Genomic DNA, 70,226 nt, shown 5'->3' with positions numbered 1-70,226 from the left:
TCTTTGAGAGCAACTTTATCACTATTTTCTATTAGAATTGTCGAGGATTAATTACTGACAATGATTTCGAGTCATATCGATCGATGACCGTGTGAACAACGCTTGCGATGTATGTTTATTTGCGTGTGTGATCAACTTAAGAACACAGGAGTTATCCAAATTCAGGTCTCTCGAAGGATAACAGTCATATGTCCTATGTATTTTATTATCAAAGTTTATGAACTGATTACATATGAGTTTTCACAACTCCTCGTTCTATGTCTCCCTACAAATCGGATCCTCCTCTCTTTATATAATAAGATAATGAGAACTTATAAATGAGAACCGTTTAGTAGACTCATGTCTGGCTAGATATTCTACTCTTAAATCATCATCATAGAAAATTAGGTGATCCCAACTTGCTCTGAGAGCTCCATGTGCCCGTCCCATCCGTGGAATGTCTCCCTTTGTGGATCCCAGATGCCCGGCCTGTCCCATCACCGTGTGTCGCAAGATCATCTATCAAACCATCCCGTCCCTACGCTCCGCAAGTCAATACCCAACTGCGTCGCCATGACTTTGTTCATCGTATGGGATGCCATGGGAAGGAAAACATTTGAGTAGATAACAATAAATTTGATTAGACGGGTTAGGTAAGGGCTGGCCCTGCGACCAACAAGGACTGGTTGTAGGATCAATATCGTAAGGAAGCTGGTCGCGCAAACCTTGCCCTAGTCATGCGTCGCGTATTGGGCCATGGGTCAGGAAATATCTCCATCTGGCTGCTATATACCTTGTGGGTCCCATCAGTCAGGATGCTCCATCACCCGATACTCCGACACTAACCCCCAAGCTTCTCTGTGGTCATGGTCGTACCATTTGGGCCCTGAGAAAACATAGTCCCCCCATAGAGTGATCGTTGACGCCATTAGCTTTCAGAGTTTGACTCTGAACTTCACGTCATGTGGAAAGATTAAGCGTCATGAGAAAAAGCGAGAGAGACATTAATTGCCATCGGACCCGGGAGGGACTTTCGGTTCCCTATGTGCACCCTCTTGGATTTTGAGCAGTTCTGATGTCGCACCGGTCGAGGTTCCTCGGTACTTCCAAGAGTGAGGTGTCATGACAGAATGTGTATAAAGAACTAAGGTGTTGGTGCCAAGACGTTTTCACACATGCACGAGTTTGACCGAGGCGTGACCATGAGCTCCCCGGGGTAGTAAATGAAAGGATCGGGGACATTTTCCGTGGTGATTCCGCTTTCCACCCCATGCACGAATCAATGACTGGCCGTGCTATAAAAAATAGGAGTTTACTCAATCGGCCACCCATCAAGGCTTTTTGCAAGGCAAGAAGGCAACTCTTATTGTGGATCATGACGTCCTCCTCCCATTCTTCGTTAGGAAGGTCGATGATTTTGGAAGAATTGGTAAGGGTCGAGTCACCTTTGACATCGACTCCTCTTGTTGTGGTGCCCCCAGGGACAGACAATCTCAAGGTCATGCTTGTAGAGTTAGAGCTGGCCGTCATCGTGCCTCCCTCACTACATAGAGGGTCTCGCCCTGCCGCTCTCGCTCGATCTCTGGCTCGAGCGGTTGCTCTGATCAAGGTTATCGACATCTCCGACAACAAGGAGGAAATCTATTGGGACCTTCTGAATAAGGAAACCGATGAAGAGGAGAAGGCAAAGGAGGAGCAAAAGGAGGGTCAGCTGGGTTCATCGACGCCGATCAGCATCTCCAGCAGGGTCTTCGCACCGACTACCCTCCCTGGCCCCTACATAGGTCGCTGTTGGATTCTTGGGGCGAGTAGCTGCCACCCTAAGGAAGAGTATAAGAGGTTTCTCAATTCGTTCATGGGGCAAGTAGGAGTCTGCATACTTCTGAACTCTTGGAGGTGGTGGATCTTTACTGCTTGTAAGAGTTAAGCGGATCCTTTTTGTCCACCTCGCACTAGCCACATGAGTCAAGAGGGAAAGAAAAAAAAATGTAATAGGATAGTTAGTCTGATCAAAAGTAATCGACCCGCATGTAACATATCTTGTTTTCGAATGAAAATGTTGGGGTCTTATAATGTCTGCCCTTATTTCGACCCTTTTTGAAAGCCTCATTGGTTGTCTAAAGGCCACGTAGGAGTCCCGTGGTTTTTGGACTGTCTGGTCTGAACCACTGTTCGGAGTGTTCAATGAGTTTTCTTTGTGTTGTCACGGTGAGTAGGCTCTTGTCGGTGTATTTAGAACCAGGGGTCCCTAAGTCCCGAGGCCAAACCGGCCGCCCACCACATATCACCACCCTGCAAGGTAAAAGCAGAGACTCGGGAGAGGGTGCTCGGGGCTGCACGTGGCAGCCCGCGAGGACTCGGTGCCCCGAAGGTCTCACTCAAGTACTCGGGAGAGGGTGCTCGGGGCTGCGCGTGGCAGCCCCCGAGGACTCGGTGCCCCGAAGGTCCCTCTAAAGTGCTCGGGAGAGGGTGCTCGGGGCTGCACGTGGCAGCCCGCGAGGACTCGGTGCCCCGAAGGTCTCACTCAAGTACTCGGGAGAGGGTGCTCGGGGCTGCACGTGGCAGCCCGCGAGGACTCGGTGCCCCGAAGGTCTCACTCAAGTACTCGGGAGAGGGTGCTCGGGGCTGCGCGTGGCAGCCCCCGAGGACTCGGTGCCCCGAAGGTCCCTCTAAAGTGCTCGGGAGAGGGTGCTCGGGGCTGCACGTGGCAGCCCGCGAGGACTCGGTGCCCCGAAGGTCTCACTCAAGTACTCGGGAGAGGGTGCTCGGGGCTGCACGTAGCAGCCCGCGAGGACTCGGTCCCCAGAAGGTTCGCGCAAGATCGTTCAAAGACTCAAAGGGCCCCGTCGCCAGAGTGTCATCCAGTCAAGGGCCCGATGCCGCATTTAATAGGCGCGCGTGGCCTGGCATTCTGACATCCTGACATTCTCGGCTGCCCACGCCCCAGTGTCAGACCCGGCCATGCCCTGGCTGGGGGGCGTGGGTTCATTAAATGCACGGGTCCCGTCCCGTTTCCACTTGCGCACCTCGGGATAACGTTACCAGAATCGAAGCACTCGGCCTGCCACCCTGCCCTGGCAGGAGAACAAGACAGAGTGGGCGCACCGGGCACCTCTGAGGCTGTCCGGTGGGCCTTTTTTTTATGGCACCCCGAAGCTTCCGCAGCGGCTAGTGGTCGAATGCGCGCCGCCTTCCTCCACCGCCCCTGTCACTTCGCCAAAGTGAAATGATTAGACCTTTCTCCGTGGCACCTGGGCACTCGCGTCCCCTCTTTCCCATTCAGGATATGTCGAGGTCGGCGCATCTATAAAAGGAAAAGAAGGGGGGCACCAAGAAAAGGACGGAGAGACGAACAACGAAAAAGAGGAGGACAAGAGAAAAACAAGAGGTCAGTCGAAGAACAAGAAATCACCACCCCCGATCACAAGACAATCAAGAAACCAGCTAGCTAGAACATAAGAGCCTCCTGCTCTTTGTAAACAGCTCTCCCTCGAGAACCAGATATACCCTTGAAGGATCCCCTTCAAGGATAGATATAACACTCATACAGGAGTAGGGTGTTACGCCTCCGCGCGGCCCGAACCTGTCCAAAAACCCGGTGTCCCCGCAAGCCATCGCATTTTATTTCCTTTTCCGCTCATTTCCCGTGCAAGCTTTTCTAGGATCATCCCCCCGGCCGAATCTCTAAAAAGGGGTCTCTCGGGATCCCTGCGACAGGAGTTCACTCTCCGACAGCTGGCGCGCCAGGTAGGGGGGAATATCCCTAGATTGTTTGTTTCCCTTTTTTCTCCACAGGAAAAGATGGCCGGGGGCTTCTCCTCGCCCGAGCAATCTGGAGGCTTCGCCCCGTATGGTAAATCGCTGTCGCCCAACCTTGTAAATATCGTACATTCAGTATTTTAATAAAGCAATCACTATCGCAAATTATTTCTCTGGATTCCCTATGTTTAACCTGTCTGGTGAGGTGCTCGGTTGTGCGAGAAAAAGTTCGCTCTCTCGTTTTTTCCCATTGATAAAAGAATCCCAATCGGTATACATGCGGGCAGTCGCCACTGACTTACGTCCGACATGGTAGGCAGTGGTATTCGGTGTCGTAACGGGCTCCCGGGTACTAACCGAGTTTCGGGGCGCTCTGGGTAATCCCATCACTCGAGCTGCTCGAGTAGGCCGGAGCTCAGGCCCCCGGAGCGAGCTGTCGGTGCTCGGTCTGGCCTGTCATACCCGGGCGCCACCGAACCATAGGACCTCTAGGTTATGCCTCTGTCCGCCCTTGTCTTCCGGTTCGGGTATTCGAGAGGTCTCGGGTCGAAAAAACAAGAGCAGTCTAAGGCAAGTACCGCACTAACAGAGCGCACCAGACAAAGAAATTCTACATTTTCTCTATCAAGTCACAGGACAGCAATCACAAGCAGCTCGGCCGCGAGGGCTTCAATGCCCCGGTCTCTGGTCGGCCCCCAGGGTTCTTCGGGTGGTCCTACCGCCTAGGCTTGGGTGGTCGAGATCACCCGACCCTAGGAGCCTCGTATGCCCATGGGCGGTCGGGCGCTCCGTTGAAAGGATCAAGTTCCCGGGCCCCCGGGCTCGGAATCAACCCCTTCTGGGTCGGCTGGCCGGAAGGCCGACGGCTGCCCGGTGAGTGGTTATATTCAAACAAATCTGCTTTCAGTAACTTTATGTTCCCGAGTCATTCTCGGGGGCTCTCGCACTTTAATCTGCTCGGTGAGGTGGTCTCCTGGCCCGTGAACAAACCCTGCCGCGTGTCGGCCTTTTTCTAGAACGACAGAGCGGTTCGTAGAAAGGAGTACCGTGCGTGCGATAACGTTCGACCGAAGCCCTTCGTGGTGGTCGTGGTGGTCGGTCCGCTCTTAAGGACCCCGAGCACTACCGAGACCTCAGGTGCCCTGGGTAATCCTATCACTCGAGCTGCTCGAGTAGTCCGGAGCTCAGGCCTTGGGGGCAGGCTGTCAGTACTCGGTCCGGCCCTTTCTCGAGCCCGGGCACCACCGGACCGCGAGGACTCTTGGTCACATTCTCGCTCGCACGCGTCTCCCATCTACCGGCTGAGTGGTCGCAAGGCGAAAAGGTGTTCACTGGGCACGGCGTGTTCCGGACAGGGCTGTTCTATCTCCCGAGCAAGGAGTCTATGTCTTTGTTTCTTAAGCTAGGCAGTGCGGACTCACGAGAGCTTAAAAGCTGGCTGCGCCAACACACACCAGCGACTACAACTACTTCGTTTTTCGGGGATGGAAAGGTCGGGAGCGGCCCGACTGAGTACTCCTCGGGACTTCCAGACAGAGCGCCGGAAAGAAACCTCAAGCATACAAAAGAAATTGGAGTTTCGAGCCCAAGGAAAAGCTGCCATTATATTCGCAAGACCTGGACAAAAGCTTTTTCTAAAGGTTCACTCCTACATCTGCAACAAAAAAGATAAGGGCGCCGACGGCCTAGTCTGCGGCAGAGGCGTCGGCTGAGTCTTCTGAGTCGTCCCCGGGGGCTGGCGGTGGTGGCACCTCCCGCCTGAAGCCGGCCGCCACCGCAGAGGCGGTACTGCTAACCGCTGCCCGGGCGGCCTCCTCCTCAGCCTCGACCACTCCCTCCCGCGCCGGCGCGGAAATGCAACTGTACGACGTACCGGAGCTCTTCACCCGTTGGGGTCTGCTTGATGTCTAGAAACCGCAGGGGCCACCTCCGGAAAGCTTGCCGCGTGGCATTCGGCCCGCCTTGACCTCGGTCGCGACGAAGGGCCCATTCGCAGTCTCTGTCCCATCGGCTGCCAAACGGGCCCGGGGGCTACTGTCGGTGTATTTAGAACCAGGGGTCCCTAAGTCCCGAGGCCAAACCGGCCGCCCACCACATATCACCACCCTGCAAGGTAAAAGCAGAGACTCGGGAGAGGGTGCTCGGGGCTGCACGTGGCAGCCCGCGAGGACTCGGTGCCCCGAAGGTCTCACTCAAGTACTCGGGAGAGGGTGCTCGGGGCTGCGCGTGGCAGCCCCCGAGGACTCGGTGCCCCGAAGGTCCCTCTAAAGTGCTCGGGAGAGGGTGCTCGGGGCTGCACGTGGCAGCCCGCGAGGACTCGGTGCCCCGAAGGTCTCACTCAAGTACTCGGGAGAGGGTGCTCGGGGCTGCACGTGGCAGCCCGCGAGGACTCGGTGCCCCGAAGGTCTCACTCAAGTACTCGGGAGAGGGTGCTCGGGGCTGCGCGTGGCAGCCCCCGAGGACTCGGTGCCCCGAAGGTCCCTCTAAAGTGCTCGGGAGAGGGTGCTCGGGGCTGCACGTGGCAGCCCGCGAGGACTCGGTGCCCCGAAGGTCTCACTCAAGTACTCGGGAGAGGGTGCTCGGGGCTGCACGTAGCAGCCCGCGAGGACTCGGTCCCCAGAAGGTTCGCGCAAGATCGTTCAAAGACTCAAAGGGCCCCGTCGCCAGAGTGTCATCCAGTCAAGGGCCCGATGCCGCATTTAATAGGCGCGCGTGGCCTGGCATTCTGACATCCTGACATTCTCGGCTGCCCACGCCCCAGTGTCAGACCCGGCCATGCCCTGGCTGGGGGGCGTGGGTTCATTAAATGCACGGGTCCCGTCCCGTTTCCACTTGCGCACCTCGGGATAACGTTACCAGAATCGAAGCACTCGGCCTGCCACCCTGCCCTGGCAGGAGAACAAGACAGAGTGGGCGCACCGGGCACCTCTGAGGCTGTCCGGTGGGCCTTTTTTTTATGGCACCCCGAAGCTTCCGCAGCGGCTAGTGGTCGAATGCGCGCCGCCTTCCTCCACCGCCCCTGTCACTTCGCCAAAGTGAAATGATTAGACCTTTCTCCGTGGCACCTGGGCACTCGCGTCCCCTCTTTCCCATTCAGGATATGTCGAGGTCGGCGCATCTATAAAAGGAAAAGAAGGGGGGCACCAAGAAAAGGACGGAGAGACGAACAACGAAAAAGAGGAGGACAAGAGAAAAACAAGAGGTCAGTCGAAGAACAAGAAATCACCACCCCCGATCACAAGACAATCAAGAAACCAGCTAGCTAGAACATAAGAGCCTCCTGCTCTTTGTAAACAGCTCTCCCTCGAGAACCAGATATACCCTTGAAGGATCCCCTTCAAGGATAGATATAACACTCATACAGGAGTAGGGTGTTACGCCTCCGCGCGGCCCGAACCTGTCCAAAAACCCGGTGTCCCCGCAAGCCATCGCATTTTATTTCCTTTTCCGCTCATTTCTCGTGCAAGCTTTTCTAGGATCATCCCCCCGGCCGAATCTCTAAAAAGGGGTCTCTCGGGATCCCTGCGACAGGAGTTCACTCTCCGACAGCTCTGATTGTTCCGCCCTGCTCGTTAGTTAGGTTTTCAAAGCACAGGACAGCCCTTAGCACGATAAGTCCCTTGGCGGCGACCATCTGGGGCTATGTCCTATGTATTTTATTATCAAAGTTTATGAACCGGTTATAGATAAGTTTCCATGACTCCTCGTTCTCCGTCCTCCTACAAATCAGGTCCTTATCTCTTTATATACTAGAGAGAAAGAGAACTTATAAGTAGACTCCGTTTAGCAGATCCCTGACTGGCTAGATATTACACTCTTGAATCATCATCATGAAGAACTAGGTAATCCTAACATGCTCTGAGAGCTTTGCGTGCCTATCCCATTCATGGAACACCTCCCTTTGTGGACCCTGAGCGTCCGACCTGTCCCATCACCGTGTGGCTCAAGATTAACTGCCAACTGTCTTGTCCCTACGCTCCTCAAGTCTACCTACAAAATCGCCTACTTGTCTGGTCGTCTTGCAAACCCTATCATGTTCGTCATGCGATGCCACATCGGCCTGCAAAGTCTCATCCCGTATCATTTAATGCTACATGACGGGGCAACGCACAATTGCACTGGTCATGACTTTGTTCATCGGATAGGATGCCTGGGGAAGGTAAACACTTGAGTAGACGGGTTATGTAAGGATTGATCCTGCGGCCAGCAAGGACTGGTTGCGGGATCACATAATATCACAAGGAGGCTGGTCACATAAGTCTTACACTGATCGTGTGAGTCTCCACTTGGTAGCGCAATGGGACATGGGTAAGAAAATATCTCCTTCCGGCTGCTATATGCCTCGCAGTCAAGATCCTCCTCACCAAATACTCCGACAAGAATATAGTTATAATATCTAATAAAAAATAATTTATTAAAGTATTTTTCAAAACAAATATACCCATATGATTTTTATGTTTTCAAACTAAACATTTTGAAAACTATCGATGTTCAAAGTTTTGAAATTTAATCAGATCTTAACCAAAACATTAAGTATTTATGCTGAAAAAAATAACATATATACAGAGTTGATCTTCACTAACACTTACAAAGTTTGGATCTACCTGAGCATACCAGGAATCCCTGGCTCTGCACACAATTGTAGAGATGCATCTATAGTTGCCTACGCTAACAAGCTAAGGACCGAACAAAATCAAGGTCAGGAACGTGACGCCCGTCCCGCGTGAGCACACTGTTTTTCTTTCATCTTGCCTCCATTCTTTTTTAAAAAAAATTTACTCTTTGATATAGTTGTAACATCTATTTATATACATACACATGTCACATCCCATACATACTTAGATCCTACTTACACACTCAAACATACAAATACACACAGCTTTAAAAGATTGTGTCCCTAACGAGATCCGCAGAACAACCAAGAATCCATAGTTGATGAACACCTCATATTCCCCTTATGACCTCATGTGCGAGAGGCAACAAATTTTATCATTTCATCACAGTATGATGAATTGATGAGTTTGCCAGACAGTTTTTCGTAGCCGAGCTGAAAAACTCATCCATCGAACTGACATGATTTCATCATGCGATTCCTAACCACCGTACAAAATAGTCGAGACCGCGCAATGATCCAAGGCACATATACGTTAATCCTCCCTAGTGATTTGAATTTCACATACATGATCACACGGGGCATGCGCGTGTTGTACGGGGCATGCGCAGTGTGAATAAGAACGCCCAGCAAGTCAGCTTGATGGGCACGGAGGGTTGACGGACGCGACCGGCGACACGGCGACAGAACTCGTGCCGTGGCCGAGTTTGTTTTGTGGCAATCCATCCCGTGTCTGGGAGTGGTAGTAGGAATGGCAATGAGTTCCGTTTCTTGCTAACATATCGGTAATTCCTTTATTAAGAGATAGGTGTGCAAAATTTTGATCATCATATATAGAAATAATAAATTATTATTATTATTTTCTTACTTATGATATTTAACTTATATACATATTTTTCTTAGTATCTAAATGTATAGACATTATATTATATGAAAGAAATAATAAATTATTCTTATCTAACTTACGATATTTAACTCATCTTTATTGATTATCTTAGTATGTATTAATAAAATACTTATTTATAATACGAACACACGGTTAATATATGAAAATAATCAACTATGATTCAATTCTGTATTCTTAATAGAGATCTAATTTCTGTAAAAAAATTATAGTGGTAAAGATGAGAGAAAACTTGTCCGATAATTAAAGGAGGGACAAGGATGGAAGACATTTCTCGCAAGGATTGAGTCTGTTGCCATCACTAGTGGTAGGTACAGGCGTACAGCTGAGGATTGGAATGACGCTCGTTTGTCACGCGTTCGGACATGGGCAGATCAAGTGGTCCACGTCGGCCTGGCCCAGTTTAGGCGTTGCCGCGTTGGCAGCGCCCACCGACGATGTCCATCCGTCCCATCCATTGGAGTTTGCAAGGCCCAGCAAACCTCTCTCCCCTCTCTGTGTCTCTGCACTGAGCTGCAACACGGTGACTCCACACACCTTAGCTTGTCTTCGAGTCTTCCGCTCCGCTTCTTCCTCTTTTCACATGTCCAGGTTTTCATTTGAAAGAAAAAAATATTATTTTTAATGTCAACAAGAAATACGGGTACAGGTTAGTTGTCCAAATCGCACAATCAACAGATAAAAACAAAAATAGTAAAACTCGGAATTCCGAAACTTATTTTTGAACTTTTTCGACAAGAGAAGCTAAAACCAATTTTTCGTAAAAATGAAAATGACAACGATAAAACTATATGAAAATGATTTATGTCACCTCCGATCGTATTCAAATTTTTTCATTTTACGCTAGTAATTTCTGACAATAATTCTTAAATTTTCTTAACCGACGATCCAACAGTCTAGGTAACACATCAACGACTACTCAATAACCCTACCGACTCCTATGTGATGTGTCTATGTCATGATCTATTCGACTCTTGTATGTTATGGCATGTGTGACTGTGAGGATCCGTTCAAACAGTATTCGAACTAATCATCAGGCGGATCATTAACATAATCACAACCTCAATGATTAATCAAAATACCGCTCTGGCAGTCTCGGCACGTGTTTTGTGCCTAAGGATCGGAACACATGCCTTCTAACATGTACATCACAACATAGCTTAATAAAGAGCAAGTAATAAACATTATATACAAAAGTTAAGCATGCAACTGATTTCAACAGTTTTACAACAAAAATGAGCTAGGAGGAGACAAAACCCCTCAACTCCTAACCAACAAAAGATTTACGCAGCGGAAGAAAATAAACTATACAACAAAAAGATATGGAGCCACATGACCTTAGGCTCCATACCAAGAACACCGAGTTCGGAGTAGAATGTGCTACTCCTCCAACCTGATCGGCAGGCACAAAGTAGCCAAACACCGCCTCTTCCTCGGCAACCTGTGAACCTGCATCAATTTAAGGGCAGCACCATGAGTACGAAGGTACTCGCAAGTCTTACACAGTATGGGTATATATATTTCCGACTCCAAGGATCATGCATTAAGCTGGTAGCAAGAATTAACATGGTTAAGTTAATTAAGCGGTAAGCAACCTGGACATATGTGTGAGCAACTAGCTTAACCAACATATATGAATCTACCCTGCCATAACCAACAACTGAGCATATATAAAAGTAACAACAAGTATATCAATGTGAACAAGTGCCAACTCGAACCACCAATGACCATACCCAGACCAAAATCACATGCCCACCCATCAACCTCATTCCATCATCCACAAACCACAACGAGAACTCTACGACCAGTGCAGATGAAACAATAGCATGCTCATGACCGAGAGCGCGGCATTTCAAAATGTTTATACACCCTGCAGGGGGATACTCCTGGACCCACACGACACGAGGACCATTCGGCTTGTGCCACCGGCCAAAGTGCACACAAGGGGTATTCGTGACAACCTTTCCCAACCAGCCCCAACCGTTTGAGGCATGCAACGCTCGGCGCGGCGGTACTAGGACTACTCCCTGAGCAAACTAGTACCGCTTACAAGCCCGCCCGCTCACACCGTCGTTGTTCACGCCCACAAAGCCACAGCTGCGAAGGTATTCGACTCGCCTTACTATTAGATCGGCATGTGGTGAGTAAGGTAAGTGCTAAAGCCAACAACCCCGATGATCGGTGCTTAACCGGTGCAAACGGTCTACGGTGTCCGGTTTTCCTCTACCGTCCTACCCAGGGGAACTCCACATCCGGGCAGGCTAAACAACCTCCTAGCACCGCTCACACCTCGCCTCATACTCACCACTCACCAACCATACCATCACCATCAACATGTAATTGTAAACAGTAGTAGATCCTATCCTCGCGAATAACGGAGAACACCGTCGTTCGACTTCTACCGAAATACCTAAGCATTGCTAAGCATAGCGAAGACCTTTAGACATCGACATCATCTCTAGGCTTCAAGGAACATACATGAACTCGTGACCAAGGTAGAAGAATGCAACGGCATAGGTTCTACACAAAGGTGCCCGACACATGCATACATACATAAGCATAGATAACACTTTAGACTTTCAAGTTAACACGGTGCAATATGATAGATGCTTGCCTTGATGCACTGGTTCATAAAGGTGCAGCACGTCGGGATCGACCTCGGCCTCCGGGATCGACGGATCGACGTTCTCTAAAAAGGATCAACGCGTGCAATGCAATGAGTATGAATGAAGTGTAAATACATGCCACAATATTCATATAATGGATGAAAACATTTTTCCTAGATAGAACAAGTCATAAGGAAACTAGCAAAATTGGATTAATCAATTTTGGACTTATGATGAATTAACGGTGAATTAATGAAGCTTTAACCTAATTAATTAATCTCAGAAATTTAATTCATTATTTCATGGCTGGAGATATTTTTAATAGGTAGAGTAGGTTATTATGAAACCAACAAAATTTGTTTAATAATTTTTAGAGCTACAGAGAATTTATTATGAATTTTACAAGTTTCAGCAAGCAGTAAATGTGTTGTCTGGGTGTACAGCGGTCAGACCGAGGGTCACTGGCGGTCAGATCGTCAAGACTCACGGTTAGACCACCGGAAATGCGGTCAGACCGCCCTAGTACAGAGAGTTTTAGCCCCTGACGGTCTGACCAGCCTGGGGTGGCGGTCAGACCGCTGGGAGACGCCGGGGGCACTTGGGGAGCTCACCGGCGATGATTCCAGTGATATTTGGAGTGGGGACTTGGACCTAGAGCATCACATTGACTTCCTCTACCACATAGGACAACATGCATACATCGAAATCGACCAAAACTCGGCTATTGCTTCTAATTCATCAAGAACTCATAAACTTCAAACCCGTAGCTCAAAATTCGAAATCCAACCATCCAAAAGATGGATTCTTGCCATGGGAGTTTAGGGGACTCACCCAAAGTCCTTTACCAAGGTTGTGGACCGTCGATTGAATGAGGAAACGGAGGGAAAAGCTCGGGAGACGAAGAAATCCGGTGTTCTTTACATTTCAACCCTAACACCAAAAGACACCAAATCCGACTCAAATCCTTCGGGAATGAGCAAACAAATTGGAGGAATGAAATGCTTGTGAGCTTGTGATCGCAATGATACCACATGCATACCTTGATTCGGCTTCTAGAGCGCGGATTTGAGGGAGAAAGGAGAGAGGAAGTGAGAGGGAGAGTGAGCTCTTGCTCCCTTGCTTTGGCTGTTTGGGAGAGGAGAGAGGCACGTGAATGGGAGTGAGGGAGCAGGTGGGGCTGCTGCCCAAGTGGAGGGAGGGATGGTGGGGCCGGGTGGGTCCCACATGTTAGAGAGAAAAAGGTATATTTTAACTACGAATTTAATTCTTTTCTCTCTTGAATTTCTTTCTCAAATCTAAATGATCTCAAACGAATTGCATTAGTAATCCGAATTAGAATTACGCAAATCTAAATATAATACTTAAAAGCATGATTATACTTAACTACGTGATTAAAAATTTGAGACGTGACAGTGACTATGTCCCAATTGTGTTAATCGGCTAAATTCTAGCCGCTAGCACCAAAGTGACAACTCGTGTTAATCCATGGAGTGAATAGAGAGAAAACTACGTATTTTTTCAGTTTCTAATTGGCGAAAGCTTAGGAAATCCCACCGTGGTAGGCTAGGATGTACTTTTTGCTATTTTGTCCCAGATATTCTGCATAGAATTTTCTATTAGTGAGAACATGACAATATGGCATGGGTTTAGTTTAATTTTTCACCTCTTTCTTCAGCCCGGTCCTTATTTATCTCTGTAATTTTTCTGTGTTGTGTGTCTGCCTCCTGGTGCTCATGGTACATTCCTACTCCAGGCGACCTAGCAGAGAAAGCTTGCGTGCGTGCGTGTTTGATATTTCCTCCTGCTTAGAATGAACTATATATGCAAGAAACTCTATTGTTCTTTCGGATATGAATTATCAATTCTCGATCGATACCAGTATGTTTTTATTTCGATAATATTGTTTCCGGTTTTCTCGTATTATCGATATAGTATTCGTTTCAGGTCGTTATCAATTTTGTTTCCGAGCGAATATATAAAAGTGAAAGTGGTTTAGACAGTTTTTGATCGTTTTCGAACCATTTTCATACCTATGGCTAATTCCACATATACGGGACCATGTAATGATGTTATCTAGATAAATGCTCATCTTGATCCCTATTATTTTACCTCGATGCCTATCTGTAGACTTTCACCAGGTCCTCATCGCAATGAATTTTCTGTTTTTGATTTTGGAAATTTTAATGTGTGTGAAATTTCTTTGTGGGCCGCGAATCTAGCAGGATGGCCGTGCCTCCTTTCCTTGCTTCGCCCAGGCCCGCGGTCTCCTTGTCTTGTGAGCACCGGCTGCTAGGGTTCACAGGTGAGGCTCCATATGAGGATGAGGGCGCTTGGTTCGTGCACAAGGTGGAGGCGGCGAAACAGCCAGGGTGAGTCCTTCTCACGCTCGTGGGAGGCTCTGGGCGCGTTATGCGTGGCTGGTGCGCTTGCTAGCCGCCAGATTTGCCCAAGGGACCGCATGATTGGAGGAGGGCGCGCTTGATTTGGAGGTGAGAACCGAGTCCTCGTGCATGCGGGTGACCGGGGCTTCCCTTTGTCTTCTCCTCTCCTCCCTTTGGGTGATAATAGGTTGATGCATACCTTATTTTCCATCATGTTTTCTTCTCGAATTGCATTGGTGAGTTTGAGCCCAAGGCCTCCCCGTGCTTGGCCGGTGTGCTTGTGCTGGGAAGAGGAATTTGGTGGCGTCCAAAGCTACATAGTTGAGACTCGCCCACACGTGTCGTCACAGTGTGGTAAGGCATTGTATCTCCATCTTTCTTCTCGTTGACAGCAACGACGAGCGATAGGATTTCTGGGACGATGACCTTCGAGTCGTGTCTTTCCTCTATTGTCATCTTCTTTCGTCAAGTCTCTCTGTGAGTTTTTACCTTCTTTTGTCCCGAACAACATGGTTACTTGCGTATGTATGCTCGATGATGAAAATGTTCACTAAAATTGGGCATCTGGTCTAAGTACAATAGATTGAACCTATAAACTTCTCTGTTGAATATTAACTCAGGTAGATTGTGAAAGTTATGTGTTGGGGATCTTTATGTAGTCTGTGTATATTGAGCTCTGTTAGCTCAGTTGCTTCTTTATGCTCTGTCTGGAATCTTGTAGTTCTGGATATGTTGCTACTGTGATCAGAGGAACTATAGAATTGATGGTCTTTCCTTTACATATGTTGGTATACTGCTCAGTTAATCTCAGTCTTTGAAGACTCTATTTCATTTTGTTTTTCTGAGCCTAATCAGTAGCTATGTCCAGGAAGCCTTGTTTATTTTCAGAGAAAGTATGGCAACTTCTATTTCTAGATATGATCTTAGCTAAATGCCTAATTTTTCATGTGTATCATGTTTGGCTAGCGAGTAGATCTTTATTAGTCTAGGGCTAGTTGTTTAGAATTCTCTGAGAGGAAAGTTTAATACCTTATCATGTTGTTTAGTACTGTTTTATATACATGATGAATGCTCTCTTTGTTTATACACTTGTGGCTCATTCTTGCAAGTTCATGTATATATTTTGCAATCTGTTGAGCTCTTGTTATGTTTTTTTTTATGGAATATGGATATATATGCTCTTTTTTTATCGCACTTTTTACAACAATTTCTATACTAGTAGTACCACCTGCACGCTCTATATATGTACAATCGAAAAGAAAATTGAAGTAGTACTTGTTGTCCTAAAAATATTTTGCTTGCTCGCTTGTAGGGATGACAATGGGTCGGGTCAAGGTTGGGTGGAGCAAAACCACGTCCGACCTGAAACCCAACATTCCCAACCCGACCCGAGCCCAAAACAGCAAATGAGCGAAATTTGAGACCTGCACCTGTTGAACACCCATCGGGTCAGAGAGCCTTGTCCCGCTACGGCTGCGGGGAGGCCAGGGGGGCGGTGTAGGGCGGCACAGAGGCTAGAGATGGGTGACGGGGAGGCGGTGGGCCGGCGACCCATGGAGGCGTGGCGTTGTGGTCAGGCGGGAAGGCTAGGGAGGAGGGTGATGACATGGAGTCAGGGCGGTCGGGCAGGGAGGCCGAGGAGGGGCAGCGGGGAGGTGTTGTGGGCGCGGAGAGGCGGTGGACTGTGGAGGCGTGGTCCGGTGGGGAGGCCGTGGAGGAGGGCGACAACGTGGAGGCGGGGCGGCCTGGCAGGGAGGTCGAGGAGGGGCGGCGGGGAGGTGTTGTGGGCGGCGGAGAGGCGGTGGCCTGTGGAAGCGTGTTCGGGCGGGGAGGCTAGGGTGGTTGGGCTGTGGGCCGGTGGCAGGGAGGTGGGGCATGGAGGGCGGGGAGGGGCGGTGGCGCCGCGGCAGGAGGGCAGGAGGCTGTGGAGGGGCGTCGTTGCGTGGATATGGAGAGAGCGTCGCTGCTAACAGGAGATAGAGAGCTCAGAGAGAGGTGAGAGAGTGAGGAAGGTGAGGGTACGAGAGATGTCAGGCTGCATGACAGGGTGCGAGAAAAAAGATTAGAGGGAGATGGGCCAGGTGCCTACATGTCACACACGGGGCCAAGTAGAAATCCGAACCTGACCCGCTACAGTTCTATATACCCGACCTGTCAGACTCGTAGGCGAGATTTTGCACTGAATCTGTACCCGTCGGTGCAGAATCCGTGAAGATCCAAACCACAAGTCCAACTGCCATCCCCTTGAGTTTTGTCTAATCATGTTTATTTATTTTTGTTCTGCGTACTCTTTTGCAGAAATCCTCCAGGGATGGATTAAAATCGAAATAAATGACTTGGTTCTAGACTTGGAAAATATTGCACTTGCCTTGTCCTAGCTGGTAATGTTTGTCCACACGCAAGCTGGGGGCTGGGAGCAGCAGCAGCAGCCGCCATGACTCTGATTGGAAGATGAATTTGTGGATGTGAACGACTGAATAGGCAACTTTGTGGTAGAGACAAACACATACGCTAATTCAAGGGTCAGAAATCAATTTGGGTACAAGCCGTGACGTGGATTGATGTTACACTTTGTCTTAGTTCTATCGGGCAAGGATCACATGTCGGAACCGGAAATCAATTTGGGTACAAGCCGTGACGTGGATTTGTCTTAGTACTATCGGAGCATGGCAACTTATGGGTGATCTTTCGGTACCTGCCTAAGTTTTTTTTTGGTGGTGGTACCTGCCTAAGTTGAAGGTGCTTTAAAAATCTATCAAGTTTAAAAGATTAGTAGACATTCATGATGAATATGTGGATGTTACTGGATTCAGATATTGTCCAAATTATGCATGGGTGGTTAAAAACAATAAACAATGGATATTGGGACATAAACAATGGATTGTCTTGCTTTTCTAATCATGGTAAGAAAAGAAATAATAAATTCTTTACGAGTACAAAAGATGGCTTCCAACTTGTGAATATCCGCCCAATTTAAGAGCATGTTTGGTAGAGTTCTCTCTGATTTAAATTCTCTGCGGGGAGTGATTCTCTGGAGGAAGTGATTATGTGGCTGAAAGTGATTCTCTAATGATTCTCTAAAATAAAATATATAGATGAAGTGATTCTTTGCGGGAAGTGAATCAGGGGAAGCTGTTTTTTTCAGCTCCCCAACTTCTAGTTCATTTCAGAGAATCATTCACAAGGATTTTACTCAGGGAGCTAAAAGCTGAAAGTTGCTGTTTAGCAGAGCTCCCCTGATTCCAGCTGAAAAGCTGCTCTGAGAGCTCTACCAAACAGGCCATAAATGATGACCTAGCTTGAAAAAACTCTTACATTTGGGAACAATTTTCGGGGTAAACATGCAAACAAAGAATGTTATCCGTTTGATTCTTATCCAAAGGCTATAGTTAATTTTACCATTTCATCAATGAAGGATTGATTTACAGAAACTCTCCCGCACGGCCATAGAATATCACGAAATAACCTATTCATTGGTAGGATGGTGGAATCAACTGCAACATTCAGATATTGATCACACAGATGCCATTAACTACTTGCACGTATTTTCTAGTTTGCGCCAAAGATTTCCTCCTTACATTTGTACTCACTTGATCTGATCATTTTGTTCTGCTCCTAGCAACCGCTCATTAAATATTACTAATTTTTAGAGATATCAAAGAACTCTATTTCAGAAAATAAATACCAGAATAAGAAGGGCATTTATTTTCTCATCGCCAAGCTCCTAACCGCATAGGAAAAAAAAGGGAATCTTCTCATCAATTCAGTGTAACTACGCGAGTTAATGACAAGAAGGGAAGAAAGTGGTAACCGAACCAGTGGCAACCCTTCCGAAACAGAGACGCACTCACGCACCATCGTCGGGGCGGGCGGGCAAGGCCACCAGCGCTTGTCCCCCCCAACCAGGTCAGGTCAGGTCAGCTCTACCAAACGGCTGGGCAGGCAAACGCAAGAGAAAGACTAGAGAGAGAGAGAGAGAGAGACGGCTAGGGAGGCTGGGAGGGAAGGGGGGGGGGGGGCCGCAAAAGGTTGATTTGCTCACCGTAAAAACATTAAAAAATTTCTCGCGTGTGACGAAACCTCGAGACGCCGAGGCGAAGGAGGGGAAGAGAGAGAAGGGAAGGGAGCCCTGCCCGAATCTCGCGATCCCCAATCCGGAGCGCTCGATTCGCCGATCCGGGCGCGGCCGGGGGAGAGATCCCACCGATCGGGGAGCTCTGGGGCTCGGATTCGAGCTGCGATTCGGGGCCTTCCTGAGTTCGGCGGCGCGGGCCGGGGGGGTGCTGGTGGGTGAGGTGGGCCCGCCGGGCCGGGTGGATGCTTTCAGTGAGGAGGCGGCAGGAGGATGCGGGCGGCGGCGGCGGCGTAGCGCAGCTCCGGAGGGGCGCCACAGCCATGGACGACGACGCCGAGCTCGAGGAGGGGGAGGCCTGCGGCGACGACACTGCTTTCGTGGACCCCGACGTCGCGCTCTCTTACATTGTGAGTCGCCTCGCCTCGCAGCACTGTCGCGGCGTTGTCTGCTTCGGTGCTGCTCGCTACACGCTAGTAGTATCTAGTAGATGTGCATGTGCTTCCAATTCAGTGCTGTGACTTGCTTGATCGGTCGGATTGGTATGGAAAACGAAAGAGCACACCTTTTTGGTTGCTCATGCTTAACAGGAGTGATGCTACTTGAGCACTGGAAGCAATTGCCTTGGTGGATCATTTATAATTTACTCAATTTGTTGCTTCGGTTGATGGGATGCTGGAAGGAATTGCATTTGGTGGGTCATTTAAAGTTTTGCTCAGTTTGTTGCTTGGTCAATGCCCGTGATGCTAAATTAGTCAAGTAAATGATGGTGCTGGTTATTATGGAAGGACAAACGATTCTTTTAGTTGGTTCTTGTGATTGTTTAGCACCACTGGTAATTTGTATTAGTGTTACCTTTGACACGGACACTGGTGTCGGAATCTGACTTGGACTTGGGTGTCCGACTTGGCAAAACTTTTTGGATGTGGCAAATAGCACTTGGAATCCGGCACGAGTGTCATGTGTCCGACTCGGCACAAAAAAATTGGACTTGTCCGGGTAACACTGATTTGGCTGGCCTCTTTGTGAGGTTACACTAAACCTTTTACAGTTGGATTGTGTCCTTCCTTGATGTTCATGGACCTGGTTATGCTTTTCAGTCTACAACGCCCTTTGCGTTGCTGATACCTGTCCTCGTTTTGAGCTCAAGTCAACAGTTTCTTCACTGTTCAGACACTGAAAACTTCGAACGTTCAATATATGCCGTATATATGCTCAGAAAAAGGGGAAGACAAATAAAAGGCATAGAAGTGTAGCCATTGGTTGACCAAATTTCTGTTCAAGGTTGTGCGCCTTTTAGTTTACTTGAAAAATGGCTTATTTGGGATTGTAAAAGGGACTATAATTCTGCTCTTGCCTCATGTAGTTCACAGTCCTTTGAGCTACTTGCAACATGATATGTTACCAGTAACTTAGTTTGAAGATGATATACTGTATACCACACCAACAGTAACGTAACAGTTCTTTTTGTGTATTGGTTTGCTTTTGTTTCAGGACAAAAAACTTCAAGATGTACTTGGGCATTTTCAGAAGGACTTTGAAGGAGGTGTGTCTGCAGAAAATCTAGGTGAGGAGACGATGAGCAGTTGCTGCAGTCAGCTTCATTTGGGTTCATTCTAGATAAACATTAAGCCGGATGCTAATCTTTGACAGGGTCAAAGTTTGGTGGCTATGGTTCATTTTTGCCTACGTACCAGCGTTCTCCTCTTCCTCAGACTAGAAGTCCACCTAAGGCAGCAAGCCTTACCTCAAGATCTCCTTGTCAAAAGGCAACTGAGGTGCTTAAGTTAGTTTTGGCTGTGAAAATGTACTGTTGTAGAACAGTTTTATCATGAACATGCACTCATATGGCATTGATGATGTAATGATGTATGATGTAGGGCCTGTGTCAAAACCCTTCGGATGTGGCAGTTCCATCTGTCGACCAAAATAACGGTCCCGTGGTGCATTTTAATGGTGATTCAAGTAAAAAGGAAATATGTTCGAGCACAAAGGCTGAAAGGGGCTCCAGCACTCATGATTCTTTGAATGGGCCATCTAAGTACAGTGACCAAAATAGATTTAAAGTCCGGATAAAAGTTGGTCCTGATAATGTTTTGGCAAGAAATAATGCGGCTATCTACAGTGGTCTGGGCCTTGATATTTCTTCACCTTCATCGATCGAGGATAGCCCTGATGGCCGTGGGAGCCTGTCCCCAGAAGTTAACAATGTGCCACTTGAATCTCCACGGACTATTCTTCAGGTAAATTACTGCATGGTATTGTATAGTCTCTTTGTACTTTATCTCGTTATGCATGGTTCAAAGGGTGAATAATGAGTTTCATTCACTACATGATTGAACAGATCATGACATGTTTTTCAGTTCCTGGAGGGTTCTTGTTGTCCCCTCTGCAGGGCAATGTACTGCAATTGACAAAAAAACTTGTGCCTTCATCAAAGATGTGGGAATCAAATGTGGACATAGAAAATGTACAAGAAAAAAATGAAGGCCATGTGGCTAAAAAAATTAAATCTGATGGTAAGAAAAAGAAATTGATGGATACAAAGAGTTCAAAGAACAGAAATGATGTTAGTGCAGTTATGAGAAAGGATATTGATATAGAAACATCTGGTGGTCAAAAGATCGTATCGGAAGCTCTCAACATACCATTGCTGTCTGATCTCAGAACCATTGAGGCAAAGGGTGAGAATCAATTTGAAGAGGAGCCAGCAGGAATCACCTCGAGCGGAAATAAAGATGCTCAATTGAAGGAACGGGCCATCAAGAGTGACTCTGTAACGATCAAAGCGGAATATGTCAAAGCGGAGGCAGCGGAATGCTTAGAAAACAGCGGTTTCAGCAGTTCAGAAGTGGATATTTCAGCAGCAAAGGGGGAAGTGAAACCCAAGACAGAAAAGACAGAGACAACTTTAGAAGAGAGGAATACAACTAGTGACAAAAACCTTCTATTGGATAGGAAACAAGAAAGAAAAGTAAAAAGTGAGAGTAAATGTAACACCTCTGTGGTTAACTTTGAAGGTAGCAATGTTTCAAATGAAAGGGCTCCTGCTGTTTCCAGGAACATGGGAAGAGTTAATGGTAAAGAATCTTTATTCTGTGATACAACTGAGGAGAACAACTCCAAGAGTGAGGCCAGAAGAGTGCAGAGGGAGCAAAAGATCAATGCTGCATCATCGTCTGATATCCTGGAAGATGACAACTACATTCATTCTTCTGCTGCAGTGAAAGAGAGGAAAAGTGACTTGCAATCCAAATCAAACCACAGTGGAAAGAAACCCAAAGCAAAATCACATAGAGATGTCAGAGACAACCTATCTGAAGGATCTTATGGAGTCAAGGAGCACGATATATTGGAGAATGGAAGTGGCTTTGGAGATCTGCGGCCAAAGGAAAAATCTTGGAAGAATGATGGTGAGAGGGATTCTGATATGCCTGGGACCTCAAGGAGGGAGATTTCTTCTAGCGTAAAGCATGACAGACATACAACCTCTGAGGAGCAGAAGATGCATATACCTCCACCTGCCAGTGTATCAACTGCCAATGCAGCTCCTACGCTTCCTGCTCCAGTCATAATAAAGGAACATTGGGTGTTCTGTGACATATGCCATAAATGGCGTCTCCTACCATATGAGATGAATCCGTCAAATCTTCCAAAGAAGTGGAAATGTAGCATGTTACAGTGGCTGTAAGTTCAAGTTCATACATATGATGCGGATTTTATTTTTATTTTTTAAAATTTTCATATCTTCTGTTTATTCTTCTTTCCTGCTCATTTTGCTACTGCTTTCCTTGCTTCCTTTCATTTGCAAGTGTATCAGTAGGTAGCATGTAGGCAGTGCCACCTTACCCATCAGGACTTGTTTGATCTGATTGCTTTTAAACCACTGCGTCTGTGTAAGATAGGATTTTTGTTCCCATTCAACCTGAACACAAGCAATGTTTTTATGGAGCTGCTACATTCGGAAAAAAAACGTAGGATTTGAATTTGGATATAACTTACCGCATGAATTTTTGTACCTAATTACACTCTTCCTTTCAGAATAGTTGTCCAACTACTCCCTCCGGTCACAAGTGTGTCGTTTAGAATATCAACGTGGTATCCAAAACACAAATTTTGAGCACTAGTTTCCATTGCAATATGTTATAAAACCCAGTAAAACTGTAATGTTATGAAAGCACTTACCGAGATAAATCTACATGGATCTTTTTCATATGTTCAATCTCAATATTTATAGATACACTGATGCCTTAAATTTTAAAAGTCTGACTACACGTATCTCAAAACAACACATATTGTGTCCGGAGAGAGTACCTTAGGCATAGAATCTAAAGAGAAGTTTATGAATTTGGACCGTGCGTACCCATATACGCTGTATTTCAACCACTACATCCTCCACATCATTAAAAAGCAGGGGTAGAGAATGGAAAAAAAAAACTCCAATAACCAATCTTTGTTCTCTCAATGGGTAAATATTTTGAAATGATGCATCTCGATGAATCTCGATGAATTAGTCATCTAGGTGGTAGTTTTAGTTGATTTGTTGATTATAGTTTATGTTATATTGTATGATATCTTGAAATTTTCTCTTAGTTGGTATGCTGCGATATAAGAGCAACAAATATTTCTCTATATTCGTGTGTTGACGAACACTGTTTTTCCTTGCTGAATGTCTATGATTCGGATATTTGCAGGCCTGGGATGAATAGATGTGACATTAGTGAAGAAGAGACTACGAATGCTCTGAATGCGCTATATGTCATTCCAGCCCCTGCCAACGGTAATCCTTCAGTTGGTCATCCTCATGTTGCTTCTGCAGGACTAGCAACATCCAGCACTTTCAATGTAAGTGGACATGCTGAACAGAATAGGAAAAGGAAAAATGTTCTGATTGACGGAAATGTGTTGGTTGAGGGTTCTCACCCAGCACAGGCTTCAGTTCATCCAATGAGCAACCACCATGCTCCTACTAAAATCAAAAGTTCTGCTGATGGTAACCAGTATCCTATCGAGAGAGATTCTGTAAGCAAATCAGTTGACCCTTATATCGAAAAGAAAAGGTCCAAGAGCAAGAATCGTGGTAGCTATTCCGATGGAGGTTTTGTTCTCTTTCTTCCTTATTATTTTAGTTCTATCTGATATGCGATCTTCATGTCTATTTTCATTATATGTTGTATCTAATTTTTTTTTTGCTGAGGTATCTCCTTAATCAAATACAGGAGACCTCGTGGAAAGATCTAAAAAGCATCCAAAAGTAAAAAGCAAGAGAGATAGGGATCATGACGAATACAAAAGTTCTAAGAAAAGTAGAAAGGACGAGCGACATCATTTTGGCAGAGATTGGAACCCTGGATATGATTTAGCTAGTGGAGACGTTCCTGGTGAGGCCAAGGCTTTGCCTGCAAAGGCAACAGCCTTAAAGAGTTCAGGTGAAAGGAGTGATGTTTCTTCAAAACAAAAAAATGTTTCAAGGTATAATCCTTCAGAAAAACCCAAGGGAGCTAAGGACGAAGATGTATTTTTTCCTGAAGATGAGAACAAGGAATCTTTTCACCCCTCAGATGCACAAAAAACGGATTTGTCTAGTAAGAAGAGGATAGTGAAGGAATGGGAGGAGAGTCAGCACAATTCAATTGCTCAGGTAAGCAAAGGAACTATGGTGAACCACAGCTCTGCTGCCAAGGAAACATATAAGGATCAGAACTTTAAGGAAACAAAGTCAAAGTTATCAAAATCTGAAGAACTGATTTTGATTACAGATTCCAAAACTGTCAAAGTTCGACATGCTGATCAAATTTTGTCTTATGATGGAGGGCATATAAACAATGAGTTAGTTGAAGATAACACACCCTTTAATGGTAAAAGAGGTCCATCCGAACAATTAGAAAATCAACACTGTGAACAGGCTTTGGACTTGGCTGAACCTGCTTCTAGTGATGTGGCTTACTTTCAGAGTACAGCTGTAACATCAAGTTCTTCAAAGGCTTCAGGCTCACAAAAAAAGAAGCAAAACATTCAAGTTTCAAAGACTTCGCCTGTTGAATCTCTTTCTTCATCACCACAGAGAAACTCTAACATTGATAAGCTCTCTCATAGCAGAGCATTGGGAAAGGATGGATCTTTGAATGCTAATTCAAGCACTATGCGAAGTACAGTCAAGCAACCAAATACTGAAGTTGGCTTAGCAGACAACATTCGACAGGCTAGTGAATCTCTTTTGCTGGGTTCTTCGCGAGGAAATTCTGATAAAGATAATGGACATGTTCAGTTAACTCAAGGTCATGCTTCTGATGGCATTCATTCCGAAAGGGGTTCGGATGATGATCTGCAGCATGAGTCTGGGAGAAAGGATTCCATTGCGAAGGGATCCCGTATACCAAAAGGTTATAACCATTTGCATTCTGGTGACAAAAATAGCTGTCATACTGATGGCTCTCCAATGCAACCTGGAAAGCCTACTCTTGATTCAAAGACAGTCTTGGATACTAAAGGTGATTCAATTATTTATGAAAATAAGAAAATCACATCTTCTCTTCAAGACAGAAATGGATCAACTCATTACCCTCCTGATGAAAATCCTCAGCTAGGTTTGCCAAGTGGAAAAGAGAAATCATATATCAAGAGTAACAGGCAAGATATGCAGAAGGCTAAAGCCCAGACAGCCTCACCTACAAAAGAAAGCAAAGTGGAATTCCATTCCACTCCATTAAAATCTAATGTGTCAAAATCGACATCACAGTTAAGGCAGGGCAATGTTGAAAATGGAGGGCAACACAGCATTACAAAACAAGCAATTTCTAATCCTGCTGATACTTCCAGTCCAGCTAGGAAGGATGGTACTTCAGCTGCATATGCTCTAAAAGAAGCCCGAGATTTAAAGCACAAGGCTAACCGTTTGAAGGTTGCTTACCTTATTTTATCTCTTAACATGTGATTTCATCCCTACATGACTAATCCAATAATATGCTAGCTTTTGCTTTGAAAGGTTCTCACCAACTTTCCCTGCAGGAAGAAGGAAAAGAACTTGAAAGTACAAGACTCTACTTTGAGGCAGCCTTGAAATTTTTACATGTTGCATCACTTTTGGAACCACCCAATGTTGATGGTTTGAAACAAGGCGACGCAGCTCAGAGCATGTATTCTGATACTGCAAAACTTTGCAAGTAAGCTTCACTAATATATATAATATATTGTTCCTTGTATCAGGCAATTTCATTTCCATGAAAGAAAGGAAGCAGGATCTTTGGATTAAAACTACACACTTTCTTTGTTATCTCATGTAGCAATTAGCAGCATGGCTGGTTGTTTCGCAGTGCGTCCTGGCATGCATTTGTATCTTCTTTTGAGTCACAATCTTGTCGTGGACTACGTTTTCGGTTTCCTTGCTAGTACCGTGCATGATTAACCAGGATGCACTGGGAATAAACAATTGGGAACTTTTTCCTCAAACTGCTTCTTCTGCATAACTTGAATTGTAGCATCACTTAATAGGCCGAATGGTTTTCACAATGAAGTTCATTGGTCTGACAGTGTTCACAGTACAGTTTATGTAACAGCTATATGTATATAACAAAACTGATGTGATAGTGCCAGATTTGGACGTAGGCAAGATTACTGCAATCATGATTGTCCCCTAAAAAAGTTTCGTTGATTGTGTTACAAAATTATGATACGCTCTTGTGATTTTGTGTAACAGTACTCAAATTCGGTCACAATAATTAAGTGTTCATTTGAACTTTTGGTTTGGCAGCTTTGTTGGTCATGCCTATGAAAAGTGCAAGAAGATGGCCGCTGCTGCTTTAGCATATAAGTGTGTCGAAGTAGCTTATCTTAAGGCTGCGTACTACAAGTACCCAACAGCAAGCAAGGACCGACAAGTGTTGCAGGCAGTTGTACAGACTGCACCAGGTATTTGTATCTAAATATTGAATTTTAATTCTTATATTGCTAATTCTAACTTGCATGGTACAATTGCCAGTTAACTTAGTTTCGTTGATTATCAAGAAAGTTACTTCAAACCAGTTATCTTAGTCATACATACAAAATTAAAATATCATCAGTTCATTTTAAGTCAATTAAGCATGATTGCAATGATGGAACTGTGGATACAAGATTCAATTGTTGTGGCTATGCGGGATGTGATCTTTATCATGATTATCATCCTGCATCTAAATTGAAATGCAGATGTCTATTGTCCAGCAGATGCTATTAATGGATATACTGGCTTGAGGCACAAAATTGCAAAACATATGTTGTATTGGAACTAGAACTGTATTTGTGCTAATTTTGTTATATGTGATTGTTCAAAAGCCCTTCCTTTCATTAGCATCATTAAGATATTCTAGTTTTAGATGAAGTGATAAACAGAGCTGAAGTAAGCTTGGAGTGCTCTACTTTGATGTCTTACTCAATGTCACGCACGTTGTTGACGATTCATGTAACTGCATCTCTTCTAGGTGCTGCCATGTCATTGCTATTCCATCTTTGTTTTTTTATGGATGAAATTATATGGATTTTTCTTTTTTTGTTTTCTTTTTACTTACTCTTAGTCGTTACTTTTGTAGGTGAATCACCATCATCTTCTGCCTCGGACATTGATAATTTAAATAACAATGGATTGACCAAGGTGCCTTCAAGCAAGGATGCTAATTCACCACAAGTTGCTGGGAACCATTTATTACTAGCTGTTCGTAATCAACCACACTTGACAAGGTTACTAGCCTATGTAAGTTGTTCATATCCCGACAGGCAGTTATAAAAACTTATCATTTACATAACATGCCATTTTTCATGGTTTCTTAGACGAGTTCATAACCTATTGACTATGTCATAAGATAAATGTTACATTAGTATGGTATGCCCAATCAGATTTTCTTATATTATTTGTTTCTCGGCCTTTACTCCAAGGTCCAAGATTCAGTAGGATAGTGCTCACTGCAGCAAAATGTACATTGGCGTCTTAGTGCTGCATGTTACAGCCATGTTCATTGGATGGAAATGAATCATCAACTGGTTTTGTTGCATTTCTTCTATTATGTATTTAGGTTTTTTTGTTGGAGTTTGGTCAGTCAATACTGTGCTATGCTAGTTTCATAGGTAGCTGAAATTGACACTTTCGAGCTCAGAAATTGCTTTGAATATTTGTTCATTTCTCTGTTTACAAGGAAGTAGAGCAACCAGTTAGAGATATTTTTGTGGGGGCTATTTGTGTGACATTAGCTGTTGCAGCATGGTAGTAGTGATAACCTTTGTGGACCATGTGATTGGTAGGATGGTGAAATTGAGTTGTATGAAGTGAGTTTTCTATAATGTTTAGGATTCAATCATTGCAACTTACAAGTTTGGCAAAAGTTAATAAATTAGCCAATTGGATAGATTTTGGTAATCTTTAGCAACTAGTTTGCTTTAAGGTGAACTGTCAATTTTTAATTGTGTCCCAGAGAGTACTAATGGCTTGTTTGCCTTGAGGAATAGCCTTGTTCTAGGATGGATTTATAAGTCGATGTCATGGGGTCATCCGGATTTGTGGCATGACCTTATTCCTCTTATTCTATGGGCATTGTGGCCATATGGAATAGTATGGTAATGGACCAACTCATTCCATTCCTCAAACCAAATAAGAGGGTTAGGTTTGGAATTTATCTGATCCTAGAGCTAGTCTGCTACTGAGATTAAACACCTTATACATTAGCATAATGCCACTTACAATGCATTAAGGTTTATCAATTCTATTTTGGTTCTAATGTTGCTTTGTATTTCTTAGACAAATGATATTAATTCTGCCTTTGATGCAACTCGGAAATCACAATCGGCAATTGCTTCTGCTGCTGGTAATCATGAAAATGGAATGGATGGTCTTTCTACAGTAAGAACAGTTCTGGATTTTAACTTCCGAAATGTGAATGATCTACTAAGACTTGTACGACTTTCAATGGAGTCCATCAGCTGCTGACACGTTCAAAGTCTGAAATGTCACCCTTTGAATAGTTCCCGTTGGATGTGCATTTCAATTGCCTGCTCACTTTGTCCTCAACATGTTGGTAGCATTAAGCTGAATAGTTCAACAGTGCAACATGCATACGTCTTCTCAATCCTGCGTGCTGGCCAATTTGTACAGAAGCTGGTCTTGAAATTCTCCTTCCTTTATTATTTGGCGGCATTCAGTTAATACATAGTTGCACATCCACTTGGATGACTTGATCTCAATTATTGATGGAAGCAGCTGAAAGTGAGCTTTGCCATTTGTGATATAGTTTGGACGTTGAAGGACGTCCTTCACCGGCTGCAGTTGATAAGCTACTATATATTATTATCTGGAAGGCGCTTGTTCCTGAGCATTCCCTTCGTACATGCTGTAAATTATGTGATTCTCCATCGAGGCTGGCTTATGGTTGAAGAGTCAGTATCATCTTTTCCTTTGAGCAGTACCAGATGATGTGTTGCCTCTTAACAATTTTGATGGTAACTCTCAGTGAAGCACAACAAAAGCTTAGTGCATTCTGCTCTTGAAGTGCACTCCTTGATGTTTATGCAGTCTTGATTCTTGAGCAGAGGAGGGCAACAGTGCCAACTAATCTCGCTAACCAAGAATCAGCTAGTGGTTTTCTTTTCACCCTTGCCATAGTTCCGTGTCTTCTGGATAAAGTTCATGCAGGTAACTTCACTAGTATTTAGTTCGTTAATTGGGTTGTACATATCCATGTTTGCTTGTGCCTTAGAGAAGCGTAAAACGAAATGAGTTCTTGAACTCTGAATAGGTCTCTTGCTATTTTACAGAATGAAAAATGGGCAGTAACAGCATTCACTGATACTAACTCATGATGACAAATTGACATATAGGGTCTTGTGCGACTTTGAATTAACCATTTATTACGTGTCTCCTGTCACTGAATTAGAATAGAACACTGCCTTGTTTCTTCATTATGAAATGTTTGCTACTCATTTATGGCAACATGTTCCCTTTAGAATCATACTTTAATGCATGCATGCACAATCGGTTGCCTTAATTCTCAGAAAAGTGGTACTTGTAGCTTTCAATTGTTATCTTGCTGTGATGTTTAATATAACAGTAACTTTATCCTTGATTCCTGTTTTGTATGTAAGAACCTTTAAATTTTAAATTCGTGATTACATTTTCACAAGTCTATACCTTGGTTTTGAAAATACTTGTAACTACTACTTTTATTATACTTCAGTTTTGAAAATACTTGTAACTACTACTTTTATTATTGTGTAATCCTTAAATCTGAACAAGCTCAAACTTGTACGATTCGCTTACATGGAAAGATCTTCGGTCCTGTGTAGAAAGTTAGTATTCTCTTTCCGGAATTAGATTTCATTTGTTGAGAAAATTCTGTTTTGCAAATTCCTGTCATTTTAGTTTTTCTGCCAGCAATGTATTCCACCAAATGCCCATATTAGTTGCTCATTGGTAGTTGAATTAGATAGATATAGGTATATACACAATTAATAAGGCAAACCATGTCAAAAGACAAAAATATTAACTTCTTTATTGTTCTATGTGCATGGATCTAAACCGAATTTACTTTGGATTGGAAGGGTTATGATGTTGAAAACGCAATAGTGTACTTAACGTTGCTACTGGCCCCATATGAGTTCATGTGGCATTAGTCAGCTTGACACAGTTTTTGAAATGCGACAAAAATAATGAGATAATCATTTTGTAGTTCAAGATCTCTACTGATGCAGTTCCTCTTTTTTTTTTTCAGGTGTCAAATAAGAAATTGCATGTACCATCAGTACTGTATGGATGTTGTACAAAGAATTTGATGTAAAATAGACTAACCCTTTTCTTGATTACCAATACCGCGACTGTGACCAGCACATGTATATATACACTACTCCGTGCTGGTGCATGTATGACACCATTAACGCTGCCAAGTTTTTAGTCTTGATCATTCTACAAATTTTGTCACAATTAGTTGCTTAAGATAGATTGTGTGTAGCACTGAGAATGTGTTGCAGAATGCAAATTCAAGTCTTCCGTATTCTGTACAACTTGTAGCATAATCTGGTTTTCAGTTCATTTAGTAAAGTGATGCTAAGTGCTTGCTTTTTTTTCACCATGTGATCCTCTGATGTTGCGTCTGCGGACGCTCATCCAGGTCAGATGCCCTTTCTCCTGCAAAATTCAGAGCGTGCTTTTACTAAGTAGTGATTTGCTGGGTTTCAGTTTTCACATAGCTTTTCATATCCAATAGTGATTTGATGGGTTTAGGGATGCAAGTGGTTAGCTAATGGGTAGTTTTGGGTCGTCATCTTTTTTTTTATTAATTTAATTGGGTCGAAGTGAATTTTTAGTTCATTTTTTTTAAGTTTTGGGTCGACCAAATAAGCTAGAAATTACAGAACTTACATCTCTAGGGGTTTCACATAGAGTTATGATATATGGGTTTCACATAGAGCTGTTATTTTTACCCCAGTCTGATTAACCTGCAAATGCAACGCTACAATCTTCAATCGCCAAATCTATGTGCCTTTTTTTCCTTTGGAAATTGAGTATGATGGCTTCGTTTAACATTGTTTTTTAAAGAAAAATAACAGATAGATTTCACTGATGACCCTGGCCAAATTTCAGTACTGAGTACTGACCACCCGAGTGGCTGATGCTGCATTTTCCGGGCGTCAAATAAGGCTTTCCATTTCCATCTGCAAGCAGCTCTACAAGACTTTCATCTCCCAGCCTAGCCCCTCTGCCACTCTGTATATCTCCTCCGTGAGCGGATGCGTCGTGTCGTCCGACGATAGCCTGTGCAGTTGCAGCGAGCCGCCGACGCCACCGGCGTCCACCCAGCTGAACCCTCTCCCGCGTCTGCCGCCTCACCCTCGCCACGCTGGCCCAGTCGCCCTTCTCAGCGTAGATGTTCGACAGCAGCACGTACGCGCCGGACTCCTTGGGCTCCTTCTCTGTCAGGACACCGGCGACCCTCTCGCCAACGTCCGTGTTGCCGTGGATCCTGCAGGCGCCCAGGAGGTGGCCCGGACGGCATCTGCAGCATGAGCTCCTCGGCCTCCTCCAGCCTCCCCCCGCGGCCTAACATGTCGACAACGCACGCGTAGTGCTCCGGCCACAGCTCTGCGCCGTGCTCGGCAACCATGGAGTCAAAGATCTCCCGGTCCAAGCTGACAAACCCGCTGTACCGACAAGCCGTGAGGACACAGAGCAGAACCACGCCGTCCGGAGTCACGCCGGAGCGTACCATGTCGTTGAAGAGGCTCACGACGGCGTCGTAGTTCCCATGCTTCGTGTTCGCCGAGATGATCGCCATCCAGGCAATGAGGCTGCGGTGGACGGTCTCGGCGAACGCCTTCCGAGACTCCTCCAAGCTGCCTGGCTTCGCGTACATGTCGATGAGAGCGCCAGAGACGAACACGCTAGTTCCGAGCCCCAGCTTCAGCGTCTGGCAGTGATACATCCGGCCGTAAGCCATGGACACCGTCTCGACCGCGGTCACCGCGCTGAGGACGCTTGCGAACGTTGTCTCGTTGGGTTTCATGCACTTCACCATTGACGAGAAGACCTCGAGAGCGACCCTGCACTTCTCATTCTGTGCGTAACCTGAGATCAGAGCGTTCCAAGCGATGATCTCCGGGTGAGGCATAAGATTGAAGAGCATCCTCGCATCCTCCATGCGCCGCAGCTTGGCGTACATGGTTATGAGGCTGTTCGCCGCCGCCGCCGCCTTACCAGACATGCCGGTCTTGAGGCACACCGCGTGGATCATCTGCCCTTCCCTCGCCGGGCAGTCTCCCAGCATCGCTGAGAGCAATGCCACGAAGGTGACCTCGTTCGGCGCCACCTCATCACGCCGCATGCCTTTGAATAGTGTCACGGCGTCGTCCTCCCTGTCCATGGAGATCGCTGTGGTCCTTGAGATGACCGCGCGCTCGTCCATGAGCTCGAACAGCTTCCGGGCGCAGCCGGGAGCGCCGCACTTGTAGTACATCGCGACGAGCACATTGCCGATGGAGACGTGCCCGTCGACACCCAGCTTCACCGCAAAGCCGTGGATTTGCCGGCCAAGCTCGAGCTTTCCCTCGCCGCCGCACGCCGGGATCACACTGCAGACGTGGAGCGCGGGCATGGAGTCAGGGCAGGAGCACGCGCCGGTCGCGGAGAACGCGGTGGGGGAGATGGGGAGGCGGGCGAGGAGGGTGGCGAGAGGCGTGGCGCTTGCGGTTGACGAGTGGGGAGTTCCACCGACGGCGGAGGGCGCGTTTAACTGGGCCGTCGCGCGCGCGGGGCAGGGCAGCCGCCGCAGTTGCATCTAGAGACTAGTCGCTAGTCGCAACACGCCCCCAACTCACAGACACGGAGCCCTCGTCAAAATAATTCCTCCTCCCGCCTGCCGCCCTCCCACAAATTTCTTTGTGCTTCGTCCATGGCGTGTGGCCTGCTGCAGCAGCCTGCAGGGGCCGCTACCGCTGCCGCCTTCCTCCTCCCGGCTCCTCGTCGGAGCTCCGCCACCAAGGTAGTAACCAGTAAAACCTTCTACACTTGTCTACCTGTTTCGTGGAATAAGCAATTCGTCGAACATGTCTTTCAAAAGATCAGCCCAACAAGAAGAATCATCAAATTTATATTTAACTAAAGAGATATAAGTATTAATGAGGTATTTTTTTCCCTAACAATGGCTTGCCAAAGGCCATCAAATTTTTCAAGCCTCTACCACCATTTACATATCAAAACATTGTTCATTTTGGTTAAGTCTTTAATACCCAATCCACCTCTTTTCCTGGGTTTACATATATTAAAAAAAAGGTAATTGTTCTAGTTTATAAGAAAACTAGACCCAAAAATCTTAACAAATACGTGACTTCAAATAAAAAACCTAGCACCTAACCTCAAGACGACAATATTACCCTAACTCCACCGACAACTGCATACAAGGATTTGAAGTGAGGAATGGTGGATACCAGGGAATTAATAGATGTACGGCACCAATTTGATACTCACACCGTCATGTGCTCGTCCGGGGCGACGGCGAAGCAGACGTACTGGGTGCCCTCATGGCTTACCGCCAGGAACAGCAGCTCCGGCTTGATCGCGAAGCTGCCCCCTTCGGAGAGTTCGAGAGCCATGCCGGCCAGCAACTGCAGGAGGCATCGAACATTAGAACAGACGACAATACGTCTCCTCCCCTCGTTCCTGCTCTTCTTCCTCCTCTCTAGGTGTAGAGCTTCTCTTCCTTCCCCAACTCTGATTCTCTATCCCTCGATCCTAATTGCTTAGCTGATTGAGGCCTCCCTCTCCCTGAGGTCGCTAGAATCCAATTTGTATCCTGGATTTGTACCAGTTTGTCACACCCGGTTTTAAAGGAAACAACCAGATGTATTCCACATGTATGCCAGGATCAAGTTTACATACATGCAGCGACGTCATTAGTGATAACATAAACTGTGTCTTAAATAACGTAAACAATCCTTACAAAAGGACCCGTAGGTCTGAAAGAAAATACTAATAAATCTTCAATTGGCAGCGGAACACCCATCCATCCACAGGCGTTGTCCGGGGGAAACACCAGCCTAGGACATGGTCTTCAATCAACGCCTTCTTCCTTCTAGAAATCAGCGTCCTCGCCCGGGACTTCCTCGAAGACTTCCCCTTCTGAGCAGCATCCGACGGTAGGGAAAAAGGCAAGCGTGAGTACATAAAGTACTCAGCAAGTGGAGGAAAAAATATGACATGCAGGCTATTGAAGGAAAGTTCAACTTGGGAATTTACTGCGACTATGCTCAGCTAAAACAGACTCAAACAACCTAGCAATCCTATTTACTAGATTTTATTCCAACAATATAAGAACATAACTCATCGGATTCCATCCGACTACCAGACTCACCAGATATCCCATATCCGGCTACCGACTCATCGGGAGTACCACCACCTGACTACCCAAACCAACCCTTAAAGTTCCCATCTAATCCTGAAGAAGTCCAAGCCGCTCTTGACCGTGAGCACGGCTGATCGATCAGTTATTTACTCTGCAGAGTTTGCACACTTTACCCACGAGTCGTGATTCCCTTTTTGCCTTACACTTCCGGGGTGTATGGCCGGGGTCTCACTACAAGGCTGTTACAAAGTATCTCCACATCTATAAGCACCCACTGAGGTTTCACCGCTAACAGGGATCCCATCCACTGCAGAGGCCCCCTCTTGTGCCACCAAACCCACCATTGGTGCGTACAGAATGCGAAGAACACTAATTACTTAGCCAGGCCGTACCCATATAGGCCTCATGGTTGTGCTGTTTTGCCAGGTTACAGGCTCCAAGAACCGGTCCTTAGGATCCCACACAAGAACATACACAAACCCTGCTGTATAGCTCCACCACACACTAGCCATCCAGTTGGGATCCCTAAATTCAAGTTACTACAAGATTATCAATTCTCCCAAGTACTTATTCCATAGTTATTAATCAAAGTTCATAATGATTCTAATCCATGACTGCACTAGCATGACTACCCTTTTACAGGACCCAAAACCCCAAAAAGGCTACAAGGAATGGCCATACAAATTCTAGTAACCCTATTCATGGGATTCAAAATTAGACAAGCATGCAACTAAGGAAAAGTAAACTATAATGATCTATGGTTAAATCAAGGTGATCAAGGACACTTGCCTTCGTAAGTTGGCTGCTCAGAATCTTCGAAAACTTGGTCTTGAATGCTGTCACTCTGCTCTCCTCCTAAGCCGAAGAACACACCGGAAAGAAATAACAAAACAGCTAAGTACAACACACTAAACAGGAGAAACTAACTCTAAAAAGGCTAAGAACGGAAAGTACACGCTGCTACGATCTCGGGAGCGCGAAAATCACCTAAATCGGAGGTCGTATGGAAAAGTTACACTAATTCTACTCTACAGGGACTTTTCTGAAAGTTTGCAGGGTCTAAATTGCAAAACAGATAGTTCTAGGGGCTTAAGTGCAAAGTTCAGGGACCTAAACATAATTACCCTAAAATCCAGGGGCCTAATTGCAATTATCCTATAGTCCAGGGGCCAAATTGCAATTATCCAGAACTATCTAAGGGCCTAAATGCAAAAACAGTGAAGCCTAGGGGTCTCCTTGCAAATCTCCCTATTATCCGAGAATAGGTGGAATTCTTTTTATACTGAAAATCCTAATTAATGCGCAATGCTGACGTCACAGGCTGACTGGCTGCTGACTGGGCATCCACTGCTGACTGGGCTCTGCCACGTAGGACAGGGACATCCACGTGGCGCGCTGAGGTGTCTTGACTGCTGACTGGATTAAAGAGGGACACGTGGCGGCTTTCTACTGGGTTGCGAAGGGGTATTTGCGATCTAATCAGGAGCGTTCAAAGGGGATCCGACGGCTGAGATTGATTGGGGGAAAACAGGCCGGCGGCGATCGGAACACGGCGGCGCCGCCTCGGATCTCGCCGGAGGATCGCCGGAGAAACGCAATCTAACGCTACCGACCGCCAACTCTTCGGGAAAAAGGCGCAACCGAACGGGGAGGGCACGGGGAAGCTCACCGGGTGCTTGTCGACGGCCGGGGAGGTCTTGACGGCGACGGGCGACGACAATGGCGGGCGGCGGCGCTCGGAAGTCGACGGGGACCCGGCTGCGACGGCGGAGAGGCGAATCCGACGGGCGGGGAAGCTTCCTGGGGGACATAAGGTGCCGGAGGGGGGGTTAGTTGGCCGCGGGAAGCTTCGGGCGCTGCTAGCGACGGTGAAGGGCGGCGGCGCTTACCGGCGAGCGGAGAGAACTCGGTCCGGCGGCGGAGAGACTTCGGCGAGCAGCAAAACGAGTTCCTCCCGCTACTGCGAAGCTGGCGGCGAGCTCGGACGCGGCGGGGAGGGCTTGGCGCGGCGGATGGCTCGGCGACGGCGGCGGCTATGGCGCTCGGCTTCTCGGGTGTTCTTGCGCGTGTGCAGGGGGGAAAGAAGGCGGCGCTGCTGGGAATATATGGGCGAGGCAGGCGCGGGTTGTTGCGGGGCGCAGCGCGTAGGGCGGACGGCGCGGCGAAATCGGATTCGGCGCGCGGAAGCTGCGGGTTCGGTTCGGATACGGCGCGCGCGGGGCTGCGGGGACGAAGGAGCTGGCGGGTGGGTCCCACTGGGCAGCGGCGCGCGGGCGATTGGGCCGAAAGCGGGCGACGGCTGGGCTGGACCGCGGCAAGGAAAACGGGCGTCACACAGTTGGGTTGATATTTGGGATTGATCAATGGAGGACTCTAACACCAGCACTCAGCCGCACGCCTACGGCGGGCGCCGTCCGTTCTGGAACGAGACGCTAGCTCCGGTTCAATGTTCCTCCCACCGCACGAAGCGCGCCCTCGACGATCGCGACGTCGGCGAGGTACCCATCGTGCCCCTCGCCGACGTCCCCACCGGCTCCGCCGCGTGCGACCCTGGTGGGCCTGGTCCATACCCGCCGCAGCTCGCGTCCGCGCGGAATGCCCAACGCGTCGTACGCACTGCCTGGACCACGTCGTCGCGCTACAAGAGTCCCCGGCCAGATCCGATGAGCCCGTCCTCACGTACCCGGTGCCGTGGTCGTTCTACCCCCCGCCTTATGCCTATCTGCCCCAATCGCTGCCTCTTCCGTGCGCTTCCGGCGATGTCGTTCTGCATTTGCCTCCGTCGTCTGCTGGGCACGTGGCCGTGCTGCTTGTTTCGCGGCCGGCGAGATGATGTCAGACGCGGCGGCTTACAACACCGGGTACCACGCCGATCGACGGCGGAGGGACCGTGCACAAGTAAAATTACCACTTTTGCTCCATGCAAGGCGAGTCAAACCGGCGATCGTGCGTGTCATGGTGCAACGTGTTGTACGGACTACGGGCCAGTACAACAGTCGATTTCCTAGTTCGACACGGTTAGGACCTCGAGTTCTTGGACACTTCGTTTTAAGGCAACAAGCAATTTATATGAACCTGGATGCGTGAAGCTCTCCCGTTCAGCACACGATCGATGACAATGGCGTCTCCCTCCGCCGCCGCTGATTCGCTGGTGCACGTCGCGTTCAACAGCAAGGCCACCCACTTCGTTGCGGCCACGGCCACTGGCATCCGCGTCTTCTCCTGCAGCCCCTTGGAGCACGTGTTCAGCAAGAGCAGCTTTGCCTCCCCGGACAGCTCCGGCTCCGCCGGCGAGGTGACCTCCGCCGACGTAATCCTCTCGGGGCATCTCGTGGCCGTCGTATTCAGGGAGTCGGCCGACGCCGCCGACAGCTCCGGCCGAAGTGACAAGATCAGGTACTGGAGCGAGTTGTACCGCCAGATGATGAGCGAGGACATGGGCCCCTCTTGCCGCGGCGTCGTGCGCGCCGTCCGCCATGTCGGGAGCCATGTCCTCGTCGCTGGCGAGGACAAGGTGACGGTCCACGAGATGTCAAGATGCGGGGTGAAGCGAACCAATGGGTTTGACACGGGCCCGAACCCGCTGGGGCTGTGCGCGCTGGCGCAGGTGGACCGCGGCGCCCAGGCATTCGTGCTCGCCTGCCCGCTGCCGGCCAAGGGCGAGGTGCAGGTCCGGCGGCCCAGGGGCTGCCGCGTCGACGTGCCCGCGCACAACTCGAGCATCGCGTGCGTCGCGCTGTCCCGTGACGGTCGGCTGCTCGCCACCGCCGGCTCCAAGGGCACGCTCCTGCGCATCTTCAGCACCACCGACGGCAAGAAGCTTCAGGAGGTACGTGTGACATCACCTGTATTTACAAACTACGATACTAGTAGTTACTAAGTACCTAAGTCCATGACAACACTGATTATCTTGTTTGTTGCGTCATATACAACATCTGCTCTGCTCAAACAAACATCTCCTTTTCTTGATTTTCTTTTAAATTACACTACCGGATCATACGTAATCTTAACTAATTAAAATATCGGCGCCATTATATGAAGGGTGAATTGAATCTTATCCGCCTCTTGTTCTCATGTTATCATTAAACCCATATGCAAAGCACTTCATCCTTTCGCAAGAAGGACCAGCCGAATTTTTTGCTTCAGCTGCTGCCTGACTGCGTTTTGATCTTCTCTTTCACGTACCTCGTGTTTCCGCCGCCTACTTTTTCGATGAAACAAGAAGGCGCGTAGGATCAGGCCTGCTAGTTAGTTGACAACAATGGCGTCCTCCGATACGCCAACAAACCGCCAAGCCGTAGCCTCCGCCGGCGAGACTAGGACCAGGCCTAATCCTCCCCCGCCGTCGCCGCCTCTTGTCCACCTCTCCTTTAGCCGCGACGCGTCCTGCATCATAGCGGCAGACGCCTCCACGGTCCACTGGCTCTGCTGCGACACCTTCAAGCTGCGCGGCCTCTACTTGGAGAAAGACGCGAAGAGGACCATCGTTGTCGCCGGCGGCGACATGCTCCACGTGAAGACTTCGACTTGCACCGTCGTGAGTCGCGTCACGGCAGGGCGCCCTGATTGCAAGCCCGCGTTCGCCATCAGGCGGTGGCAGCCGGGCTTCTTGAACTACCACTGGCGGTACCACGACTGGCAGGCGGAGATCGAGGCCGGCGCCGAGGTGCGGGCGGTGCGCGTCCACGGCGACAAGGTCGTGCTCGTCCTCGACGGCCGCGTGGACGTGTACGGCCCCGAGAAGGACGGCGGCGTGCTGCACCGGGTGGAGACAGGGGCTGGCAACATCCTCGGCCTCTGCGCCGTGTCGCAGGGCGGCAATGGCGCGCCGTTGGCGTTCGCCTGCCCCAGCGCTGTGGTTGGGCAGGTGCACGTGGAGCGGTGGGCGGGCGAGTTCTGCCCCCTGTCCATCCCCGCGCATTCGTCGCACCTCGCGTGCCTGGCCATGTCCTGGGACGGCCGGCTCGTGGCCACGGCCAGCGTCAAGGGCACCATCTTGCGTGTCTTCCGCGCCGCCGATGGCATGTTGCTCCAAGAGGTGAGGCCGCCGTGTTTGAGAGTCCGCGACGACCTTTACTTGGGCAGCCAAAAGGACTTGAGTCGCATATTTGTTTTGTTTTATCTAACTACTAAGATATGGTAAAAAATTATTAGCTAAAAGTAATTAGTATAGATCAATACTGATTACACACCAAGCTAAGATTTTTTAGGACGCTAAACTCGACTGTACACTGTGAATGTGCCTGAATTTTACAGTGCACGGCAAGGAAAAATTGCTAGCTGTTAATTTTGTCTGTAGATCGGACTCTGAATGTGTTCACAAACTGCCCGAAGTCCAGTTTTACACATTGCCTTTCAATTCTCCAGCTACGCACACACTGCTTTAAGATTCAATTCGAAGATATTTAGTCACTTAATCTTATCAAACACATTGTTCGTGTCCCTGAAGCTGAGAAGGGGTGCTGACAGAGCAGACATCCACTGCATGGCATTCTCTCCTGATTCCAAGTGGCTGGCGGCCTCCAGCGACAAGGGGACAATTCACGTCTTCAGCGTCAAAGTGGATTTAACATCCTGGACACCGGAGGACGGCGATAATCCTGACGGCCCCAACACAGCGTCTGCTGCAAATTCCAACCAGGGATGGTCTCGCTCTTTCTTAAGTGGTAATACTCTTTGCTCGACTCAGTACTTTATGAAATCTGAACACACTGTCTATGTTTAGCTTGAATAGTTTGCTGTTTGTGCACCTTTTATCTCTGAAGAACGCAACGTGTTGATTTAATTGTGACTGAAACACGGATATGTTCTTCGATATACTTCAGGTTTCGTTCAGGTCCCGAGATATTTCAAGCAAGATTGCTCGCTGGCAAAGTTCCGTCTACGTGAAGGAGTTAAGTACTTGGTGGCGTTCAGCCATGAACCGCATACCGTCCTCATCATCGGCATGGATGGAAGGCGAGTCAAATTCCTCGATCTGTCATATAATTCTGATGCTATTTTTGCAGATAGATGTGTCATGTCTGACGATTGTTTGTTGTGACTCTTGACCTTTGTGATTGTGTTTGTGCAGCTTCTACCGATGCAAGTTTGACCCGGTGAAAGCAGGCGACATGAAACAATTGGAGTACAGGAATTTTATGAAGATGAAATGACGAGGGACCAATAGTAAATGGCTCTTAAAATGCTGATCAATGTTATCGCCGGCCTTCTAGCCGAAAGCCATCATGTGTCGCTAGGATTCCATTCTCTCTTTGTTTTAGGAAAGCCATCATATGTTGCTAGGATTCCATTTTCTTTTTTCTTTTTTCAGTTTTCTTCTCCTTCTGCCTAAACTGTAATCTCGCATGTGTTCGGCTCTGCCCATTTGAGAAGATTGCTTGATTTGTTTGCCATTGTTCACCATCTGTAGACCTTAATCTGCATTCTAATGTGCCGGTGCGCACGCGGTGCGTCTGTTGAATTATGCGCCTGTCATAGGTTCTGTTAAATGGCTCTTAAAAAAAGAATAATCTTACAAAAACTGTGGCCAAAATTATGCGCCTGTCATAGGTTCTAGTAATTCGTGTGTGGCCAAAAATCCCACAACATGCAGATGAAATTGCCGCTGCGTTGTCATCTGCAGAAGATAAGTCTCCTCCATCAAGTTATCTTGATTATATATTTTTGGACCTTGGAGTAAAATGCCACTACACAGAAAGGGGAAAATTACTGTAGAATTCAGTCACTTGCAGACAGAAAAGGAGCATCAAGAAAAGATGAAAAAAAAGATGTTCGTAAAATTTTTGCTTCCTTCACCAGGCCGAATCGGCAAATCCATTTCCCTCAAAAAACACATGCAAACGTTGAGTCGAAATGTTGTCAACCAGGACTGTATAAGCGCATCGCTTATCAGTTATTTTTTTGATCTTAGGCATCGCTTATCAGGTCAGGATTCAAGACTGTATGCCGCCTAAAAATTTCTCTTTTTCATTTCCCCTGTAGTGATCGTACAATGGGCCAAAATTTTGCACGATGCTGCATCGACCAAAGCCCCTTCTCCATGATTTTTTTGGGATCATGGGGTGGTCGTTGTTTCATTTACCGACCACCCCATGCAGCAGCTTCTCTTTCTCATTTTTCCCTATAAAGACAACAATCTATTACAGCATGAAAATTTGTACGCTGCTGCGGCGATCCATTCCCCTTCTCCATCATTTTTCGCGCGATTTTTACGCGTTTGTGCCGTCGGTAAAGAAGGATCTGAATCGTTTCTTCTTGGATTAACGACCCCCAGGCCTCTGTTTCACGCTGCTGCTAGCTATCCACTGCTTGATCTGCATGCGTGCGTGCGTGAATGCAAATGGAGAAAATGGCGTATCAGGAATCGATCGAGTCGTGTATGCATTGCATGCCGGAATCCATTAGGCACAAAGTTGCTCCTCGTGCGGGTGTGCCTCTGTTACAAGATCGAATCATTTGCTTGCCACTGTTCGCCATCTATAGACTGTATTTTTGTTTTTGTTTTTGTGAACACCGTATACATAGTCTGTAATCTGTACGCTAATGTTTTGTGCCTGTTGTGATTTGTTGCTAGTACACTCATGGCCTTGAGGTTCTGATGGACATGGGCATGCATGCGTCGAGGCAAGGCGATCTGAGCAAAGCCTGACCAAGATTGACCTGTGATCAGACTTCACGAGATATAAAACTGCATGTCTGCGTCTGTAAAAAAAAAACGCTTTGCATGACGCTAGTAAGTAGTAGTAACAGAGTTGTTAGACGAGAGATTGCAAAGAAAACAATGGGGCAACTAGGACAGAACAAAAGCATACAGATTAGCCCATTTTAAGGTGATCACTGGAGCTATGAAATAGTCTAAGCAAGAACTCTTCTCCATCTGTTTCAACATTCAAAGATTAGTCATGGTAGTGATTCAGTCATGGTAGTGATTCATTACTAAGTGTATTGTTTCTTTAAAATTTAGTTTAAAAGTTAGTTGTCTTATTATCTTGTTGTATGTAAATTCTAGACTAGTCTTACTTGACTATTCTATTTGCACTTGACTATTCTATTTGCATGACTTTTATGTAGGTAGAAAGTCATTATATATATATATAAAAAGTTTTCAGTATTTTTCAAATATCGCTATTGGAACTTAGCGAATGTTATATTGCACGCTATTTGCTATCCGTTGCCTTGATGCAATCCAATACAACCCCGCTTTCCGCGATTTATTAACTTGGCTAAAACGTTTTTTTGACCTAAACTTGGCTAAAACTTGAAACGAAACGAAACGAAATAGGGAGGGTAAAGCAGTGCCTTCAGATAAGCGGCAGGGACGCCACTAACCGTTGGATTCTTATGATCCAACGATCAACGATCAGAAACCCCTTCGTCCCAATAAAACAAACCAAGGCCCTTCACCAAAAACCCTAGCCTCCGTCCCCAACCCCCACCGCCGCCCCGTTCCAAACCCTCCGCCGCCGCCATGCGTCCGCTCGACGAGAAGGAGACCACGCAGGTCTTCGAGAAGCTCTTCAAGTTCACGGGGCCCAACCTGAAGCACCTCCTGGAGCGGCCCTCCGTGGAGGGCCCCGACCCGGAGCCGGGCCGCTACTGCCTCCGCCTCCACAAGAACCGCGTCTACTATGCCTCCGAGGCGCTCGTCCGCCGCGCCACCGCCGTCGCCCGCTCGCGCCTCGCCGGCGTGGGTACCCCCATCGGCAGGTTCACCCACCACGGCGCGTTCCACCTCACCGTCCACGCGCTCGACCTCCTCGCGGCGCACGCGCGCCGCCGCGTCTGGCTTAAGCCCGACACCGAGCGCTCCTTCCTCTTCGGGAATTCCGTGCCCAAGTCCTCCCTCGCGCGCATCACCGAGAACACCAAGTCCGGGGACGGCGTCGTTGTCATGTCCATGGCCGACGTGCCGCTCGGGTTCGGCATCGCGGCCAGGTCAGCGCAGGACTGCAGGAAGGCCGATACTAACGCCGTCGTCGTGCTGCACCAGTCGGACGCCGGGGAGTACCTCCGCAAGGAGGAGGAACTCATGTGAGGTGAGGGCAGAGGCTGGTTGATTCTTCTCGAGTTATCTGGTTGGAACGTATTCAAGTGAAATTAGTAACATTGTGTCTCATTATTGTGTCCAAGGCTTAAGCAATATGCATTTCACTGTATTGAATGATTAGTTGATTATGACATTAGGTGTGCGGATGCCAATCTCAATCTCTGTCAGTGCTAATAGACTTGTTGACTTTGAGTGACTCTAATTGGGTATTTGGATCAGATTACTTGCTGAATTATGTGAATTGATCAAGCAAACTCGTTTCTGAAAGAGATGTAATGATTGCTTCATCAATTGGCAGTGATCTGTGTTTATGTAAGTGAAGAAATTTGACAGCAGAGAGATAACCTAGTTAATTGAAAGTGTCATTTACACTTCATACCAGTAGGACGGCATGATGGATCATATGGATGAATTTAGGAACATTATGTCTTATCAAGGCTTCAGGCATATGCATTTCCATGTACCAAATGATTAGGTTTCTATGAGATGAGGTGATTATGATATTGATTTTCCATTAGAGTGCTTATAGTTTGTATCTGAGTGATTCAATTGGGGCTGTTAGGATCAGATTTTTTGCTTAATTGCACGAAGATAATCAAGCAAAGTAAATTCTGATATGAAGCTCTGCTGGGTGCATCATCATTTGAATGTTCTCTAGTGCACTTTGTGGATTAACAATTATTGGGTATGTGTGCTTAATTGAAGAATATTCCGTATCCTTTATTGCAATAAAACCCCTTTAAGATATCTCCAACCTGATTGATTTTACTAACATGAATGGTTAAACACATCAGATTGCTCGGTTGGTGATGAGCATTATGCTGCTGCTGCAAGTTGCAAAGGGATTTCATTTTCCATTATGAACTTTTGATATACTTGGTGACCTGGTGGATGAAGTACAAAATCACGATGTTGGTTATTTGTTGAATTCTTCTTAATTTCCGATCACCATTTTCTTGTAATCTTAGCATGACATGGCTGATTGATTGGCCTGAACTGTTATAATCACTTGTCTGTGGGCTACAATCTACCATCGAAGTTTGAGCCGTAATATCATTGTATTCCCTGCCTATCCCTAGCAGCAACACAGTGTGCTGGTTTACTTGTCCCATACGATTGTATTACAAATTTATGCAGCTACCTACTGTATTCTGTTACGGTCCATAACAGTTTCCTGAATATGGCACTTGTATGCATCTGGTTTTAGATATGTGATTCTGATTTTCTTGCTTTCATCATGCTTTCAGGTGTGCCATGGCTTGTGGTGCTGAAAGATGTATCTCGTTGGCACTTGAGATCAGTAAGCAGTTATTTCGTTTGTGGAGCGTGCAGTTTTCACGTGGTGGCAACGAAAAAAGGAACCGGATATTAGATGAGGTGTTCTACCATGTATCCTCATAGGAGTCTTGCCCTCAGGTGATCCTGGGGCTATAAATTTTGTCACACTGTAACCTGTCAGTATTCTACGTGAGTTTGTCATGTAGAACTTTTAGATTAGATGACCAACGATATACTTTGGTTTGTGGACCCTTTGAACTGTATGTATTTTCTAATTGTCTGGGCTGTCGAGTTACATTGTAGATGAATTTGTCTGGGCCGCATACATCTTGAGCAACTGCTTCAGTAGTTGAGTGTTTTATATTGTTCGAAAAGTCAGTTATCATTAATCTAAAATTGTTTATGATTTTGAATTTAAGCTAAGGCCACGGCTATTCTGTACAACTGCTGAACGTGCTGCTATGTGAGCTTATACGTGTCCCCCTCGTCAGGCATAGAACATTCCATCCAGAGAATGATTATTGAAACATACGAGTAGTTTTTGGTGTTAAAAACACAAGATTTTTTATATTAAAAAAATTGCGCATCCGGGGACATCTATCTGTATTCCTCCGAAATATTAACATCACAAGCGTTGAGCAGACGTCTATCTTCCTCTGTTTCTCAAAACCTCCATCTTCATGCAAGAAATTAGGGGCGGCCTTTGGCATGTCCTCCAAGCACAATGGCATCATTAAGCAACGCATGGTAAGGCCAGTCCATTCAGAAAATCGGAACAGATCACCAAGCACATACTGCACTCGCCACTTGCCAGCCAAGTAGGCTCAACTTTTGGAACCCGAAGCCGACAGCAGGAACGCCCGTTGGATTCGCTGCCGCGGTGCTCCAAGTGGAAAGTGGAAAGTGGAAACTCCCTCAACGAGTTCCGGCGTCGGTGATCGATCGAGCGGGCGTCCACGCCCCACGTGCGACAGCGCCCCCCCCCCCCCCCCCCCGGGCGATCCGGCCCCGCGCAGTTGGCAGCCAAGTGTCCAGTGCGCCACTGCCTCAGGACATGTACAACACGTACATGTGGCATTGTGTGGCATTATGGTTGTTAGTAAACCTGAAGCATGTAATTAAATGTGGCCACGTCTTGATCTTTGAAAATTTTGATTTTATTTTTTAGATTGCGGAGGGTTAGTCTTTGATAATAATTTTAGTATGCTGGACAGTGAATGCGTGAACGGTGTTTCAAGAATCGATGTGCACGTATATAATAGACTCAGGGACACAATAAGTTATACAAGTTCAGATCTCCTGAAGGATATAGCCATACATATGTTGTATTATGGATGGTCTCAATTGGTTACAGAGGTCGTTCTAGCTGGCTGCCAGACTTTATCTCTCCTTTTACAAATGGGATCCTCATCACTTTATATAGTATAGATGAGGATAACTTACGTGTGGGTCCAAACAAAAGACTCTGCTCATCCTAATATCTAACCCAAGCCATCATTATTGAGTACCGTCCTTGACCACTTGTCTGATCGGCCTTCTGACAACGTCTCATCCATCATGCGGCGTCGCGTCGAGCTGTAAAAGTCCCACTCCATAGCATTTAACACTATAAGACGAGACAAGTCCACTCTGCATCGTCCATGATTTCGCCCACTGGAGTTAGCGCCTGGGAAAAGAAAACACTTGAGTGATCTCTATAAATATGATTGGAAAGGTTATATCAGATCCCGCCCTACGACCAGGTGAGGCCGGTCGTGGGTTTATGTGAAGGTGCAGGGAGACTGGTCGCGTATGCCTCGTACTGGTCGTGGAAACCATACCCTAGACGCGTGACTGACTAGTTTAAAAATATACGTATATGTCCGTTATATCCCTTACGAGGCCTATTTTCTATGGTATCCTTTTACAACAAAAGGAAGCTAGGAGGATAGAGAACAATTCACCTCTTAAACAAAACTAGAAACTACGCAGTGGAAGATTAATATCTATAAACCAGCAAAAGCTATATGAAGCCATATGCCCTTAGGCTCCACCTAAAAGTCTCACCATATGAGTAGTTTGCACTACCTCATTCCTGCCACCTACACTTACAACGACTGCTGCAAATAGATAAAAGCATGTTTATAACTGAGAGCGTAACAATTTGAATTGCTCTTACACTCTGCAGGAGGTACAATTTTACCCACATGACTCGAGGATCATACAGTTTGAAGGACCACACAGACCCACCCAAGGGGTACTCGTGTCAACCTTTTCCAATTAGCCCTAACCATTTGAATCAGGCATCGCTCGGTACAGAGCCCACTTAGATTAACTCTCAGAGTAACCACAAGTGTCTCTACAAACCCACCCGCTCACACCATCTATGTGCAAGCCCAAATGATCACAGCTATATAGTTATTCGGTTTATCTTACTATTAGATCAACATTTGGTTAGTATGAAAAGTACTAAAGCCAACTGCAACAATAGACGATACTTAAACGATGCAAGCAGTCTATGGCATCCGAGTTCCTCTCCCGAACTACACCGAGGAACTCGTTCGGTGCAGAAGATACCCCTAACACCACCCACATTTCGCCTCATTCTCACATCTCATGCAACTCACATCATTATCATTGTATTTGTAAACAACAAGTAGGCCTTAAGCTTGCGACTTTTACCGATGACCTATGCATTGCTAAGCATTTTAGATAATTCTTAATGTTATCAAGGCTATAAGGATATGGATAATCAACAACTCAAGGTATAGGTAATGCAATTCATCAACCTAGATTCTACCCACCGAAATCCAACAATGGACTCACTAATCATGCAAACATACATAAATCATAAGTTATCAAGTTATACACTATGAGTCCAAAGTAGTAGGTTGAGTATGCTTAGATGATTGCCTTGCTGCTCTGACTGCTGCCTGATATTGCCTGCATAACACTCACAAAACTCAGGTAGCTCGGCGACGCATTCACTCGCTTGGACCGTCGGTATAACGCTCTCTAAACGAATCAAGAATGCATTCTGAAAATAATTAAATGATGAAAAAAGTGTGCATATGATGCATGCTTAAAAATTAATAGAGTGTCGTGTTTCGAAAACATTTGCAAAAGACCACTAAATGATTAGGGTTCCAAAGTTTGAAACCCTGGACAAGGTAATCTAAGTACATACAACCTTGACAGGCTAGCGGTCAGACCAACGTGGTGGTGGTGGTCTGACCGTCGGCCTGTAGAAGTTTTTGGCGCCTGGTGGTTAGATCGTTGGTATGTCAACAGTTAGAGCGTCGTTTGCCGGTCAGACCGGCCCTAGTGGTAGTCTGACCACGAGACCCTTTCGGCGCCACTTTGTGAGGCCACCGGCGAATCCTTCGACCACGAAGGGTACCAACATGCTCTATAGGACTAATAGAGTGCTTCTACAGTGAATTGAACAACATTCACCGAGCTAAACTCGAAATACCCTATGGATAAGCCTGAGGCTAGGGTTAAGCTTGGGTCTAAACGACATGGGGATCAACTCGAGCTTGGGAATGATGGAGAATCAGTAGGAGATGTCTCACCTTAGTGTAAGGAGGCTTTCTAATAGAGGGGTTCACTCCGGGGAAGCTCTAATTTGGAGATCAGGCTCCGGGGTGGTGTAGGGGCTTGAGGTGGATGAACTTGCATGGAAACTTCACCGACAACGAGGATGAATGGGATGAGCTCGAGGAAGTTCCCTCCATTGGTCTTCGATCATCGTAGGCGTCGAGGTGGTCTCTCCCTCTCTCTTGGTGTGGGTGAAGGGTGAGTGAGAGAGTGAGTCTGAGAGAGTTGGTCGATTTCCTTAAGTGGAGCCTCTGCACTGCGGCGGTCAGACTGCGGGAAGCCCATGTGGCTGCCACCTAGCGGTCAGACCGCGAGAGCGATCTTATGCTGAAAACTTGATTCTATTCCCCTTTTCTATTCTTCTTAATCTGCAAGGTATTTAGTGTTTTCCTAAAGGGCTCTAAACTACCTTCAAATACTTTTGAAACATGTTTAAACTCAAGTTATCAAACGAATACGTATAAACATAATGCCATGATGATTATGAATGCATAATCATGTGATTAGTGCTTTTAGGATGTGATAATTTCGCAGACTCTATCTAGAATTAAAGTGATTAACCATTTAATTAATTGTTGAATTTAGGAGGATCGAATAAATATAAGCTCTAGAAGAGCAAGTTTAACTGCAAATAATATTTTTAATAGTTAATAAAGCATTTAGTCTTGTTGCTACTTCCTCATATGTGAATGATTAAATGCTTTATTTATAGAATATGTGTGGCATCCGCATGAGGAAGTGTGTATTGTAGATAGTGAAACCACAAACATTATCTTAAAAGAAAACATGTATTTTCAGTATGTTAGAAATAACTCTGAAAAAGTGATGATTATCACTGAAAGTGATAAATGCATAATATATTCTAGAAGAGCCACAGTCATACCACCTATAGAAATTACTTTACACATTTAGGAAGCATTGTTGTACCTGAATCTGTAAGAAATCTCTTAAATTTAAATATATTCGCGCTAATATATCACCGTTTCTGAGCGTAGATAAAACGGTTTCAGTACGGTGATTAGCATATAAATTAGACAGGTCTCGTTGAAGGTTAAGATTCTTACGGACAGGCTTATAGCCCTGTGAAAGTGGAGAGAGCCGATTGAGGGTTCGAGTCCTCGGTCTCACAGTCCCGTTAAAAAGCCTCGAAGATCCGATGTTAAAAAAAAGGGTTAAGACCCTTGTACCGATACTTTATTGTTATCTGTTAAGCGTCCTTGCATTGTAGATGCCCTTAAAGCTCAGACCGACGCTGACACGAGGAGAAACCGCCCGTCAGATTCAGCATCGATCCGCCACCCCCGTTTTCTGCCGCTGCCGCCAACCGCCGTACTCGGAAAAGAAAAACGGTACCAAGGTCTTTTATCACTGCGCCTGCTTTTATATATTCTTCTTGCAAGATGCGTAATACCTTTGCCATTCCAGTGATAGAAAGACGCATGGTACTAAGGTCTTCATCACGATATCAAGAGAACCTTATCTAGTAATATCTAGGACGTGTCCGACCATACAGACTCTCTTCTTCTACGAACTTCCGTTTGCTTTGTGTGAGAATATTGTGTTCTTGATCGCAATAGCATTTTGAACAATCCGTATGTATGATTAATAAAACCTGGAATCTCGAAGAAATGCTTTTCTCGATTATCAAGCCATCCTGAACGTATCTGGGGGTGTCTAATTTTCAGGTGATCAGAATCTCGTTCCTTTTCAGTTACCTTTTTGAATCATTAGATCAATGTTCTTCACACTCGTCACAAAAAAAGATCAATATGTTCACACATCGTAGTGCAATCTTAAGCTATGTGTTTGAAGCTTTAGGTGATGGTTGAGGGAGAGAAAATAAAACCGATTGAAATAAGCAAAGCTGAAACACGAATATACTCGCTAGAAAAAGGTTTCTCGCTTTTTTTTTGGGGAACACCCTGAACAGTAGGGTGTCATTCATCAAGGAGAAAGCAAGAATGGTGAATTACAACACCTGTCTACTACCGCAGCTAGGGTTATACAGCTTTTAAAACCTAATGCAAAGCTGCGATGATTCCACTGTTATTATTACATTACCAGACGCTCAAGACATTTCGCGCCAAAATGATCAGCGTATTGCAGCCCTCCCGTTTGGAGTCTGGAACACGTTCTGGAATAGATAACCACCAGTCCACCAGAGTTGCCGGTGTAAGCCTTTGCAGACAAATCGACAGGAAAATTTTGTGCCATACTTGCCGGCTGTAAGAGCACTGAAGTAGCAGATGGCTGATGTTCTCGTCCTCTTTTGATCGCAGAGAGCACAAACCGAACTGGGTGTCAGACCTCGACGAAGCAGCCGAGCGGCTGTCCAGCAGCGGTCACGGATGGCCAACCAGAATTGTCGCTTTCTGATCCCAAAGATGCTGATGCAGTGCCCTTGGAAAAGGTTTCTACCAGTTGCCAAAGTTGATTCATGCCATAAAAGCATTATATGCATGCATGCACCGAATGTGTAGAACAAAAACGTTGCTCTCCAATAGAAGGAACAGAGACAAGCATACATGAGATCGGACGGGCACGCTTTGCTTGCTATCCTGAAGCATCATCTGCAAGCTGATAGAAATCTAGCGAAACTGCAGTCTTAATGTCACCGTTCGATCCAATCCGTCTGCAGATAGCAAGTGCCGAGGATATCGAGCAAGAACTACGTACGTTGGAGGCCGGAGCGTACTTATGACGTGTGAGCACTATGAGGCCTCAATACGGACTGAACTGATTGGAATCGAAGAAACGCTTGTATGGCGCAGGAGAATCCTTTTTAGATGAACTAGCTTATCAACATGTATGACTGTACAGGTTAGAAATTTAGCTTACAACTGAATTATAGATATTTATGTTAATAATAGTTGTATGCTAAGATACATCAACTATTTATATTTAAATATTTGAGTGTAAAATATAAATATAATTTTTTTTCATAATATTAGAATCATGTTTATTATTTGTGAATAGATTTAATTTATAATTTTCATTTTATGTGTTATGCAAATTGATTTTTATTTGTTTCTTGATTTTTTGAAATTATTATTATTTTTAATGTCGTCACCGTATCTCATATTATTTTTTAAAAATATATTATAAATTCTTTGATATTATTTTTGTGTGATAATCCGTAATATGTTTGCATTCTGTTGTTTTAATTTTGTAATGTTTGATTACACGCATATTTAATTGGTATATTTTAATTGATTTGAAAAAATGTGTTGATTGCTAACGTAACTAAGTTGGAGTTTGCTAACGTAACCTTATTGGACAAAGGGTATCTATAATAAAAAAAAGACAGAGCAAGAAGTAGTCTTGGGGCTAGATTCTATGATTTATTTTTTAATCTTTTATGTTGTTTGATCTGGTTGTTGATCCATGGTTACAGATAATCAATCAATCAATTCGATGGTCGGATGTTTTAATTTTTTATCGGAATTTTTAAAAAATTTCTAGGATTAACATGGAGGCATCAAAAGAAACCTCTAATTAGTAAATACTAGCGTATCAACCTATGCGACTGCACATATTAAAAATTTAGCTTACAGCTGAATTGTAGATATTTGTATTAATAATGATTGTATGTTAAGATACATCAGTTATTTATATTTAAATATTGGAATTTAAAACATAAATGTAATTTTTGTTCATAATATTGGAATCATGATTATTATTTGTGAATAGATCTAATTTATATTTTTCATTTTATGTGTTATGCAAATTGATTTTTATTTGTTTCTTGATTTTTTTAATAATTATTATTATTAATGTCGTCACCGTATCTCATATTATTTTTTAAAATACATTACAAATTCTTTGATATTATTTTTATGTGATAATCCGTAATATGTTTGCGTTCTGTTATTTTAATTTTGTAATGTTTGATTACAAGCATATTTAATTGACATATTTTAATTGATTTGGAAAAATGTGTTAATTGCTAACGTAATTAAGTTGGAGTTTGCTAACGTAATCTTGTTGGAAAAACGGTATTTAAAAAAAAGTCAAGGTAAGAAGTAGTCTTAAAGCTGGACTCTATGATTTATTTTTTAATCTTCTAGGTTGTTTCGTCTGGTTATTGATCTATTGTTACAGTTAATCAATCAATCAATTCGACGGTCGAATGTTTTGCTTTTTTATAAGAATTTCTGTAATTTTTAGGATTGACATGAAGGCATAAAAAAATCTTTAATTAGTAAATATAAGATAAGAAGGTGCACAAGAACCTCACCGTCAGTAACGACGCCGACGGCATGGCAAATTGGCAATATGTCATATCGGCATGAATCGATCTCACATTCGCCTACCTGCATTGCTTTCCATTGCATCTGTACACCTGATTACCTGAAGAGTGAAGACAGGTGCATTGCATGCGCCGCCACCGGGTGCCGGTGCACCCGCCTATATATACGCAGTCACACGACACAGCAGCAGCAGCAGCAGCAGCAACAAATCAGGTGGTACCAGGAAGGGAGGGATGCCGGGCGCTGGGGTGTGGGTGTTCCGGAACGGCGTGATGCAGCTGGAGGAGCCGGCGGCGGCGGGGCGGAGGGCGCTGGTGTACATTCCGACGAACGAGGTGGTCCGGTCGGTGGAGGCGCTGGAGCGGCGGCTGGCGTCGCTGGGGTGGGAGCGCTACTACGAGAACCGCACCGTGGTGCAGCTCCACAAGCGCGACGGCGGCGCCGACCTCATCACCATCCCGCGCGACTTCGCCAGCCTCCGCTCCACCCACATGTACGACGTCGTCGTCAAGAACCGGGACCACTTCAAGGTCGTCGACGCCCCGACGCCTACCTAGCTAGCTCCTTACGGTGTGTGCGCGCTTCACTGCTTGGTGTGTGTTGCTTTGCTTGGCTTGGTTTGCTTGCACGTTTAAGGAGAGAGCACTGCCGCTGTATTGATAAAAAACAAAAGTCGACCATGAGGAGAAAACATCTCCTCACTTCGTCTTGAAGGAAGGGGTCGACCATTAGAGAGAGAACATCTCCTCACTTCGTCTTAAAGGAGGGGAGTTCTGAACCTGGCCGGCTTATTGTGTATTGTCTTTCTGTTTAATTACTTTCGTGTGAAATAAAGTGAAATGTTTGGTTGCTTGCAGTCAATCTACAATTGTGATGCACTCAGCAGTTGATTTGAGCATCATAAAACAGAAAAGAAATATAAATTTGTGTTTCTTTCTTGATTGTGGCTAACGACTGATAAAAGAATATTAATATAATGCTTGAAATCAACAAAGAAAATTAAACCATGTGAAATTAACAATATGAGTACACTGTTCTGAGCGGACAAGCCAGGGCAAAACCAGGAGTATACAGATTCCAGAACTGGAACGAAATTGTGCCTGCCAACTGGATGTAGTGCAGCGCGCTGTCAGATAGCTATGGCGTTTGCGTTTATGCTCTTCTACTCCTGAACAGTGTTTAAGTCTGACGTGGATCTAACTGTGTTTCTTGACCTGCTCAAATCGTCGTTTCGAATAAAAACCTGGTCGAATCATGCATCAAATCCTTATCCACTCAGACCTTGTGATTATCTTAATCCTGATTAAGAGTCCTAACAGGAAGCACTGTTTTTCTTTTACTTTGTTTGCTGTCACTGTTATTGGTTAATGGGTTCACTGAATCCTACGTAGCTCAGTAAAAATCATATAGCTAAATCATATCACCGAATGAGGAAAACGACTGTGCTGTAGTCTGTAACAATGCCAGTACATTCAGATCAATATTTCGAAGGATGGCAGTGGATCGAGTCGGGTCAGTGCTACACGGGTTTTAAATCTGGTACAGACGGATTGGAGTGTAGAAACTATTTCACGAGGCCATACCCCGACTTGAGTTGGGTTGGATCCGGGTCATACTTTGCACCCACAAGTGCTCTGTGTATTCCAAAATCCTAGAGGCATGTTTAACTTTTTGGCCCACGACCCACCCCACGTGACCTTGCTTCGCCAATTTGCCATACCCCCACACGCCAGTACGTCACATCTCACGGCCTCACACTCACGACCCACACGCGGTCCACGCCGCCGCCGTCGCCACGAGGTCGGGGAAGACGGTGTGACATATCTAGAGTTATGGCAGATTTTGGATCCTCCAATGGATCTCAATTCCCAATCGGAGCTGGGATCAGAGATCATTTTACACCCGATAATAATTTCGGGACCAGATCAGGTTTGAGGTCTCAGGTTTCAGGTCGTGTACGTTCTCACTCCATCCGACCCTAACCCGACCCGTTGCCACCCTTAGATGTTCCGACAATCATATTGGTTCCTCTTAGTTCCTGTGTTGGAGCTCCATTGTCACACGCAAGTCGAGCATTGTCCATCAAAAGAACACGTGAACCGGGCGTGATACTCTTACATTTCAATGGCCTAGCGGCGGGTCATGCGCGCATTTGAAACTTATCGGAGACAGGTAGCCGTGCGAAGAAGATTGTGACGTAAAGGCAACGCGCCATTGAAGGCGGGGGCGGGAAGCAACTGTCCGCGAACGGACGAAACCTAAATCTGCTGGCGAGGAAGAAGAAGACGCGCAAACCTACCCACCAACCCGACAGGACAGCCTTGCTTATGTTGCAGACAACCACTAGCCTCCAGATAGGAACGTAGTCGATCCGGTGGGCCCTACCCCCGGTCTCCCACCGATCAATCCACCAGATGGCCGCGGAGACGACCGCCCCGCCGCCGTCTCCTCCTCCTCCGGCGCCGGCTCCCGAGCCTCATCAGGTACGTACGAACCGCACTTGCACGGTCAATTGCCGCTTCGGTGATCGAAGCCCCGAATCCTGAATTTCGATCGATTCGTGTCCTCAGAATTCAGTTTGCTTGCGCTCATAAACCATGATATGTACTTGAGTTTTGGTTCTTGATCTGCAGAGATTGTCGGGATTCGAGCAGATGGACGCGCGCGTCAAGGTTGTTCCGATGGTTGCATCGGTTCCTGCTACAGTGAAATTCTGGGTGAGTTGGTTAACTGTTGTGACATTGTCTGCAGGAGCTGACCTCGTCGCAGGCGGAGTTGCTGGAGAGGATCCAGAAGCTGAAACAGGTATGTATGGATTGTCACACGAAATGCAGATCAGGGCTCGTGCACTTGATTTGTTGTTGCAATGAACAAGGTGGTTAGAGAGTACCACACCTGGATTTGGAAATTACCTGCTTTGATGATCAGATGCATGGGGTGAGCTCTGTTTCAGGATGTGCAGAACTGGCGCTCCGGTATTGAGACACAGGTCAAGACATGCCAGAATGTGAGTACTCCCCAGCTTGTCAGCTCCATGGGTGAAGAGAAGTTCTGCTAAGGTATACAGCGATGACAATTGCGTTGCATGCTCTCATACAGGAGCTCCAGGGGCTGAAGAAGGGACTCAACTCTGAAATGGAGCAGCTGAAATCGGTGTGTCGTCTCTCTTAACTCTTCATCCTTTCAGTTCTGACTACTGGAGCACCCCATCATCTTCTTGTTTTGGTTCAAGGAAATCAAGGAAATTAGGTCTGCAATCCAGGAAGAAAAGAGTGGTCCACCAAGTCATTTCACGAATTCAGTGACGGTTAGTATTCAGTTCGTTTCATAGAAGAGATACTTACAGCACAGACCTATGTTGTCCGACCATAACCTACAAAGATGTGCTTGTTTTGCAGAGCAATAACGACACAAAGCAAGCCCTGCAGACCCAAGACAAAGTACTGAAGATTGATCAAGATGCTAATTTGGACGAAGAAACTGCAATGCAAGTATGAAATTGTGCTTCCTTTTCGAAACAAAGCTTGTACCGAAAGATCTTCAGCTTCGTTCAATAGATCACACAAAAAAAGCTGGTAAAGACACTAAATCACATGGAGTATTCATATTTTCTTGCATACTTGCAAGTTTCCAGTTGTACATATTTATATACCAGTGCCAGCAAATTGAGGAGCAATGTTTCAAAACTTGTCTGAGTGAAATATTACATGTACAAGAATTGCTTGTTTTGTAACAATCCCATACACTTCATTTTTTTAAATGAAGTCTGTAGAAATAAATTCTAGTTCTACACATGCCTGTAATCAATCGTTTGTTACCAAAGAGAATCTGGAGGATGGCCATGAAACATTGCACATCAATATGGAGGCCCTTGTGGCCTTAGCTGCTTTTATCCCCAGCTGGCTCAGACCAACTTATGTCATTTAGGGAAAGTGCAACAATCTACTATCCAGTCACATCTCATAAATTGACTAACACCATGAAGTTCATTTTGGAATTGCCGACTTCTTCAGTTGTTCCAGAGCAAATTACATAAGCTTACGGTAGCTTCTCTTGCCAACACTGTTGCCTGAAAAACCTCAATTTTGTTTGTGGCAAAGTACCTTCCTTTTATCCGTATGAAGGCTTCCTACAAGCGCAGAATATATTACAGTAGCTTCTCACCAACACTGTTGCCTGAAAACCCTTAATTTGTTTGTGGAAAAGTACCTTTCCTTTTATCTGTGTGGAGGCTTCCTACAAGCGCTGAACATATTACAGTAACTTCTCTCACCAACACCGTTGCCTGAAAAACCTTAATTTGTTTGTGGCAAAGTACCTTTCCTTTTATCCGTGTGAAGGCTTCCTACAAGCGCAGAATATAGGGAATCATCCGGAGTCAATCCAGCTTTCAACATATCGTCGTACAACTGGAACGCCTCTTCTGATCTCCCTTCCTTTGCCAGACCTGATATCAGAGCCGTATAAGCCACAACGTTAGGTTTGGTTCCCCTCTGCTTCATCTCTTCAAACAGCTTCAGTGCCACATCCGCCTTCCCATTGACACAGTGCCCATGAACAAGTGATGCATATGTGTATACATCTGGGACAAGCCCTTTCTTCTCCATCTCCTTTCTGAACCTCTCGGCCTCGCGGATGCTCCCCTTCTTGATGTACCCATCCATCATAACATTGTACGTTACAACACTTGGCATTGCCCCTTTCCCTGCCATTACTCGGAACAGCCTTCTAGCCTCCACCATGTCACCTTCCTTGCAGTGTATGCTGATCAATGTAGTGTAGCTGACATAATTCGGCGCGACACCCTTCTCGATCATGATATGCAATAGGTTCTTGGCCTCATCTATTTTATTCACCCTGCAAAGCCCACAGGCTAGTGTGTTGTATGTGTACACGTCCAGCTCAATGCCTGTTTTTTCCATGGTCGCCTTTATTTTAAAAGCATTGTCCACCATCCCTTTACGACAATACCCGTCAATCATCGTATTGAAAATAATTTGGTTATGGCCTACCCCTCGCGCCTGCATATCTGCCAGCAACATCTCTGCAGCCTCCATCTGCCCAATCTTGCAGAACCCGTTGATCAATGCTCCATATGTGCGCTCATTTGGCTCAATGCCATTGCCAACACATTCATCAAATACCTCAGACGCCCTCCGCACATTCCCTGCACGGCAGTATGCGTTGATGACCGCTGAATAGAAATACACATCCCCTATGACATTCTTCCTCTTCATCTCATCAAACACAGCTTCAATCTTGTTGATATCCATGGTCGCCGATAAACCATCCACAAGGATTGTATATGTCCCAACTGTCAATTCGATGCCTTCATCTTTCATGATCTTTAGCACCTCCGCGACCCGGGATTCATCTTTTTGGCGTGTGTAGCTGTCAAGCAGCGAGTTATAGCACAAAGCATTCAGCTTCACGCCGTGGCGAGGCATTTCGTCGAGCAGCTGGCGGGCGTCGGCGATGCGGCGGGCCTTGCAAAACCCGTCGACCACGACAGACGCGGAGAGAGGCGAGACAGAGTCGGGACAAGAGGTGAGCGCCCGCCTAAGGAGGTCCGCGGCGGCGGCGAGATGTCCGGTTCGGCGGAGGGAGAGCAGGGACGACGTGAGTGAGCGAGGATCGAGGCGGCCGAGGCGGGAGACGGTGAGGTCGAGGGCCTCGGACGCACGGGCGGCGGCGCCAGCGTCGGCGTACGCGCGGAAGAGCATGTCGTGGAAGGCCGCCACGGCGTGGGGTGAGGCGCCGCGGGGGAGGGAGGAGGCGGCGAGGTCGGAGAATGGCACGGCGAGGAGGCGGGGCGTGAGGAGGGAGGAGAGCAGAGACTTAGCGGCGGCAAAGCGGCGCGCGGTGAGCATCGACACGAAGGCGGCGAGCGGCGGCGAGTCGGAGGTGGACGCCGCCATAGGCGGGAGCGGAGATGGTAGCAGTCAAAAAGACCAAGGTCAGGAAATGGCCTGGCTCGCGCTTATCGTCTTCGTGGTGGGCTCTCAGCTTAATTGATGATTTGGCGGGCTCAGCCCGCATTGATGGGCCGGATCTTTCCCGAAGCCATTTCTTTTTTACACCTCTAAATTTCATATGCCCGAAATTTATGAGGCGTGATCAACAAGGAGGTTAGGGTTTTAGAGTTGACAGCAGTAGCTTCCCAACGGTAGGTTTAGGGGAAAGTCGGTAGTCGCAACTCAACGTGAGGACAAAGCGGTTAGGCGACGGAGGCGTCGTCAACTGTAGGGTGGCGAAGGATGGTCGGTGGTTAATACCAGGGCGGAGATAACGAAGACAGTCTGATAGAGCCAGATTAGTATGACTACGGATAATTACGGCGCGGAAGCCGCTGGAGACGAGAGGTGGGGGAGTGGAGCTGGCATCATGAGACGGGAGCACAGCCGTCCACCGAAAAAAGTCAGAAGGCTAAAATATAGCAACAAGCTTTCTCTTTTGCAACATGAGCTGCACAAAGTGCAACGAAAATCCCAACGGCATCCTGATATGACCACGCCATCAAGCAACATGTTACAACCTCCAATTCAAACTACACCAACTCAAGTACCACCTACATCGACACCAACCCAAGTCTTTGATGGACCGATTACACGTAGTCGAGCAAAGAAGCTACAACAAGAGTTGAACGCGCTACTTTATGAAGTTCATCTTAATATTAATGAGAAGTTTATACTGCCTAAGTCGTGCACGTTGCTATTGCTCAGGTTCACCAAGGAGGATAGCAATAACACACAAGGCGATGACTACAGAGAAGAACCACACTCGAACCGGGCCAGTCCTGCAGAACAGTCGGAAAGAAACATTCATAACTTTTGATTTCCAAAGGCTATGAAGGTGAATGAGCACATTTTGGAAAGATTATTAAGTCTAGTTTTCAATGCCACCAGGGCCGAGTACTTTGGAATTTCCAATGCTGAGTTTCGACTGGATTAGTGAAGACTGGTCAGAAAGTCAACAGTCATCCTGATGTTCAAGTTCCCGTGTAAAACTGTACCACTCTAGAAAGTTTCGTGGTGCATGCTGCACATGGTGTGAAAGCTTATCAAGTTATCTTTCCAACGCAACCAACAGCACATCATTTGGACTTTCCAAGATGGAGTTATTGCCAAAACACTGAAGACTGCGCAGAAGACCAACAGCCACGCGTGAACTACTCAGAGACTCTTTTCGTGGAAGCCTATTCACATAGTCTATCTTTTTATTTTATTTTCGTGTTTATACCTATCTAGGAGGGTGGTTCCTAGTATAAATACACATTGCTTCATAGCAAACGCAGACTTTTTGATCATCGAAATACAGAACCCCTTTATTCAGCTGTGTGTTAATAAATATTGAGAGTGATCTCTACCTCTTTGCTCTTGTGATTTGCTTCGCGAGATTACAGAAGCGGCGGCTTCATCCGCTCCCAATTGGTGCTCCTACTCCCTTCAAGGTTCGCCTTGATTGATTGTAGGCTGTGTTGGTTGGTATTTTGAGAGTGTGGTTGGGCGAATTCTCGACTCAGGTTGCCGGTTAAAGACGGTGATTGACTTCGAGTTTTATTTGCTAGGTTGCACTAGTTATCGCTGCTTGCAGCAAGTTATCTTGATTTTTTTAGACTAGTTATCTGGTGATAGATCCTACCTCGTGAAGATCGGGACAGCGTGACGTATCACATCCAAGAAAGCAGCACAGCACGAAAAGAGCGAGACACGATGTGGCCCATGCGCGTACGCATTTCGCCTATTCACGTCGCCTCCGTCCTATGACCCTGCTCGTGCGCTGCCGGTACGGCGACACCCTTCCGCGTGACCCAGCAGCAGCAACAGGCCACCGATCGCATGTACACGTGCGCAGTGCTCTCTAGTCTCTACACAGGAGCGCGTACGTACGTGCATGTACAGTGCGTCCCTCGGCGTGTTGAGAGTGGAACAGGTGCAGTGGTGTCACCAGATCCATCGAGCTCGAGCACCAGTGCTTCCGATGTCGTTCGGTGAACCAGGCAAAGTAGTCTCGCTGGCACGAACAGGCAGTCGGTGAACCAGATTCAACGCACGAAGACTGCGGTGATGACTTGTCGGCTTCTTGCTATCACGTATCACGATCGCGGGAAATGGCACTGCAGCGAACGGTGCCCTGCCGACTTGTGGCCGTCATCTCACGAGGAAATTATATCGATCGACCCCAAAACTGTGAGGCCGTAACTGAGGACAAGACCCTTGATAGACAAGTGTTTCCAAAGAAACCGGCAAGGAAATGGCACTGAAAGCCTCTTTAGCCATCATCCTGTCACGCTCAAACCGGCGATCAGCCAATCCAAAAAGACATATCGCCAAACCTTCAGCTTTACGTGCCTACCGACGATCACAGCTCGCTCGCCGATCAGCCGGCCCCGGATCCATCGGAAACGCCCACGCGGAGCGGCAAAGCGACATCCTGGCCAAAGCCCAGAGCAGCGAACCGAAATGCACAGAGGCTGACACGCGGGCCCGGGCCCGGGCCCGGGCCCTGTGTCAGCCTCTGTGCATCGCTGGAGAGGATCCGCGTCTGCGCAAAGCAACGTTCGGCCGGGCGGGCCGTCCTGCTGCGGCGGACGCCGGAACAGTGGACGCCGGCACGCGGTCGCGTTCCCGGAATGGCATGCGCTCCTACAGTGACCCCATGCATGTCCAGATCCGCGGATGCCAGTATGCCACAACGAGGCAGTCGTCCACGTTAACGGGGCCAGTGCAGTGACTTGCATACTATGCTGCCCAAACCATCAGCTAGAGAAATAAATTTTATAAATTTCTGTCATACGAAATTCTGTCATACGAAAGACTCTCTTCTATATAATAATATCCGTTAACTCTCTTCTATTTAATCCAGCTAATTAATCATAAAATATTGATATAAATGACTCAGAATAATCTTCATGAACAGAGTCAAATTTGGCCATGTCGCGCTCTCACGAATCTAACGCAAGATGCAGGCAACACACGTAGCCGCAGATTCTGGTAGGCAGCCAGAGACGGGCCTCGTAAATGTGCGAGAAAGGAGTGAAAGGAAAAAACCAAAGGCAACGGCTGATTCGATTCGAGTGAAACAGAAGAGGACTAGCTGCATGTTTGGCAGCCTTTCCGCTGCAGCAGGGGAATTAAATTGGGAGAGACAGGCAGCCAGAAGCCCTGCTTTTGACGTAGAAAGCCTCTCCTCTGCAGCCTCCTGGACTGCTTTTGATGGAGAAAGCTCACCACACTCATAGGACCTGCTCGTAGACGTAGTAGTACTACTACTACGACTCCACTAGCTAGTCCCACCACGGCGATCAATGCTATGCAATGCGTTTGCAGGAGGTTCGCAGTTCATCACACCACGCTCAAAGAGGAGTGAGAAGCTCAGGAGTAGTAGGGCTTCAGCTTTTGCTTTCCTCTATGTAAATCGTCTTTCACAGACGCCAGATTTGATCCATTCTGAAAGGAAAAGCAACATGTTCCTTTAATGACTAAACAATCGTGACTGCATGAGTCAATACAGGTGAGGCTAAGAGTGTGTACTGAAGACTTGCTGAGTACTCCAGAGCAAGGTTGTGAGGATCGGATTGTAGAATTATGATCCAATCGTTTAACCTAATTAATCATAAGTATTATCTAATTTAAGACTTAACAATAAGGTTGTTAGGATCAAATCCTATGTTTGATCCTACCGATCATATGTGATTCTACTTGACAATACACATACTGATACAGATGGTTCTAGCTTCATAGGATCATAGGATTATAAGATTAGTATCGAGATATTGACAACCTTACTCTTGAGTTCCTTGAAAAAATCTAGCACACTTAATTACATTTTGGTGTGGCTCCATGATGCTACTTCCATCAAGAGGAGTGTGTGATGACTGTGGTTGGTGCTTGCTCAGCCAGCACGTATAAAGATCATGACAGCTGAAGTTTTTAGGTAGGAATTTAGTGAACATGGCGGCTCTTAGGTAGGATAAGAGTTTAGGTCTATACGTTAACAATGTGCCTTCGAAGTGTACAAAGTGCGCTTAATGCCATATCGTGCCTCCTTTGATTTTTGTCGTGCTCAAACATCCGTGGTGAAAGCTACGTCCATTAAGATCTAGTGCAAAAGCCACTACGTATACTCGAGAAAGACGTTGCTAAGCTTACGTAGTGACTGGGACTGGTTGAGTTTTCAACCTGTGATCTGTACACCAGCATCTACTGCTAGTACTGGAGTAGCACAAGTAAGGAACGTGGACTCCAGCATGGCTACGACCATGAGCAGCGCTGCGATGGAGCAATGTGTCCAGCATAGTACCGTGAAATCTCGCGAACTCCATAGTCTCCATGACGGCCAGACAAACTGCGAGCCATGTGCCGGAGTCTGCCGCACCTCGAGTTGCTCAACATCTCCAGACCCCATAGATAGATAGAGTATCCTGTAAACAAGTTAAGTGAAAATGGACAGACTGAAGTCAGTTGAAAATAAAAGTGTTTGTTTGTTTTTATTTATTTAGACAGATTAAATTGAATTATTATTTGGTTGATTGGATATAAGGTCGCATAAATGAATATAAAAATAGAAATTATAAGTGGTTCCTTGTATAAAAATAATTTTTTAACACTGACAAATAGACATGTCTGTATAAGCATTCGTCGGATCATACTGTAGAGTGAAGCTCAAATCGCTCCTAGATCAAAATAAGATGTATATTTATATCTATCGGATTAAATTGAAACAATAAATATAAATAGCTAAATATGGAGTATTTCGCTAATTTTATATGTATAATATAGCCGAATCGAAAAGATTCGGACAAACAAACAAAACACACAGACACAAGGCGGTCGTGCTGCTGCGCCGGGTACGAGTGGTAAAAAATTTCCGCAGTAAACCTCGGCAGATCTGTGCTGGTGGTGGCGTGCGCGGTTCGAGGCGCTCACGTGGCGGTACATGCACGGGCGTACGATGCGTGGAGCCCAGCGAGGGAGGAGTAATAAATAAAGCGGGAGCGGAGGACAAGGCGGGGCAGCTTTTGCCTTGGACAAGGAATAATTACGACCCTGACAGAGATGTTTAGAGTAGACCACCGCACACACTCTCTCTCCCTTCCCTTGCGATCTCACTCTACTGGTAGGAGTAGTACGTATTCTGGAGCAAAGCCTTGCGAGGGATTGGAGCATTGTTTGTACCCCACCCTGTGGTGTCAAGATATTGACGGTAGAGGTAAAGCGCTTTGATACTTGGAGCATCTTTAGCAGCGTTCCCATCCAATTCGACGTCGCCATATTTCGCCATTGTTTGACAAAACTGGCCTCCAACAGAGTCGCCATCCGGTTAGTCATACATATAGCCTTGCCACGTCGACTAGCTGGCTCGGCAGAAATAGCGCCCCCTCCCAGCTCGTCATACCTGTATTACGTCTATTTGCTTCAAAACTCTATTCCTTGTTTCCATTTTCATAAATTCAAGTGTGACTTTATAGGGCTGTTAAAATCATGCTGATTTTCTTACTAGTAGAATAAATAACAAAGAACTTATTTTAACTGGATTCAACTCAAAATCTCTTACAGATATTACATGAAAAATTTCCAAATTTAACAGTTTTTTAACTTATTTGAATTTTAGTGCATCAATTTAATTCTCAAAAATTAGGGAACTGAAGTACTAATTTACAAAACTCTATTCCTTGTTCCCACTTCATAAATTCAAAAGTGACTTTATAGAGCTCCTAAAATCACACTAATTTTTGTACTAATAAAATTAATAATAAACAATCTATTTTAACTGGATTCAACTCAAAATCTCTTACAGAGATTAAACAAAAGTTCCCCAAATTTAACAGTTTTTGTAACTTATTTTAATTTTAGGGCATCAATTTAATTCTAAAAAATTAGGGAACTGAAGTACTAATTTACAAAAATAATTTCCACCCTAAGTTACATAAGGAAATTTAAAGTTCCTTAAGAATGCACCATTTTGACTTACTTAAACAATTCAAATTTGGGGAGGGAATAAATTGGATATAAATAAAATATAGATTAATAAGATATGGAGAGTGAGATATAAGTAATCTGCTGAAGTGTGTAGAAATACAAAGAGAGAATCTTATAGAGTAGATAGTCAAATAGGAATATAAATGATGGGATTTGACTAATATGCAGTAATGCTTAGTGGTACCGATGGACTTGCAAGTTGCAACTAGCATTATTCACTCTTTCTAGCTTGCCACTAAACCCATCACCTTGATCACCGTCAAGGATGTTCATAACTACTGCTAATATGAGGACTACCGATAGCATGTTTCAGTTGAAGTATGCTTCATGTAAGTTTCATTTATAATGTTTCAGGTGCGTTTCCGTTTAGCACTTGTACGGCGTAAGTCTACAAAACTTCATCACAGCCTGCAAGATTCATAGAAAGTTCCATGCAAGTTTAAAAAACTTCACCGTGTTTCAAAAGTCTCGTGCTAGTTTGAGCAAACATGGTTCATCAAGGTTTCCCGTAGAAATTCCAAGCTTCTTACATAAACTGGATGCATGAAAACCCATTTCCATATTTCAAGATCCACATATGTTTGACCGTATCATGCAACGTGCATGGAATTTTTCATGTAAGTTCCAGAGAAGCTTTCTGCATGGTTCATTCTAGTTTCGCTAGACTACAGTGTATGAAACTTAACAAAATCCACAAGATTCACATAGGATACCAAGAAAATTCAGAGAAGTTCAACAGAAATCAGATGTAAACCCATATTTTCATCTTTCATATTCATGTAAGTCTCATTATATCCCACGGGCTTCATGAAACTTTCACAGAAGCTTCATATAAACCGCAAACTGTACCTCGTAAGTTTTGTGCCAATTTCGTCAACTTTCAACAAAATACAACATTAAAAAAGCGGATTCCATAAAACATTAAAAAGAACGTTCAGCAAAAGTTGGATGAAAACTCACGTATTCTCCTTTCAAGTCTCACCTAACTCTCTGATAGCCCGCAAGGTTGATGGAAATTCTAGAGAAACTTCATCGTACTCCACAAGTTCCATGCTACTTTCGTTAAATATTAACAAAATTTAAACAGATTTTCTAATATTCATAAATGTTTATGAAAATCTGCAAATTTACGCGACCTTACCTGCTGTTAAAAAAATTTGACCAATACTTAGGCCAACAATTTTAGGACTATAAACACCAAAAACTTGAATACAAGATGAAGGTTGCATACTTGCACGGCATCCGCTGAACGGAGTACAAATGCAGAGTGAAATTTCACCGAGCAGAGTGAATGTGCGTTACATTTTCCCTGTCCTGCCGTCGGCGTCGCGTCCAGCATTTACCATTCCGCCTTCCGCGTGCGGCAACGCTGTAACTAGAGCATCGCCAACGCCGACGTTCGTGCCACGAACAATCTACGGATGCTGCCTGATTCGAGATAAAATGTGTGTGTCTCCAAGAGGGAGACGTACGCTTCTCTCTCCATCGCCATTCACGCTACAGCTACACGTACGTACACGTACCAGCTACAAGACTTGTGTGTCCTGTAGACATTGACACCTTCAATGGAAGATAAGTTTTGCATGTATTCTAGGTTTAATAACTAATAAACAAAAACCCTTGCCAACAATAACATGTTGTTAAATGCGCATATTGTCTCCTCACGTACCAGCCTACGTGGAAATACTAGAGTGGCAGTAGCAGTCCTGCACTACTGTCTGCTGCTGCTGCCACCTATTCAAGTCGGTCGATGTCAACCTAGTTTCAAAGGCATGGCTCTTATTTTGCAGATGTGGAGGAAAAAAAGTGAGTATACGATAAGATAAGATATATTTAATAATTTTTTATTTTATATATGTGAAGAAGAATCTTAAAAGTAAAAGATAACTCTAAACATGAAGAAAACTTCACCTTAGCATATCTCTACTATGTGAGTTATGAGAAATTATGAACGATAGAACCTATATAAATTTTAAAAAATATGCTCTAATAATTAAAGCTAACATCTAATTCTAACCATTATGCAACAGCAACACACACGGCGCCGCAGTGTAGTCGATGTCTCATTGGACAATGGACTACCTCTTCAGGCTCCAAAGGCAGAGGTGTACGTAGAACGCCTTGTTCTACTTGGAGAGGACACCAAAAATTGACACGTCATAGGATCAGGGTTCGAGCGCAAGCAAGCTACAAGCAGTGAAAATAACCCAAGTGATCGCTACACCGGTTACAGCAAGAAGTATGTGCAGCTCCAATACGATCGGTTAAAAAAGGGTCGCCTTTTGAATGCTGCAACTGCGAAGAAGTTGGTGCTGCCTCTAAGAGTATTTGTAACCGAATTTCTAAATTCCACTCCTTATATTTTTATATAAAAAATCTTTTTAAAAGAATTTCTCTTTATTTCTCTCTGCATTTTAACCGACACTCTAAGTCTTGCTACCTAATTTTTACTCATCTATATTTTAGAAATGAACTCATTTTTTATCATATAACCTATGACTAAAAATAATTTTAGAAATTAGTCTATCATAGAAGAAGAATATTAATTTTTTTAAGATTTTCGAAATTTTATTTAAGACACTAAACGTTGTTAAAAGTTATAAAAGTGGTTTTTGGAGAATTTAAAATTAAATTTATACAGATCTTTTGAGTGAATCTAATTAAATGTGTTGCACATAAATTTTATAACTCATATAAAAATTCTAAGATTTTTAGAGCAACAAAGACTACTATTTTAAATAAAAAAGTTTTTTACAAAATAGAGCAACGAGTACTATTTACAGCAGGTCCACAATTAGCCTCTCGTTCGGACAAGTCAAATAGCGATAGCGAGCGACTCACGTTAGGTAGATGTGGCGAACCAACGACTTGGGATAGTGAGCGAACGAAAATAACAAGCAAGATAACGATCCGATTGGAGCCATATTTTTCGTCCCCACGGTAGATGAGATTATTGCGAGTGAGATGTCGAGTCCTTTAGAGTTTGCTCTAATGACCTGTCGAGCTCCTCACCAAACTCGCACATGCAGTGCCCGGGACAGGTCGATCATGCTTAATCGATGACACGTCGACACTACTGCTGCTGCAGAATGCCGGAAAAGCAGAGCAGATCGATCGTTAAATGTCTTTGCACAAAGAAAAATTCTTATCAAGATCACATGGTCTGCAGAAAGAAAAAAGGAGTGTATCGGGGAACAACAACTGGTAATCAGGGAGCACTCAAAGTCTCCAAGTTGCCATCACGGAGCATGATAGGCCTCCTCTAATGATGTAACTACTGTATTAAACATGAGCTATTTCATATGATCGCTTTACTTATTCTCCTTTTATCTAATAAAAATCTTTAAAATTTAAATAGTTTATTTATTTTTATTATCCATTCATTCTCCAGTTTTGCAAATTCGTTACCTGCTATGGATATTGAATTTGTCTTACTAATAAAAATAAAAAAATTAAAAAAAATTTAGCAAATAATTTCATCATTTTTTTAATATCATATTTATATTAAAATATATTGCCATTTCCACAGTATATCTTTATCTTCCTACTTAAATTTATATTTATATTATTACATCTAATATTTATATTTTCGTCCCAACACACTCCAATTAGCTAGCGATAAAATGTGGGTCTTATGTCACCATCCCTGCCAAACGGGATCCGATTCAGCATTCGAGCCCGGAGGTCGGCTCCTCTGCCAGGCTGATCCATGCACCGCACCTGTGGATAAGGGCCCACCTGTCAGTCCATGCACTCCGTACTCCCACATGGCTACGCTTGGTTCGCCGTTTAAAAGGCTGGCTCCCCCTTGCCACCATACCAGAGAGAGCAAGAGTGCTCAGCTCAGCTCAGCGCTCCGCGGGACGAGCTCGGCTGAAGCTACTCTGCCTCTAGCTCGCCATGGCGTCAGGGGAGGCAGAGCCGCTGCAGTACACGGTGAGCGAGAGCGAAATGAGTTGGATCCTAGCTAGGTTGCTTGAATTGAAACGGTTTTTCTGACGCTATCTCCGGACGCCTTCTTGCGTTTTTTCAGACCACCGTGCTGCGGGTGTCCATTCACTGCGAGGGCTGCAAGAAGAAGGTCAAGAAGGTGCTCCACAACATCGAAGGTAGCTTAGTTGGCTAATCAATCTCCTACTTGCTCTTCCTTCTTGCGACGATGATTTGTGTGGACTGTGGAGTGGTTAGTTTCTGACCAAATGCATGGTTTGTTGCTGTCGATGATCAGGCGTCTACAAGGTGACGGTGGACGCGGCGCAGCACAAGGTGACTGTCACCGGCAGCGTGGACGCCGACGCGCTTATCAGGCGGCTGCACAAGGCCGGCAAGCAGGCCGCGCTGTGGCCCGTGCCGGCGCCGGCCCCCGCGGCCAAGAAGGTCGAGGAGGTTGCTGCGGCGCCACCAGCGGCCGGGGAGGGTTTCAAAAAGGAAGTGGCAGACGAGGCGGACGCGAAACCGAAGGAGGCTGCCAAGGAGAAGGGCTCGGGCAAGCAGCCTGGAGCCGAGAGCGCGGAGAAGAAGCCGGAGAATGACAAGGGCTGGGACAAGAAGCCGGAGAAAGCCGAGGCGGCAAAAAAGGAGGACGCTAAGAACGACGGCGAGGTGGCTGAGCCGAAGGAGAAGGACTCCCCTGAGCCGGACAAAGAAGCCGCCGCCGAGGGGGCGGCCGGGGAGGAGGCCAGCGGCAAGAAGGGCAAGAAGAAGAAGAACAAGCAGAAGGATGGCGGCGAGGGGGAGGCCACGCCAGATAAGCCGCCGCAGCCATCGATGCCGGCGCCGGCGCCAGAGCCTGCGTGGGGTCCGGAGCGCCCGCACGGCGCGTTCCCGTACTACGCGCCGCAGCCGGTGATGAGCTACAACGTCGCACACCCGAGCGCGAGCGTGTCATACTACGCGCCCACGCCGGTAGTACCCATGCAGCCAATGCCGATGGCGCCGCCGCCGCCGCAGATGCCGTACGGCTACTCACAGTACCCGCCCATGATGGCGCCGCCGCCGGAGTTCCTGTACGGGCCGCCGGGCATGCGGTCGTCCCCGCCGCAGGAGTCGTACAACATGTTCAACGAGGAGAACGCCAACTCTTGCAGCCTCATGTAGCCATGTGACGCCGCCGTGCCGCGGGACTCCGGCGGTTGGTACTGCACGCACGGCGCCGAGTCGTAGTTAGAGGAGGCTTTCGTAATAGAAACCTCTTCTCGTGGTTACTAGGTAGATTGAACGGACTACTATTAGCTAGGTGGTCAAAGCTCTTCTTGACCTGATTTTTTTCCTTCTCTTAGTGTATCATGTAATGAGATTATATTCTACTAGTACTGCTAGCAGTTTGTTTTTTTTTGGCCACTACTAGTACTAAGCATTTCTTTATTAAAATTTCATCAGTGATGCAGTATCTGCACCGGTAGTTGGTTTTTTTTTTTTGAAAAAAGAGAAAAAAGGGCTCTGGTGATGTTGGTAGGACAGTGATGTGTAGTTTAAGTGTAGGTGTGAGTGGTGGGGGCACTTTGGAAAGCAAGCAGGGCCAAGTAATGTGTTATGTTGGTTGACAGGCCTTTTTCTACGATGATTGTTGGTCTGCAAGAATGTGTCGCATATAAAGCAATGATTATTGCATTCTTGGTGATACGGTCCCCTGATTTGATTATGGTTGTTGGGGAGCATAATCAGTAGGGCATGGTCCTGCGAATGGCAGTGGACATGGAACTCACTAGCTAGCTAGCGCTCCTAATTCCATTTTTAAAATTTTCAGTTGATGTAGACAAGGAAAGCTATATTTCTACTATATCTAAAAAAAGTAGTAAAATCAACAGACGGAGTGGAAGAAGGGTAAGACTCTCGAACAAGAAAACGGATCCCTTCGAAGGGAACTTCCTAACCAGGAGAATTTGCCTCGGTACACACCAGTTGTCTGTAAGTTGCGGATAAGGA

At 46.0% G+C, this 70,226-nt stretch overlaps 7 protein-coding genes across 7 annotated transcripts; 6 read left to right on the top strand and 1 right to left on the bottom strand.

Annotated features, from left to right (window-relative positions):
• The first annotated feature begins 18,243 nt into the window (after positions 1-18,243).
• On the top strand, positions 18,244-30,396 carry LOC133892939 (cysteine-tryptophan domain-containing zinc finger protein 7-like). Its single transcript, XM_062333928.1, has 12 exons — positions 18,244-18,723; positions 19,808-19,880; positions 19,967-20,091; positions 20,194-20,556; positions 20,658-22,000; positions 23,008-23,411; positions 23,533-25,214; positions 25,322-25,476; positions 26,064-26,221; positions 26,878-27,038; positions 28,077-28,967; positions 30,043-30,396. The coding sequence occupies exons 1-11, from the start codon at positions 18,559-18,561 to the stop codon at positions 28,263-28,265; spliced, it is 4,818 nt and encodes a 1,605-aa protein (XP_062189912.1). The 5' UTR covers positions 18,244-18,558; the 3' UTR covers positions 28,266-28,967; positions 30,043-30,396.
• A 547-nt stretch (positions 30,397-30,943) lies between these two features.
• Positions 30,944-58,300, bottom strand: LOC133892940 (pentatricopeptide repeat-containing protein At2g32630-like). The gene is given in 4 exon segments (XM_062333929.1): positions 30,944-31,136; positions 31,138-31,308; positions 31,310-32,410; positions 56,689-58,300. Coding segments are annotated over 4 exon segments (3,000 nt in total). The 5' UTR covers positions 58,239-58,300; the 3' UTR covers positions 30,944-30,958.
• LOC133892439 (autophagy-related protein 18a-like) lies at positions 36,528-40,319 on the top strand. The gene is made up of 5 exons (XM_062333211.1): positions 36,528-36,843; positions 37,254-37,993; positions 39,614-39,830; positions 39,990-40,122; positions 40,238-40,319. The coding sequence occupies exons 1-5, from the start codon at positions 36,528-36,530 to the stop codon at positions 40,317-40,319; spliced, it is 1,488 nt and encodes a 495-aa protein (XP_062189195.1).
• LOC133893687 (uncharacterized) lies at positions 42,569-44,847 on the top strand. The gene is made up of 2 exons (XM_062334779.1): positions 42,569-43,202; positions 44,461-44,847. Exon 1 carries the CDS (start codon positions 42,635-42,637, stop codon positions 43,199-43,201), a length of 567 nt encoding a protein of 188 aa, XP_062190763.1. The 5' UTR covers positions 42,569-42,634; the 3' UTR covers position 43,202; positions 44,461-44,847.
• On the top strand, positions 52,507-53,181 carry LOC133892882 (flowering-promoting factor 1-like protein 5). Its single transcript, XM_062333868.1, has 2 exons — positions 52,507-52,913; positions 53,005-53,181. Exon 1 carries the CDS (start codon positions 52,554-52,556, stop codon positions 52,875-52,877), a length of 324 nt encoding a protein of 107 aa, XP_062189852.1. The 5' UTR covers positions 52,507-52,553; the 3' UTR covers positions 52,878-52,913; positions 53,005-53,181.
• On the top strand, positions 54,483-56,112 carry LOC133892943 (uncharacterized). Its single transcript, XM_062333932.1, has 7 exons — positions 54,483-54,803; positions 54,954-54,992; positions 55,072-55,125; positions 55,274-55,327; positions 55,420-55,473; positions 55,553-55,627; positions 55,719-56,112. The coding sequence occupies exons 1-7, from the start codon at positions 54,735-54,737 to the stop codon at positions 55,815-55,817; spliced, it is 444 nt and encodes a 147-aa protein (XP_062189916.1). The 5' UTR covers positions 54,483-54,734; the 3' UTR covers positions 55,818-56,112.
• Positions 58,301-68,085: 9,785 nt separating the features above from the next.
• LOC133893678 (heavy metal-associated isoprenylated plant protein 35-like) lies at positions 68,086-69,859 on the top strand. The gene is made up of 3 exons (XM_062334772.1): positions 68,086-68,237; positions 68,335-68,410; positions 68,530-69,859. Exons 1-3 carry the CDS (start codon positions 68,202-68,204, stop codon positions 69,396-69,398), a joined length of 981 nt encoding a protein of 326 aa, XP_062190756.1. The 5' UTR covers positions 68,086-68,201; the 3' UTR covers positions 69,399-69,859.
• The last annotated feature ends 367 nt before the right edge of the window (positions 69,860-70,226 follow it).

The sequence above is a fragment of the Phragmites australis genome, chromosome 15, assembly GCF_958298935.1.
Source record: "Phragmites australis chromosome 15, lpPhrAust1.1, whole genome shotgun sequence".
NCBI classification, from domain to species: domain Eukaryota; kingdom Viridiplantae; phylum Streptophyta; class Magnoliopsida; order Poales; family Poaceae; genus Phragmites; species Phragmites australis.
Note: the sequence above shows the minus strand (reverse complement) of the source record. Positions and strands in the feature narration are given on the sequence as shown.

Bases quoted from the DNA above. Each gene is read 5' to 3' on its own strand.
- LOC133892939 (XM_062333928.1), top strand. From the start codon at position 18,559: ATGCTTTCAGTGAGGAGGCGGCAGGAGGATGCGGGCGGCGGCGGCGGC. The intron at 19,881-19,966 runs GTGAGGAGACGA...AATCTTTGACAG, and splicing joins TGTGTCTGCAGAAAATCTAG to GGTCAAAGTTTGGTGGCTAT. The intron at 22,001-23,007 runs GTAAGTTCAAGT...GGATATTTGCAG, and splicing joins TGTAGCATGTTACAGTGGCT to GCCTGGGATGAATAGATGTG.
- LOC133892439 (XM_062333211.1), top strand. From the start codon at position 36,528: ATGGAGGACTCTAACACCAGCACTCAGCCGCACGCCTACGGCGGGCGC. The intron at 39,831-39,989 runs GTAATACTCTTT...GATATACTTCAG, and splicing joins GTCTCGCTCTTTCTTAAGTG to GTTTCGTTCAGGTCCCGAGA. The intron at 40,123-40,237 runs GCGAGTCAAATT...GTGTTTGTGCAG, and splicing joins ATCATCGGCATGGATGGAAG to CTTCTACCGATGCAAGTTTG.
- LOC133893687 (XM_062334779.1), top strand. From the start codon at position 42,635: ATGCGTCCGCTCGACGAGAAGGAGACCACGCAGGTCTTCGAGAAGCTC.
- LOC133892882 (XM_062333868.1), top strand. From the start codon at position 52,554: ATGCCGGGCGCTGGGGTGTGGGTGTTCCGGAACGGCGTGATGCAGCTG.
- LOC133892943 (XM_062333932.1), top strand. From the start codon at position 54,735: ATGGCCGCGGAGACGACCGCCCCGCCGCCGTCTCCTCCTCCTCCGGCG. The intron at 54,993-55,071 runs GTTGTTCCGATG...CATTGTCTGCAG, and splicing joins AGATGGACGCGCGCGTCAAG to GAGCTGACCTCGTCGCAGGC. The intron at 55,328-55,419 runs GTGAGTACTCCC...GCTCTCATACAG, and splicing joins AGGTCAAGACATGCCAGAAT to GAGCTCCAGGGGCTGAAGAA.
- LOC133893678 (XM_062334772.1), top strand. From the start codon at position 68,202: ATGGCGTCAGGGGAGGCAGAGCCGCTGCAGTACACG. The intron at 68,238-68,334 runs GTGAGCGAGAGC...GCGTTTTTTCAG, and splicing joins CAGAGCCGCTGCAGTACACG to ACCACCGTGCTGCGGGTGTC. The intron at 68,411-68,529 runs GTAGCTTAGTTG...GTCGATGATCAG, and splicing joins GGTGCTCCACAACATCGAAG to GCGTCTACAAGGTGACGGTG.